At 39.3% G+C, this 71782-nt stretch overlaps 4 protein-coding genes across 4 annotated transcripts in view; 3 read left to right on the forward strand and 1 right to left on the reverse strand.

The window, feature by feature from the left end:
- Positions 1-19065: 19065 nt before the first annotated feature.
- Positions 19066-34493, reverse strand: ZBTB49 (zinc finger and BTB domain containing 49). Its single transcript, XM_026034201.1, has 7 exons — positions 34342-34493; positions 31898-33003; positions 26746-26792; positions 22900-22973; positions 22077-22159; positions 21813-21974; positions 19066-20128 (listed from the first exon to the last, which is right to left on the reverse strand). The coding sequence occupies exons 1-7, from the start codon at positions 34491-34493 to the stop codon at positions 19461-19463; spliced, it is 2292 nt and encodes a 763-aa protein (XP_025889986.1). The 3' UTR covers positions 19066-19460.
- A 1600-nt stretch (positions 34494-36093) lies between these two features.
- On the forward strand, positions 36094-42913 carry LYAR (Ly1 antibody reactive). The gene is made up of 8 exons (XM_026034219.1): positions 36094-36280; positions 37219-37333; positions 38807-38914; positions 39037-39120; positions 39712-40057; positions 40342-40446; positions 40923-41008; positions 41328-42913. Exons 1-8 carry the CDS (start codon positions 36159-36161, stop codon positions 41460-41462), a joined length of 1101 nt encoding a protein of 366 aa, XP_025890004.1. The 5' UTR covers positions 36094-36158; the 3' UTR covers positions 41463-42913.
- Positions 42914-49443: 6530 nt separating this feature from the next.
- On the forward strand, positions 49444-60947 carry TMEM128 (transmembrane protein 128). The gene is made up of 6 exons (XM_026034067.1): positions 49444-49578; positions 53367-53601; positions 54642-54783; positions 55964-56125; positions 57689-57797; positions 59406-60947. The coding sequence occupies exons 1-5, from the start codon at positions 49444-49446 to the stop codon at positions 57786-57788; spliced, it is 774 nt and encodes a 257-aa protein (XP_025889852.1). The 3' UTR covers positions 57789-57797; positions 59406-60947.
- Positions 60948-62818: 1871 nt separating this feature from the next.
- OTOP1 (otopetrin 1) overlaps positions 62819-71782 on the forward strand; it is a 10383-nt gene continuing 1419 nt past the window's right edge. Inside the window, exons 1-5 of the mRNA XM_026034206.1 lie at positions 62819-63104; positions 68128-68264; positions 69199-69257; positions 70028-70158; positions 71716-71782. The exon at positions 71716-71782 is cut by the window's right edge and continues 871 nt beyond it. Coding sequence (XP_025889991.1) covers positions 62819-63104; positions 68128-68264; positions 69199-69257; positions 70028-70158; positions 71716-71782 — 680 coding nt within the window. The remainder of the gene's footprint in view (positions 63105-68127; positions 68265-69198; positions 69258-70027; positions 70159-71715) is intronic.

Genomic DNA, 71782 nt, shown 5'->3' on the forward strand with positions numbered 1-71782 from the left:
CGGCCCTCCCGAGCGCGGAGCCGAGCGGGGCGGCGCCCGGGGGCCGAGCTGGGCCCGGCCCGGGCGGCTCCGGGGGTGACTCTGCCCCGCAGTGTCCTGTGCCCCTCGGCGCGCCTAGGAACAGGGAGAGCGGCGGAGAAAGGGGGAAAAGTGAAAAACAGCCGCGCGGGGAGCGACGCTGCCGGCGCGTCGGGCCCGGCGGGGAGGACGCGGCCCCCTGCGTGTTACCCCCTGACGCCCCACGCGAGGCCTGGGCACGCGGGGAGCCGCCGGCCGCGCCGAGCGGCCCCATTCCTGCCGCAGGTGTTGGGAGCGTTTGAACGCGGTCCTGCCCGGAGCGGCCCCTCTCCTCCCACAGGTGTTGGGAGCGTTTGAACGCAGTCCTGCCTGGAGCGGCACTGCCCGGGTCTTTGTTCTGAGGTCACCCCAGTTGGAGGCACCACCGTGGGTCCCCGTGAGCCCTGCAGAGCAGTCGAGCGGGTCCGTGGCCAGCATTGGCTTTCCCAATCCACGCTTAAAAGTGTGAGTAAAAAGTGGCAATCCATGGGTGAACCAGGGATAGATCAGTAACAGCAGGGCTGCCCTACACACCTGCATTTTGGGGATTTCCCTTTAATTTCCTGGTCCACAGCCAGGGCCAGGTGACAGGAGTTGGGGCTGGGGCTGATGAAAGACATGGGAGCAGCTGCAACCTGCACGACCCACCAAGCTGCTTGTCATGGGGGTTCTCTCAAGGATGACCCACCAAGCTCCTTGTCATGGGGGTTCTCTCAAGGATGACCCACCAAGCTCCTTGTCATGGGGGTTCTCTCAAGGGCCAGCGTGGGCAGAGCCCTCTCAACAACAAGTTGTCCCGTGGGGGCTGGTGGGTGCTGAGGACCCAAACTCTCATAGCACCCCCTCATTTTGCGTGTGCTCCCGACGCTGCTCCAGGCCTTGCAGCCCAGCGCGTTCCCTGCAGGAGCAGGGAGCAGGAGCAGCGGCTCCGAGCCCGGCAGGGAGGCAGCGCCTCTGCCCCTGGAGCTCTTGTTCATGAGGTGTCTGCAGGGCTCTGAGAAAGGAGATGTGGAAGAGACTGTCACCATCCTAATAGCTATGGCAGTCTCTTTTGCTATAAAAGACTGCCTTATCTTTAATGGGAGTTTGGGCCTTTCTAGGCAGAGCAAGCTGAACTAAGGGGTTTTGTTTTCTCTCCAAATTAAAAAACAAATCAAAAAACATAATTTTTATGAACATTGCTTCAGCTTGAGAGCTTAAAATCACATTAGACACCTATATCCTTCTGGCTTTCAAACATGCTCTTCAATGGGTGTTGAAAGTACAAGTGTAACCTGAGTTTCGCTGCAGTCACTGGAGAAGTCCTGTCAACATCTCTCGAGCCGTGATTTCACTCAAGATAGGAAGATCACAGTGAATCAGGTGTAGAATTAATGAAGAACCATACTCAGGACTGTATAACATTCCATTGCTCTCAAGAGAAATCTCTCAGATTAAAATGATAATCTTAACTTTCTCCCAAAAAATCTTTTAAAAAAGGATGATATTAATCACCTCTTTTCCCTTTTTTCTGCTTTCTGCTTTGCAAATAATTGATTTTTTTTCTCCTCTGTTTTGCAGAGGACACAAAGAAAATGGATTTTCCTTTTTTTTTTTTTTTTTTTTTAGTCACAAGCCCCATTGATAATGTTGGTGTTGTCAGCACAGTCCTGGGAACTGCAGCTTAATTAGTTAACCTGCTGGCCGGAGCAGCAGCAGAACAAGCATCCTGGAAGATGGGAATGAGCAGGGGGCTACTGCTTATTTTTAAAGCTTTCTCAAAGGAGTAGTCTACTTGAAATACAGAACAGAGTACTCCCAAACACACACAAAACATTCCCAAGGTAGAAATTGATTGTTGTGCCTCCCTCAATTACTGAGCAGGCAGTTCTGATGATTTTATAGAAGAGACCAAATGGAGGAGGCCTCTGAAGTAATGAATTTCCCTCCGAGCGCCGTAAGGGCAGCGGCCTCCACGTACCCCCCAGTGCTGCGTTTTTGCAGCCTTGCATATTCGGAGCGTCTTGATCCATGTGTCTGTCAGATGAGGCCAGCGCTTGATCATTAGCTCTCAATACATATTGATTCTTTTTTCTCTGTGGTTTGTTCCAGTTGTCCAATCCAAACTGCCTTCCACCTCTTTTCTTTCGAGGTCAATGGTCTGTGATGCAGGAGGCCCAGATTCTGTCCCTAGCTGTGCAATAAAGCAACCCGTGCCCCTGACTATGGATCATCTTGTCTGTCTCATTTATTTCTCCCATCAGTGTTCTGTTCTGAGTAAATAAAGTGTAAAATAAGCTTGTCTTATTGGAGTAACATTTCATAAATCATACACGGCTGTGTTAGGTTGAAGAAAATGTTGCCCATTTTATACAGAAATTTGCACCTGTAAGTGGAAATGAAGGGGTTTCTCAAAAACAAGAAGCTCTCTAATTGGTTATTCAATTTGGCAATACCCTTGTCTAACATAGAAATGTTCTTGAACAGATGAATAACCTGCGGATGGACAAGTGTAATCCATTCATTTGTGCGCGAAGCCAAAGTTGTTCAGAATGCAAATGACATCAAAAGTCCAAGTGATGATTGCAAGAACATTTGACAGTATATTAGAGGGAGCACAGATAACATGGCAAGTGGTTTAGCAAATTGACTCACTAAGACCTTTCATCTCCAATTTCTGTAATTTTGTATTTGGGCCCTTCTGTTGGCTGAAGATAGTCAAAAGCAGCAGGCAATTGTGCATTAACTGTGTATCTGAGGAAGTTCATGTTTCAGTACCAGATTAAGCAGTACGGAGATAAATCCCCCATTTTACTGGCGAGGCACTTTATTTCAGTTATTTAAATATATTCACAGGAAAATCTGCTTTAATACCCTTTTCAGAGAAAAGGACAATTTTGGATAGCTTTCCTGTGATGTAGGTTATTCTTCTCTTTGGCAGGATGAGTTTCTAATGGTAAATCAGCCTTTTATGAACTGCTAACTTGATGCAGTCTTACTCAGTCCCACAGCTACAGAGAAACCCCCCACATAATGTCCTTGCTGGGGAGCTGGGTGCTGCGCTGGGGCCGTTTGGTTTGGCTGTTCCAGCCAACTTCCATGTTTCATTTTAAGGGCAGCTCACTCCAGACTCCCTGGAACCACAGAGGGAAAGAGGTGACTGTCTATATTCACGTTTGTACATACACATGCACAAGTACTGGTATCACAGAATCACAGAATGTTCAAGGTTGGAAGGGACCTCTAGAGATCATCTAGTCCAACCTTCCTGCTCCAGCAGGGACACCCAGAGCACGGGGCACAGGGCGGCATCCAGGCGGGTTTTGAAGACCTCCAGAGGAGACTCCACAGCCTCCCTGGGCAGCCTGTGCCAGGGCTCTGTCACCCTCACAATAAAGAAGTTCCTCCTCACCTGGAGATGGAACTTCCTGTGTTTCAGCTTGCACCTATTTCCTCTTGCCCTGTCACTGGCCACCGCTGAGAAAAGCTTGGTCCCTTCCTCCCTACTTTCTCCCTTCATGTACTTGATTCTCCCTTCATGTACTTTGGTGACAAAACCATTGTCTTCACTCGTTAGGTATGTGAAACAGCACTTAGAGGATTTCATTTCTGGTGTCAAATAGCCAATGATGGATTGCTCCTGATGATCTTTGAAAAAAGAATGAGATAAGTTAGCAAGAAAACAGCTAGGCTCCCTGCTCAGAAGCTGCTGCATTAAGGATGACATAAGCTAAATATAAGCATAAAGAGTATTGAAAAAGAATATCTTATAAGCAAACACACCTCTTTTCTCCAGGGCTCCTACTGTAGTTCATTTCCCTATGGTTGTCCAGTGGGTTGTGAATTCCGGGGAGGTTCCATCCTTTTCCATGTATCCTCCACACAGTAACTCTGCAAGCCTGGAGGTCCCAGTAAAGCCTGAAGGCCCCAGTAAAGCCCAGAGGACCCGATAAAGTCCAGAGGACCTGATAAAGCCCGGAGACCCCAGTAAAGCCCGGCCTGGCTACGGCCTGTGGCCTATACACAACGAGAGCGAGATCTCTGCGGTGCCTGGGAGCTCCTCGTGCGCAGGCAGCAGAAGCAGCAGCCGTTGCTGCTCAGTTGATGACCCGGTGGCAGGTCTCATTAAGCCAAATTGCATCCTGATTTCCTTACCCGGAAACCTTAATGGTCTCAGTTACTCTGTGTGTAACATCAGCCTTGCTAAGGAAGGAGAAAACCTGGACCAGCACCAAGCAGGTGTTGTTCTTCCTAATGAACTGCCTTGTAGGGAAAAACAGACTTTAATGTCACGCTTGTGCCAGTGGGCCATTGAATGAGACCAAAGTCCTCCTTGAGCAACAGCAGGCTTGTGTCACCCCAAAACAGGAGAACAAGTGCCCAAGGCAGCCTACGTTTTGGCCCAAAGACAGAGCATAGGCCAAGCTTTCATTCTGGAGCAGCACTACGAGGATGGGCATTATGCATTCTCAACACATGGAAATGAAGAAAATAATATAGACAGAAAGGGCCCTGGGGCTGGACTTCTGATTAAACAGCAACAAAAACTCTAGTGAATGCTTTTTTTTTTTTCCTCTGACAAATAGTATTTCTTCTAAAAAGAGAAAAAATGTGACCATTAACACACCAGCATTTGATGATGCTTTATTCATTTGGCCACATATTTTTTTTCTTTGCGGTTTGTAGTTTATTGACACAATCAAGTGAAATGGCTCTTTTGGAGCCATTACAATTTGTTGTGTTAGTGCAGCTGAAAACACTTTTAACTTACCATGTGTCACGCTTTGTCAAGTCACCAGTTGACGTTTCCAAATCAGGATTAGGAACAGTGCTGATGCAGTGCAATGCAGCAATTGCTTGTGCAACATAAGCATTCATGAAAAGGGACAATCTCTGCTGAAGTGAAGAAGTGCCCACCTATCAGCATTTGTCAGGTGTTCCAGCAGCTTATTTACCCCTAAACATCCTGGTGCATCCTGGCAGTATCAAGGTTACTTGCAAACACCAAAAAAAGATTAACGTTCTCAAATAAAAGCTATATTTTAATAACTCAATAATCTTTAAGAAAGCACATTTTATATGCTTGTTCCATCTGCAGGTCTGAAGACGTGTGGAAAAAAAAGTAAGTTAAGCTTCACTCCGTCCCTGTAGAGCTCAATATTAACTCCATTACCCAGCAATAGGAGAAAAAAAAAAAAAAAACCACAGTGATTAAGTGATATCAGGAGATTCAAGAAATGCATGGCAGGCTTGGACAGATACAGGCAGCTCTATGGCTGCAAGTGCTAACGTGTAAATAGCCCCTTTCTGCCTAGAGCCTTTCTGCCTATCCAGTAAATCCATGCTGGACAGAGCTCAAGCTAAAACTTAACTTCTTACACGATTTAATCCATCCTTCCTCTTTAGCATCTTATTCTCTCTTTTCTGTATGTGGTAGGATTATATGCAGACCATTGTAGAGCTGCTAAATCCACGCTGAAATGGACAGACATGCCTGTAAAAACAGTATCTATGAACCTGTGCACGAACAGAAATGATTTGAAACTGGATGAGAAACAGTTTCAGATGAGGATATCTTGAGGATAACGGAAAATAGTAATATGCAAAAAAATGTTATTTCCAGTAAGATACCTAAATGAGCTTTTTTTCAGAAGGCAAATTGCCCCCACACTGGAACCGTACTGAAATGGAGGCAGGTGTAAGCATTGCCATTCTGAGCAGCAGCATTTCTCCTATCAGGGAGCAAACAACAGAGATGTATTGACATAAAACGTAAAGCAGCAAAAGCTGAAGCTTCAGGGCCCTCTGTGCTGGCAGGGAAAAATGCTGCAAGGCAGATTATGCACCAGGCCCCCTCACACCCACCCGCTGCAGAGCTGCGGCCCCGTCTCCTCGAGGGGAAGGGGCAGAAATGCAGCAGCAGAGCCGGGCGCTCTGCGTGTGAAGGAGAGGGGAAGGGGCAGCCCTGAGAGCCAGACTGTGCTCAGAGCCTCCCGCTGCTCCCACCTGCCAGAGCTGCTGCCTTGGGAAGCTGGATGGGAGGAAGGTGACAGTCTGGCCACAGCGAGGGTGACGGCCCCAGCACAGGCAGCGAGGGGCCCTGCCGACGGCGGCTTCGGCATCCCGGATCTCCTCCCAGGTTAATCCTGCTTATGATTTAAACCTTCATTTAAATAGCCGAAGTTATCAGATTTAGAAAGGCACAGTAATGTTCTGGCTATTATACAAATGGATTTTAAGCGGCATCTAAGGTACACAAGGTCATGCAGATACCAAACGATCCTTCTATTAATTTGGGTATTACACATATTTTACAGATAGACCAGTTTCAACAAACATAGTCACTGAACCCTGTAGTTAGGACAAAACAAGAGGTGCACAAACATACCTGTCACAGGGGATACCAGGAGGTTATCCTAGACTTCTCTTTGGCCTTGAACCACTTGAAATTAATTGGTCTGAAGCCAGAGAAGGTGCATAATATAACATCACAGTTTATATTTAGGAAAAGTCATTAGAAATGAAAAAGTTATGTAACTCCTCAGAGAAAGCAGAAGAAATATAGGGCAAATTATACTCAAACACTGCAGCTAAATCATTTTAACAGCAGGGTATCTTTAAAAAAAATGCCAGGACAAAATCCTACATAGCACTGGACAAAAAAAAAAAGGGGTTTTACATCTTACTGTAATTAGAAACTCATCGGGTTAATGGAGCAATTTTTCAAAAGCTGACATTTAAGTTTTTGCACATGGTTTTGATCTCAGTGTGTTGCAGCGGGCAAACAGAACTTGCCCAAGCAAATGAAGCAATCTGGCGTTTTCTGATCCGTACATGAAAACTCAAACCTCCACATTTTATACGCTCTGAGGAGAAACCGGAGTATAATTTTGTCAGTGACATTTTGTAAATGCTTTTTAGTTCACTTTGCACACGTGGCAGAGTTGGAAGAGGATTTCACTTTCATTCAATATCCACTGACTGGAATTTCCAAAGGAAGAAGATCTTACAGTATCTCCGTGCTTAGGAGGGGAATCCAAAGACTTTGAGAAATCAAGGGGAGAGATCCCCCTAGCCAAGACCCACTCTTGATTTGAGCACCCGCAACCTGAGGGATGGAGAATTAATGTTCCCTTCTCATAATTTAGGTCAGCACTTACAAAAGAACTGACTTCAATATTTAAACATCTCCTGAGAAGAAATGCTGAAATGAATGGAAAGTGGCACTGGATAATGGGTAAAGTATTTAAGTGACACAGAACCTACACCTATCAGGTTATGGTCAATGGTAGTTTTTGTCTGTGTTGTTCTGCTGTGAAAATCAGTGGTGGAAAAGTGAGGCTCTGTGCACCTTTGGAAGCCTCCTGTCTGTTTTGGGATCCTAAATAGGTTCATTATTTACAAAGATATTTAAATGTCTAAAGATAGTGAGATGTACAAAAGCATCAACTTACTAAACATCTAAATAACATGTGAAATTATGAAGAGAAATAAAAGGGAACCTGTAAAACAAGTCACGAATAAGCCAGTTTCCATTACTACAAAGGATAGACTGTTCCTTTTTATGGAGGAATGGATTATTATAATTAGGTGTACTGGTTGCAGCAGCTATCCATTGTAAGCAAACATTTAAAAATAAATCATTAAAGCTTTTAAAAATTTAATACTGAAAAACAGACAACTGCAAACAGAAATGTTACTGAACAGCAGGGGAACAAATTGAAGTAAATGAGACAGCTCCAGGAATGAAGTTGAGAAGTTACCTGTGTAACTTCTCTAATTACACAGATGTCAGAAGGGCATACAGTAAAATGTACTACTATTAACATATAGTATCACTAGTTTTATAGCATAGATGAAAAGGGTTTTAAATGGCTAAATCTTGTTCTCTGTAAGAACTGTAAAAGCAAAACCTCATCAGAGCTTATGTGCATGGTATATCATTTTCATATTTGCAGGATGAGACTTTTATCACTGGTTTAAGACAGCAGTTTTTCTTATCGTGGTAACCCATTTGGAGCTCCTTGAAACTGACAGTCCATGCAAGAGAAGATACCTTGAAAAACATGACAATAAGATGTAGCAAGCAATATTAGCAGTGATGTCAGAAAAAAATAGTATTAACGCCACAGGATCTGGGGTAATTCCTGCTCTATTAGATGAGAAAAAGAAAAGCCATGAGCAGCTACATCCAGAGAGCACAGATGCCTGTTAGCACAGGATTAGTGATAGCTCACAGCAAGAGATCTAAGATCTTGGGGGAAAAAAATGTACTTGAATTCTATAAAATATCCAGCATTGTTATCACTGCATTTGAATTATTTATGTTACTTTAGAAAACTGCAGTTGAAGACATCAAGCACCGTAGATGATAAGGAATCTGAAACATGGTCCACTATTAGGATTTTTAAAACCATCAAATTTCTAGCTGTGGTGCAGATTTGGAAGGGAACTACTGAAAACTAAACGATAGTGAGAAATAACAAATGAAAATGTCAAAGGAAGAAGCATTCCAGAAAGACAGGGTTCACAGAGAGAATTAAAGTATAGCAGTAGAGGAACTCTGCCAAACGCATTCAGGACTTCCCATACGGTGCCTTTGGACCAGTGTCCTCCATCAGACGTGGCAGGAAGGATGACCAGTGCCTTGCAGGAACAGATGGGGAGCAGGAGCATCTTGAATCCCAGGCTAAAGGCAGACCGGGGAGAGCAAATGGAGACCCCTTTCCCTGTGGAGCATGTGAACAACTGTTGCAAGCAGCTTCCAAAACTATATCTTCAAAGCACTGGGCAGAGATAAATGAACAATTTCCTGCTACGTTTCCAATCACAGACACTATAAAAACACTATAGAATGGAAGGGACTAGTGACCTTCTCCAGTTGCTCAGGGATAACTCTTAAATCTATACAGACTTTTTTTTTTTTCTCAAATTAGATCATACTGAGCTTCAGTACATCTCTAATATTTTGCTTTGGGGAAAATATGATGTTAATCTGTAGAGGCTTTGCACTTTTTTACTTAGACAAAGGATCTGCACATTAACTGCTGGATTTTCAGAGAGAATTTAGACCTATCCTAAACACAATTTTTATTTAGGCTATAAAATATTGTTAACCAACCTGTAAAATACAAGTGTCATGTAGCAAAGCAACTGACAGCCAGTTGCAGCAGAGCTGAGCACTTACAATACTTAGGATAAGCAAGTGCAGTACTTATTATCAGCCATTATGCACTGGGGACACATAGAAAGCAATATGCTCTCAGAGAGGAACATATGTAAAAAAATATATATTTACATTAAAAAATACATTGACATTTATTTAAGGTTCACTTGGAAAAATGCTCTTGATTTTTAGAGTAGGAAATACTGCTATAGCAGTAAAATCCCTGTTGAAGCAAGGGGGAAGTATACATCCTATTCCAGTTTAGGAAAACTGTTGTTTTTCTGGCAGTGACACAGGTAGTAACAACAAGGTAATGCCAATTATAGTGACAACAGCACTTAGCACTAATGGTAAATCAATGGCTTGTAAAGCTAAAGTACTCACAAAGTTGTACCATTTGACTCATAACACTTTATGGATATCTTTATTGCTACTGGTGCTCTAAGTAGCTTTAAAACCAATCACAGTGGTATGAGCTAGGCCTTGCTAATCTATACGGAAAAAACTTAAAACTTGTATCAAGACATCATTTAAAATTACACTTAAGGACCAAAACTCTTACTTTGCACTGTAATACTAGATTTTAATCTTCAAATTTTAGGTTTTGCTCATTTTTTTCAAGAGAATACTTTCTAACTCTTAAAGGAACCACTTTCAGTTCCTATTTTTGTTGCTTTTGACCTATTTTCCTCCCTTCCATTCTGGGGGCAGTACAGGCAATCTGGATTTTGCCAAGTCCAAGCACTCATGCTCTGATTATTTTGAACAGAGGCAACTTCTCCCTTGAGCTGCTCCTGTGGTTCCTGCCCTGTAAGTCCGGATACATTTTGGGCAGGTGCATCTGTGCAACGCCCGGAAATCCTTGCAGACTTAGGAGCCAGGAGATTTGTTCTGCAGGGAGAATCGGGGGAGGTAACGTGTGGAGTTAGCAGGCTGGCAAGTGAGCATCACTACGGGAAGGAGGGCAGCAGCAGTGACCAACGAGCTCATGAGAGCAGAGCACTAAAGCTACTTGCTGTGCTAAGCAGCCTTCTTTCAGGTTAAGAGAAAAAAAATATGGGTTTCGTCAACAAATGGTGTCTGGAAGTAGTAAGAGCTGTTTGGGCACGAAGCTCTGTCATGTCAGTGCAGTCCCCATAGGATCGCTACCCGGGTGCCAGCAAATTGGCTCATTTTCTGTGACACCATCTGCAGTGAGAAGTGTAAAGCTGCAGGGATACGCTAGGAAAATACTTTCATTAAAGAAGTGATAGAGCACGTTATAAATCTAAAGATCCACAGCACACTTTGCCCCATCACAAGGGTGAAGCGCAGACCGTGGCTCCTGCGGGAAGCGGCATCTGCGGCTACACTCAGACACTCGCCAGGCTTGGGAATCATTTCCTTACAGGCCGCTATAGCCACAGAGAGCAAAGGATGAGCGGGGTATCCGCTTGGAGCCACGCAGGAAAGGGCAGCGAGGCTGGGATGCAGACGGCAGCAGGCCGGGCGCCGCGGCGGCCCTAGCGCAGGCCGCCCTAGCGCAGGCCGCCTCTGCCACCCCGTGGACGATGGCGCCCGCGCTGGCAGCGAGGCCGCGGCTGCCGCCGGCCGCAGGCCTGCTCCACACACGGGGCTATCGGGGAACAGCCATTTCTTCATCTAAATTCTTGGAGGGAGATGCGAGGGATAACAGAAACTACTACTTTATATATCAACAAGCCACGTACTCCAAAATCACTTGTGTATATGCTAACATGGCGTGAATTTGACTTACAAAACCAGTTACAAACATTTCAAAATGCTTTCTGCCTTCTGAGCTCCAGACTCTCACAATATGCCAGGCTTTTCTGGCAACACCAAGGGCTAATCCCCCAGCCCAGTTTACCTAATCCCATCTCCACAGAGCAGAACGTGAGGGGAAACATGAACTGACTGACACGTCTCACCATTAAGCTGCCCAACAGTGCGTATTAACATCATTTCTCAACCAATATTAATATTGGTTGGCAAGACTTCCTTGTTTAAGACAAACCTTTTGGAAGTGATAACTCTTTGATGACTCCACAACAACAGGTTATTAGCAAAGATAAGGTATAAAGGCAGGACAGTCATACCCTGAATACACTCACCCGTATTGTAGTCCACATGAGAGCACTCCTTGCAAGAAATACATTAAAGAGCATCATCTTACATCCTAGACTAGGACACTTAATATTTTGTCATAGTAAAGTTTTCTTTTTACAAAAAAAAGTTGTGACATCAAGACAAGAAAGAAAAAACAGATGTTTCATATGAAACACGAAGCACAAAGTGGAAGTGTGAGGCTTATAATTACAGCCTGTATTAGGACTTACATTAGGAATCATGTCAAAAGCTTATGGTTACTGACTGGAATGTTCAGTAAAATCAAAATTAACTTGGCCTTAGGCTTTTAAGTCATGCCTTATTTGGAAAAAGAAAGTTCTTTTTAGGTGGGAGCTGTCAGGATTCCTGTTTTCCTTATGTTGGAACTAGAAATATGTGCCCTGTAATCCTTTGGAGTCAGAGCTTAGCACCTTATACTCCTCTGAAGTATGAAAATTATTGACATAATCACTTACTTGCCTATGGGAGAAGAAAAAAATACACATTTCTTTGCATTTGACTTGCTGGATTTTTCCTAAAACCAGGGACATAGTGAATATCCTTGGTGCCCTAAGGCCTTAGTGAGAACCATACTTCCAGAAAAGAAAGCAGAAAAAGAGAAAAGAAGCTTTTTAAGATGAGAGTTTTCATCAATGTCATTTTTCAAGAACTAAAAAAAATGAATGTTTACAATAGAAATATTTTGTCAGGCTTCATAATTAGGTTCTTCATGTGAGGCTGTAAAACAACCTCTCTGAAGCAAACACAGCATAATTTAATCTATTTTACCGTAACAACAGCTGAACTAAGCTTTGACGGTGATTTTCCCTTTGTATGCTCAATTCCTAAACTCATAGTGAAGGTTGAGCTTGAGAGGCTGCCGACTACAATGAGTGAAACCAAAGGCAACATTCATATGAATCTTAATGAAGTGAAATTCTCAAGCTTCAGGCAACTTCAAGCCTCTCGCAAGTCGGACCGATCATCTGCATTACATGTGAACTCGATGTAACATTATGATATTTTCACAAATTCAAAAGGCTGTATTTCCCAGCACTTGCTTCCCCTGTGCCTCAGCTTCTAAAATTATGATTAAAAAGGGATTTGGCAACTAAAGAGAGCATATGAAAAACAGTGCAGATTGTTTGCTTAACAGCATTTGCTTTTAGAGCACGTTCAGAAGTGTTAAAAATATGCTTCAGATGACACGAGTGATTCATGACTAGACAGCTGCTGAGAGAGACATCACTGACAGGGGAGAGGGAGGGGGGAAAAAGGGGAAAGGGGGAGAAAGAGAGGGGAAAAAAGTGAGAGAAAGATTTGAAATGCAAATTGCTTGGAGAAAAAGCAACAAAATGCCTTTTCTCCTCGGCACTAGAATTTAGGAATGATTTTAATGACTTTTGAATTGAAAATAAGTTGTTGCATCTCGTGAAGCTGTCAGAACTTCAACACCCTTCAGACCTGTTTCACAGGGTTCTCTTGTAACTCAGCAGATGTGATGACTGTCTGCACTCGCTTTTTGGGTAGAAAAAGGGGATATTCTTTTGTCCATTTGCTGCTTTGCAGTATTAATAGATTGAGTGCTCCGCTCCTTGCCATGATCTAACTTCACAAATAATGAAATTCTTACAGAGGTGTCAATCTTCACTTCAGTCAAGATATTTAATAAAGTTGGGTGGCAATAAGTGCCTGCTCAAAAAGCAAAAGGGATACTTTCCCCATCCCAGATCAATAGAACAAATTCAGAAAGTGATGGCAATCTAAATCTCAAACCATTAACATTCACTAGCTTGAATTTTGAGGCTCCAGTGATGTCCATCCTATTGCTGTCACTCCCTCCTTACAAAAAAAATGCAGCAGAAATGCCAGTCTATACCTATAATGCTACTGTTTTTTTTCCTATCCATTTAGTGTGGCTCTGGCAGTGCACTGTTCAGTCTGTGGGTGATGAACTCTACTGTAACAGCCTAGGAGCAATCTTCATGGATTTACTGTAACAGCCTAAACAGCAATCTTTATGGATTTTCCACTTTGACACTGCTAATTTCAAATACACTTACAGTGGTAAAATGCTGCCTAAAAGCCCTATCTTAAATTTCAGGTTTTGTTGAAACCAGTTAATCCTGGCTTTTTCATGACTCCATATACACATACCTTCTGGTTGATTCAGTCCTTATGGTTGTTCTCTATACAGTTTTTCACTGAAATACTGCACATTGATTTTAAGCATTCCAAGAGAGAATGCAGAGGGCCTTTATTCTGAAGTGGAAGTAAAATTCAGAAAAATCAGCTAAAAGTCTCTGTAACTAAATTTACAAATTCTCAGCCACTTCCAAAATAAGCATGTCATCCATTCATACATTTGCACTAAAACAGCTAAGCTGATTTTAGAAAATCAATATGATTAAATCATAGGCAAATTTGTGTGGATCACCCCTTTTTAAGAAGTTCTTTTTTTCCCCCTTTTTTTTTAAAGCTCTCTTTGTTTCACCAGAATACAGATTGTCTATTTGAAATACACAAACTGAATGGACTTCCCATTGAGGTTAGTGTATTCTAGTGTTGTAATAAAGGTTATGAAAAGATGTCCGAGCACCAGCTGGCCTTCCTTTGATCCTCTCCATTCTTGTGATGATACATTTTCACACTTAAGATGATTCCCTTCTACCTCAAAGACTGCGAGCTGCTTTGGTCCTTACAAATATTAACTGCAATCACAATGACCTATCTTTCTGGTTCCAGTCATCTGTTTAATATAGAGTGGAAGGTCAGAACTACATTAAAAGGGCCTGAAAGGCATTATTTCACTATACTGCCTCCTGCAGAGCTCAACAAAAAGCTGGCAGACTTGTAGTTCATGCATGCACGCTCCTCAGCACTGCATTGTGTGCCTGTATTAATGGGCTTTTGTAGCCTTCCAGGAAAAATTCCCTCACCAAGAGAACAAAACTGTTGTCAGATCTGAACACACATGTGAATATCAAATAAAAAAAAAACAACAAAAACAAAAAAAACCCAACAACCTGTATAGTAGGGGGACTGTTTTTAGGAGGCTGAGTCAACAAGGCTATGTTTTCGCTAGGCTGTGTTTTAAAGGTAATTTTTATCTATTTGCTAAGATGGAGATTTAATAACAGAGATGGAAAGCAACTGTTTAGGGAAGGCAAATGCAATAAAAGATGTCAGCAAGGATTAATGAATAAGGCTATGGAGCAGAAAGCACAAGTCCATGTGTACCAATACAAAGAGATCTATTTGCAGCACCAGGGAACACGGGTCACTTTGAAGTCATCAGCATCCCAAATTACAAACCCGCTACATCGAAGGCCCTTCAGACATCATCAGAATACATTTCCCAAGCTATCACATTTTCCTCCTCATTTTTGCTCATAAAGCTCACTTTTGTGTGCTGTCCATTACTAATCCGCACAAGCAGGCCATCCACATCTCTCCTCAGGCAGGCCCTTGTGCCAGGCATCACTTCTCAAACACGTCCTTGAAAGCCCTTCCGCTTGGAGAAAGCTAAACCCAAGCACAGAACCCAAGCACAGGCTCCCAAACACAGAGAATTTCCTAGTATTTTATAACTCCAGGAGATGCCATTTACCTACACGTCCCCACATTTTCCCTCTCTGAGCTTGCATTCGTTAACCTCTGCTCCGGCTGACGAGGAGTGGGTAAGTGGCATGAAGTGAGCAGCGAGGACTGAATGCAGCTGCCCACATATGAATGGGGCTACCCATGGTGGCAAAGACAATGAAAGGGAAGAAGAAAGTGGATTCCAGAAACAAACGGCCTATGGGGCCCGCGCCACTTGCTTCACACTGATTTTTGTCTTAAATTTGGCTTGCTCTTCTATATGTCACTTAGATGTTTTGGGAAGTCTTCGTGTGTAGCAATTACTCCCCTATAAAATTATCAACAGGAGTTTATGTCCGCACAGACCTGGGGAAGAAGCCATGGAAAAAAAGGACAAGAACTCTGCTCAGAGGCTCCAATCTCTGAACTGAAGAAATGGAGTCTTGCCTCTCCAAATAAGCTCTACTGAGGCTAGGTTTAGAAGGGAAGGCAGATAAAGTCTCAGATTGTAAACACAGGATGTTTGCTCACTAGTAACATTGATGTCTCCTTCTTGGCAAGTTCTTCCTTTGCACATTTTTTGCTATCAATTTTAACTGAACTGGATCATAAATTTTGAGAAAGGCCAAAGTTATCTGGTGCAGGGAAGTTAAAATATATAATACACAAATTTCCTCTATACAAACAGAAAGCATACACACAAATGACAGGTTGAATTTCATATAGTTTGATGTACTTAAATTGTCCAAAGAACACAGAAACCCCTTTCAAAGTCTAAGCACTACTATTATTTACTTTTTCTATTTTGTGCAAGTGTCAAATGATAGAACTTCATACTGAATAAATCCAAACTAAGTGCTAAACAATTACCTGGATATTCTGGAAACAAGTGATTAAAGTTCACGAGATGAACTGAATGGCAGCTCTGAACTGCAGGGTAGATCTTCTAATGAATAGCAATTAGCAGCCCTTTCATTACACCACATCTTGTTGGTTAACATCCTTTGTCCAAAAAATGATTTTTTTTTCAATAGCATGGCGTTTACATTGATCATAATAGCACTTCAGCAGTGGCTGCTACTAGTCAGTTGGCTGATGCGTATTCATGCCCCTCTGCGTGCTGGCTATAGATATTTATGATATTTATGAGCAAGATAGGACTCGGAGTCTGGTGCTTGTGAAGTACTATGGGCTCAATAACCGGGCCACAATTCCCACCTGTTCTTCCAAGTCATGGGGTAGCTGCTGCTTTCCAGCTCTGCCTGCTTTGTTCTCCTCAGCAGCAGAACACAGTTGCTATTCCCACTCAAATGCCCTCCTCATTATGGACCTACAGTTTGGAATAGGAAATTGTTAGGATGGAGGAAAAGAACTGTTTCAAGATGAGAAAAAGCACCAGACAACACTGATTTGGCATGGCCTATTCTAGTCTTTGAAATGCAAAAGCACAGGGCATCTTAGTGCAAATCTGCCAGTGATAGTTTCACTAAAAAGTGGCTGGGGCAGGGACAGATTTCTCGATCTACAACTTCTGACTCCATGTATACAAATTTTCCATCTGAATCCATCTCATTTGAACATTATGTGTTGCTCAGCTTTCTATTCAAGTCAACCAGAAATGCCAATTCTTAGAGCTCCTGCAAACCCTCCTTCTTGCACTGCAGCTCTTGCTACTGTGGCTCCCACCTGTGCAGATTCACGCCACTTGTTTCCTCCTATTTCTTCTACCCATGTTTTCTTCTACCAATCTTTTCTCTGCTTATTTCTCAAATGATCCCACGTTGTAACATGGTGGGTTATCAGGCTTCCCAAACAGGGTTTATAATCTGGTAGCAAGTTTGAGAACCCCCATTTTTGCAGCCTGAAATGCTCTTTATAGAGCAAACCTCATGGAACAAGAGGACTGTCCTCTCAGGAGGAAGCCTGTGACATCCAACCACCCAATCTAGTAACTAGAGCAGCACTTAAGATGTTTCCACTTGGAAGGATCCAGTGGAAGATATTTCCTCTCTAAGAATCTCAGATATTCAGCAATAAGACACTTCAGAAAAGCATACATCCACACCACTGCACCTTACTAGAGCACAGAGGCTGCAACAAAGACTTTGCAACAAAGACCTTCTGTTCTGTCTGCACCAAAATCAAACAGAGAAAGCAACGTCACTGCAGAACTGGAGAGCTGGTGGAGAGGATTCCAGATTTGTCCTTTCCAAGCAACAAAACGCATGTGAGAAGGGAATCCCATGTGTGCGAGTAAGAAAAAGCATGCATATGGCTTGAGACATCATAAAAGGATTGCTGAATGGCAAATCAAATATATCAATAGAAGACCTAGAGTGCTGACTAGCAAATAATAATATAAAAGAAAATGAATGAGAGAAGAGCTAACTGTTCAAAATGTACAACATAGACCACTGCTCAATTTTAAGTGGCACTAGGCTCTGCTAACCAAGGCCGTATTTTTAAAATCAGGTAGCAACTGAGGATATTTGTCTCAACTTCACTCATTGAAAAACAGGTGTCTGTTATAGAGTTTCCCAGTACACGTATATAGGCACTCCCAGAAGGGAAAGGCAAGCAAAATTCCATTATTTTCCCTCCTATGCTTCTGTGTGATTTTTAATAATAGTCTGTTAAGGAAGGGAAAAAGTTTTTTCATAACTCAAAATGAAGATTGCTTTAAGGAGTGAAAACTCTGGCGAACAATATTATCAGTTCATTACAGGTTGAAAGCATTTATGAAAAGCAAGGCACAAAGCACATGCAAAGGTAGTGGAAGGCATAAATTGTAATGTACGGTGCTAACACAGGAAGAAACCAAACTCTGTGTTCCTGAAAAAAAGTGGGGAGTCATTTAAAAGTTTGGAAAATACTGTATTTCCCAGCCTCTGGGCTGCCACTGACTGCAAGCAGTGGAATGCAAGTCATTCATGCTCGTACGAGGTGTCAAGCTCTTGTGCTAACAAAACTCTTTTTGCCATGAACTAGTCATGAAGCTTTGTCCTTTAACGGTAACTGTTTTTTAGAGACAACTATTTTTTTCTAATACCAGGAAAAATGTGACATTATGTATTAATTACCTGATAGTATTACCTATTAGTTGTTCACACACCCTCTTTCTTAAAGCACAGGAATCACAATGCAATGATATTGATGGCACCAGATCTTGTGGGCTGTTACAAAGCACTGAAAACTAGCTCTTAGTCTACAAATTGCTTCTTTTTACAACCAAGATTTTCATATGACCAGCTTCTCGGAGGGATTATGTCATTTTTGTAGACCCAAACAAATAGAGGAGTATTTTCCATGCAATTCTGGTTCCAGTCTTGCAGTGCTATCAGATGTTCCTACAGATATCAGTACTCACAGACTGCTTTCTAGTGATGAACACTGAGACTCCTAGCAAACGTGAAGTGCATCACATTCAGACTTTCCTGCCTATGGATGAACTCCAGAGAAAACATGGTTAGTACAAAAGCATTTTCATTTCAGAAACTACAGTATTTATAGAATATCTTACATAAAGCTTAAAAACACATTTGCTAGAACTTTTGATTGGTTATAAAAGCATTAGGGAAAACTGAAAAGACTGAAACTGGCCTGAAAGGCAGAAACAGATATTTACTGAAATGAAAGCTACCATTGCAAGGACTAAAGCAGAAAAAAAAAAAAAAAAAGCCTGTAGCAAAGCTGCTTTCCAGGAACAGTCTATTCCTATCATTAATTAGCCAATGTTTTATTCTAACATTCCAGGATGCAAACTATCCATCAGAGTATGATTTGCATTTATTTTATAGTGCATCTCCTCTTGACAATATACCCCTCAGCAGTTGTACAGATAACTGGAATGGATGGAATCATGTTACTGAAAAGCTTTTATGAAGAGATGTAACACATGGAGCAATTGAGACGGAATGTAAAACAATTTCCCTTTATTCAAATTAAGTTAACACTTCCTGATTTGGTCTTCATTGTACAAATAATCTTCTGTGCAAAATAGTTTATAAAATACTAACAACAACAAAAAAGAGGCTTTTATTGTAAAAAAAATAAAGTTTCTAGATATACAGTTACTTTGCTCTATAACAAATATTGTCTGATATTTAACATTTAACTTTAATATCACAATAGTCAAGTCATGTAAACCAACAATCCTACTGGTAAGAAAGCCACTATTCAAACTCAGCTTCACTAGTGATTTCTTCATTTTTTTCCCCTTCTTGTATCTACATCTTCACAGAACTCTGATGCTCCATACGTGAATTGCACCAATATAATGAAACCTTCTCCCTTCAAAACCACAGAGTCGAATGGAAGGTAACAAATCCTGGCAAGACACGAGCTACGCAGTGTGGGCACAGAAGAACAGAGGTTCCCCAAGCTGGATGGGAACCTTGCTGAGGAGCAGTGTCGAGGCAGCCCTGCACTGCATCAGAGCATATATATCCTGATTGGGAGCAGTATGCAAACCAAACTAACTTGGATCTCTCTCTAGAGCACTGCAATCACAGCACAGGCCCAACTTCCATGTGAAACGTCTCAAAGAAGCTTTGACTCGTAACCTAAGTGCTCACTGTTCCAGCTCACTTTCATTCTGCAAGGTCTTCATAGCTAAGCCCCAGAGGGTCATGCTGGAGAAGAAGGGCCCTTCGTTACCCTTGTATACAGCAGATGATGTCCGGCTGCCGAGCGGATCGTTACAGTGACCGTCCAGGCTACCCAGAGATGAGCGAATCATAGAGATGCCCTCGGGCTGCAGGGGCTCTTCTGCAGAAGACACGTCTACATCTGCGTAAGTGTAGGACGGCGGAGGGGTTTGCTGTGTCGGAGCTTTTGGCAGCTTTGCAGGATCCATATTCAGTTTCTGCTGGTTTGCTGGGTCGTGGTGAATCATTGAGCGCAACTTACAGTAAGAATCTGCAGAATTATCCAATTCCGCTGAATTACCACTTTGGCGAATGGGAAATTTAACCGACACCGGTAACAAAGTAACAGGCATTTCTGGGGGAAATGAGTCAGAACTCTGAGATTTGTCAAGATCAGAAGCTTCAACGCCTTGAGCAAATTCATCTAGTGTGTTTGGCCCTTCCTCGGTGACTCTGCAGTGCATTTTCTTGTGCCGCCGCAGAACGGCGGAGCGGGTGAAGCATTTGTTGCACGTTTCACAGGTATAGGGCTTTTCTCCTGTATGGGTCCTCACGTGTCTACGCAGGTCACCAGAGCCTGCAAAACATTTCCCTACAAGATAGAAATGATATATTTACATGTTGCTCTTATTACAAGTGCATAATTAAGTTCTTATTGAGGACTATATCAAGCGAGAAGCAATGATTTTTCCTAATTGTGCTCTTTTATTTATCAAAATCAGGTTCAGGCAAGTTCCTGCTACTTGATAATTCAATTACTTGTTTCTTCTTGACCTGTTTTGACGTGTTGCATTTCTCGACATTTTAGTCTTTGTCTCCAGGAATATCCACTAGGATTTGAAAGCTGTGACTGCTTTCACTTTGTGTCAGTCTTCTGTCAGTCTGGTGCCAAGTTTCCAAACAGATTCTTCCAACAAGAACTGCATCATCAAACCCAACGATTTGTTGGGTTTACAGAGAAACTACTCACAAACTGCCAACGGACGCAGTTAGCTTCCTGGTTAACTGTGAGCTAACTTAACACAGCAGTTTACTTTGACAGAGTCTAACCAGACAACTAGTGTTAACACTGTAATTGTCATTGCTGTAAATATTAAAAGATAATAAAATGCCCAAATCTGTCTCTTCTCTGAGCCACATGATCAAATAATGTAATACCACATGGCAATATAGTAAGAGACTAAAGCTGAACCAAGACAAAGTGCCGCAGAAGTCTGAACCGAGTCTAAGGACTATTTTATTTTGATCTTCAGGTGCCTGAGCAGATTAATTACTGGCATTACTCTTCTTGTGTTATTGCCAAGATTATTCTTGGGAAGAAACACTAAACAGGAAAAGCAAAATTACAGATTTCCAGAAAAATACATGGGGAACTTTTGCATAGTATGAATTAGCTCTTTTGGTCTCTTCACACAATAGTTTTGGCCTCTTGACACAATGACCCAGCTAACAGGAAGAGTAATCAAAAGACCGTTACATGATAAGTATTAAATAACCCTGCGTCAATGTCAGCAAAGCAACTGCGTGTTTATTCTTTCATAGCCTTTGTGACTGTATTTCTTTTCTCTGATGCAAGATCTCCTGATAATTAAATTTTTCTTGTTGTCTAAAGACATTAAAAGACATATACTGCACTTCAACGTCATCATATAAAAACTATCAGAACACGAATGTACTTATGCTGAAATAGCACTTAGGAGGAGAAAAGTAAGTACTGTGCAGGATGCTGAGTAACATCAGAGATAGGCAATGCAATTTCTGGGAACTATGGTCCATGTTCTGCACGGCTGAATCACTGACCAAAGAGCAATCTGGAGACAAACTGGAAATATGATCTATCCTGCAGATCTGGAAAAACAGTATTCCTTAGTATGAAGTTTGGATTTTCTCCTAGAAAAAAGAGATGATTTCTCTTGAAAGTGAGGACATACCTAATTTTCCAACAAAAACAGCAATATAGAAAATAAATGATATTTTGAAGCAGCAATATAAATCAATATTTCCATAGCAAAAGTGTATGTATACAGGCAGTGTTGATTCCCCTTATTTCTTCTGTGCATTCCTCACTTGAAATTCACTTTTGAATTTATCTGCAATAGTTAAGAGCTTAGTAAACCAAATGATAAACTGAATCATGCAAGATAGAAAAACTTTGACAACAAGGCATTCCAATTTAAAATTATTGTGATTATTTGTTATTTGCTGCTACACTATAGCCTATTTACTATTTAAAAAAACCAAAGTCACACACCAAAACCATGCACGACAGATCTTACCACATGCTGAACAGCTGTACGGTCGCTCCCCCGTGTGCCTAACTCGGTGCTTCACTAATTTTCTTTGCATGTTAAATGACTTTCCACACTCATCACAGGTGAACACTTTATCTGCTGTATGGGTCTTTTTGTGCTCCTTTAAATTACTGAAGTTACTAAAGCCTAGAAAAATGTCAAACATTGAGATTAATGATTCCTTACATTTCAATTAAAAAAAAAAAAAGGAAAAACATCTTGGAAGCATAAACTTGGGCTTCTACGTACCTCTGCCACAGATATCACACAAATGAGGTTTTTCTCCAGAATGAATAATAATATGACGCTGAACATCACCAGAAGCAGCAAATCTAGAACAGAATATGGAAACCAAATTGTCTTTATAAGCCCTTTATTGAGATTTTCCTTAAACTTAATATCAGATGGAAATCTGCTATAATAAATACCTGATGATCTCTGCAAAGATAAAAATCTAATATAGCCAAATGGATATATTTAAGAAAAATATTCTGACACTGGCAATATCCATTTCAATTGATGCTACATACGCAAAAACTGTTTTAATATTATTACTTCATTCTGCATTTCACTCGGTCTAAATATTAATGCCAATGCTAAGTTACTGTGCTGCCTGTGAGCAGAAGGCAGCAATATTTAACACTTTGCTTAAATCTGTCAAGCTTTTCTTACAGCATAATTTTCATAAAATTTAACATGAATTTAAATTGCATGACAAAAGAAAAATAACCAAAGCTGTTAGGGCAAGGTAGAGAAATCCATCTATAATGAATCAGACTGCCCACATACACACACAGTCTGTCTTCACCTGAAGATACCAATACACAAAAAGTGACCACAGCCTATATGAATGCACTGATACATCTCGCCTTTTAAGACTAAACAACAATCCACTTTTATGTATTTTAAACCCACCGCAACACACGTAACCCTACAGCTTTTAACTAAATACAGCAAAAACCCTGCAGCCTTAGCTCGTGACCCTTAGCTTCTCATGAAGATGGCAGAAAACCTGAACACAGCATTTAATTGGGATGAGGCTGGCCCTACCACGATGAGCAGTTTCCCCTACCTCTTCCCGCAGATCTCACAAATGTACGGCTTTTCACCGGAGTGTCGGCGCAAGTGCGTCTGGAGGTTACCTGCCTGCAGGGACAACAATCGAAACGTTGAAATTCACCCAGAAAAAGAACATTGGGAGTTACCAGGATGACTTTTTTCTTTATTCCTAGTTTTAAAGCAGTGAGGAATACAAAACATGTAGGTACTGAAGCACTCGTAACTGTATGAGAGGTAGGTTCCTAAATATGCAATTACCCACTGACAATAAAAAGAGAAAAAAAAAAAGCAAGAAAGAAGCCTGGAACCAAACAATGAGGAAGAAAATAGACCTATGTTTTAGGATAGATGCAATTAAAACTGAAAAAAAAAATGGGCACTATCTATATTGTTTACTAAAGCTTACTAGTAAATTAATACGTTAGTCTTCTCTGCCTAGCAGTGTTCTATCAGGATGTCTGAATTCACCTGTCAGGGGGTTAAAAAGAAAAAAACAAAAGCTAAACATTCCTTCCAGCCATGCAGAACTTAGAACTAAGTGTTTCAAAGCCATAGCCGTTTCCATCAAAAGCAAACAGCATAGGAAGTACCAAAGGGAACTAATGAAATTACTGGCAGCTCCTTGTCCTTGCACATCTCCCAGTCCTGCAAGGATCATGCTAGTGGAGCAGGGAAAGCAGAATGACAACTATACAAACACACATCGCTAACACCAGTATTTTATTTAAACCACTAGCTCTTCTGAGCAACTAATCCACTGACATCCTAGTTCTCAAAGCACAAGATATAGCTACTCCAGTCTGAAGAACTGCAAATGTTCCCCCCAAATGGTGCCAGTTTTGATCCCTGGGGGGCTTTTTGCTGAAGAGCTGCCTAGTGCTGAGTATAACTTGAAATAAGTCTCCTCAAGGAGGAGAGGAACCTGGGGATGCCAAGGTGACCGTGACCTCCCTAACCACAGTAAGGCAAGAGAAATGCCACCATCGGCAATGTCTTCTGACTCCTTTACATAAAAATTACATTTAATGAGCACTTCTTCTAATTGTGTTTTATGAAATCCCCAAATTAAAGCATTGCATTCACACACACACAGAGGACACCAGGAAACAAGTCACTGTTTGCACCCTGCAAGAGCTTTCTGGACCAGCCCACCCAACCTCGCAGGCTCCTGAGCTCCTGTTCCCTCAGGTCCAAGTCTGCAACGCTGAAATCTGCTCAGTGAGAGGCACCAGGATGGGGCTTGGGGCATTCACAGAACCTGCACCCCATCTTTGAGATGGAGATGGACTCAACCAGCCTCTCCGTGGAGTAATTTACACTTTGCAAAAAGAGAGCATTTTTACAGAGGTCCCTCCGAGAGAGACGCACAAACCACACAACCTTTGCCTCCCCTCATGCCAGAAAAACAATCGTAACCTCAACATTTGAAACTAATTTGGATTAAGACCGGCTGTAAATCTGAAGTGCAGCAGTTATGCTGAAGTGGCTCCTACCCCGGCATTTTTGGCTAAAATAAAAGCGTTCTACACAGAGCAAGAAGAAGATCCCCTTTCTCACTGCAAGGGGATCTAAGCCTGCAAATCAACACAGCCTCCTCTCATGAGGACACAAGTTTTCTATAACTGTTAAGAGATGAAATACATATACATATATATCAGCAACCTATGGAAGTGCAAACTTGGCTAAGGCATAATATGCTGTCTAAATGAAAATGTAGAAGGATATTTTCGCTGGCATTTCAGTGCACAGTGAACCAAACATGCTGAGAAGAACCCTCTTACTGGCCTTGCTCGCACAGCACCTCTCCTAAATTCAGGAAGCAGGAAGAGAGCTGCTCCCCTCAGTTATTACCATTTGCATTGGGGATGTGTTAAAGGGAAGGCACTAACACATCCCCCAAAGACAGCCCTGCAGAGCAGGGAGGCTCGAGCACCAGCCAGGAAAGCATCAGAGCGACAGGCCGTGTGCTAGGAATAAGGGAAGATGAAGCCTGGATGTGCAAAAGGCCCCTTTTTCTCAAAAAAAAAAACCCTAAATAAATAAAAATAAAGTCATTTATGTTATTTGCTTTGTTGTTTGGTATTTTGCATGTTATTTGGTAACGAGCTCCTGTTTCAATTTTCCCTGCTTTCTGCATGTGCTGTTTCACACTGCGTCACACAGAGCATCAGTTAAAAGCAGAGGCTGACCAGGCAGAGCAGCGGGGCTGCCTCAAACACGCCGCACACGAGGGCTGACATAAGGCAAGCGTCACTGCTTCTGGGCGGGCAGGCTGAAAAGATGCACACGGAACATCATCAGAAATGACCTTTCTGCTTAAAAGACCTTTCTAGTGGGTGGGGCCTTATTTGTTTGCATGATGAAAAGAAGAGCAGCTCAGAAGTGTACAAGCTGCCTTTTATGAGCAGAAAAAAAAAGGTAACATGCATGCAAAAACTGATGGGTCACATTTGGAAGTGTCAGTACTTTCCACTACTATTAACTTATACCTTTAGACAACTGAGGGAAGGAAGCTGTTTAAGGGTGTATAAAAGGCATGAATTTCCTCTCTCTTTTTCTTTTTTTTTTTGTAGTTAGAGAAATGCGTGTTTTATGGAGAATGTCACAGACATGAAATTTCTTATTTCCTCTCCCCTACAGGAACAATCAAGTCTTCAAAATACCACTCTGTAAGGTACTTTTAAGGCAATTTTGCCAAGAGGAATATCCATTCCCATATCCTAATAGGTTATTAATTGAAATGAGTCAAACTGCTATATGAAGGGCCAAGCAGCAGACCCAGCTATGTTTGAATGGGGTTGATAATCATGCTGCAGTACTGCTCACTGTCACGTAGGGCCATATTCACCCTCAGTGAAGATGAGGGTGAACATGCAGCGGAGTGGGGAGCAACCGCCCCAAATCCATGGGACAAGGAAGTCCCATGGATGGGCTGCCCAACCGGGAAAAAGGCAAGAAAAGACATGGGGTGGGGTGAGGGGTTGGACAAAGACCCCACGAACCTATTCCATAAGCCAAGAGCAAAGGAAAAAAAGACCAAACTAATTCAACTACAGTTACTAGATCATTTTAGTATTAAAATATGCATCTGCAAACTTTCTCACCACACTTAGGTACAAATATTCCACCCAAGAAAACTGAAATGAAAGCATAAATTTTGGAAACCTACGTGAGATAATTGGGTACCAAGAATTACAAGTAAGCACTGGAAGCTAAATTAAGACAACTAAGGCTTAGGATCTACATATGCAAAGGGAATTAAGAGAGATTTTTATTCTTTTTTTTTTTTTCTTTAAACATAGCTGAGTTTTCTAACTTAAGATTTTGATTTTCAGACTTTGCTGAAAATTTCTTCTACAGACGGAAATGGAGCCCAGTTACACAGATGACCTTTTAAATAACCTTCAAAAATACGCTTAGTTTTTGCCACCTAGGAAGATAAAACTGTATTATGAACACAGTAAATTACATAAAATTCTAATGTGTATTTGTTTTGAACATTTATATGAAAAGCTATTAAAAACCCTAAGCATAGGGTAAAAGTATATTCTGAGAAGCTTGTTCGCTATATTTGAAACACAGTTGTGGCTTTATGCAGAGAAACATTCACTGAAAGATAAAAATACACAACAAATCTGAAGATCAATAAAATCAAAGCAACAAAACACGTCAATGAAATGAAAAACATTAAATCTGATATTTTCAAGTGACAAATCTAAATATTTTATCTGTAAAGTCAGGTATGTCTGAGTAAAGGTATTAAATTTATAGACCTGAAGCCATTCAAGTTTATTTTTAGAATCAATATATAGATGCATTTCACTTTCAATATTTTTATCATAAAATAAAATATTCCCACCTGTGAGAAGTGTTTCCCACAAATGTTACATTCAAAAGGTTTCTCACCTAAAAGGAGAAGAAACAGAACTTCTAATAGTTGCAGTAGAATACAAATGTTTCAATTTGGTATGCTTCCTTTTAAAACATATAATGTAAAAGTAAAAATATGCTCAAAAGTACACTTACCCATGTATTTAAGGGGAAATTTATGAGGAAGATTCCGCATTTAGAATTAAATTTTTAAGTCAGAGTTGCTTAGAAACAGAATTAGTGGGGGTTTTTTAAAGTTCATAGAAGGGTTCCAATGGGAATGGAAATTCTATCATTTTTTAAATATTTTTTTTCCAAAAGGAAGAGGCATACCTCCAGGAAAAATAGAGTAGAGGACAGGGTGATGCTGCAGCAACAACAAAATCTACGGAAAATGCATCAGTTTTCCACTTGCATACACAAAGGCCCTCTCAAACTCAATCTGAGAGGGAGTCAAGCTAACTTGAAAGGATTCTGTTTCTCTGTCTGATCAACACATAACTATTCACTTCCAACAAACATTTGCTTTAAAATTCTCAGTTATCTTATACAACAAAACAGTACTTGATAATTAACCTAAATATTCTGCTTCAGGAACTCTGAATTTATGCAGAAGCACTATTCTTGAATCCCCCAAAATATTTGTTTTACAAAGCAAAAAAAAGCTTTACAAAATAGCTAGTGACAACTCAATTTAGTTTTTGAAAATTGCTTTACTAGAATTTAACTGCACAATACGTCAGTTCTCTGCCAGTTTGAAATACTTTTTGAATCACTTTTTTCCCTGCAAAATAATTCACAAAGATCATTTCTTTACTAAATTGTTTTTGGTTTCCTGATTTTCACACTACTGATCAAGTATTCGTATATCTGCTAGAATATTGAAAAAATACTCAATTTCTACCGAATTCACTGACAATCAGATTTCTCTGGATATTCTCATCAGACTGTCTATCCGTTAAGAACAATACATACCTTATCTAGCCCTATAACACAGTTATATCCAGAAGGGGGTGAAATCTTGGACTATGTTTCAGGTTAGTAATAATTTAAAATCTGCTCAAAGAGTTTCTTTTATTTCTTAAATCATTTTCCTGAGTTTATAGAACCTTTCTTTGCCATTTCCAGCTTTATTTCCCACTAAGTTATTATCCGAGTCAGCAATCCTCCTCCATTCCTCTGAGTGTTAAGAGCACCATTTACAATATCTAAGTGTTCAATTACCATTTTCCATTTCTCCTGCCAAATAGAAACAATGCTGTTTAAATAAATTTCAGGATTGAGGACTCAAATTTTCTCTAACTTCTAATCTTTTTCTAATTTCTTGGATCAATTCTCTTAGATTTTGAACCCCAGAGTCAACACTGGAAATTAAAAAAGCAGCTTGAGCCTAAAACCGACTTTTTCCTTTCTTTAATGAGTAGAAATTCTACGGCAATTTTGAGAAAACTTTTATTCAATTAAAAATCTTGTAAAACAATCACTCTTTTAAAAAGAATCAACAGGCCTGACTTCATTATGGCTTTAAAGGCACAAAACACTAAATCCTGATACTTAGAGCACAACCATAAGTGGAAGAAACAGGCAGCCAGGTCCTCTGAGAACTGGGAAGGCTTTTGACAACCATAAAAGCATTAATTTGGGATGGAGGCTGAAAGTTTCTGGCAATTTCTGGGGAAAAAAAAAAAAAAAAAAGATGCACCCCAAAAATACGTCCTGTTGACAAAGGCTATCATCTGAACAAAATCCACTCCGACATAGCTGAAGGCAGGGAGAGGGAGGGAACTGGAAGTCTCAGTTTCTCCAAACTATCACCACAGGCTACAAACAGTCTGCTCATAACAGTACTGACATACACACATCTTATTTCAGGCAGCTGGCTCTTTTTTCCCCACGATAAAGATAAAATTTTGTTTGCAAAAGAAACATCAAATTAGCTTCACATGAACAATTCTGCATCTGTGTAAAATTCCAAACCACCTGGCACATCAAGTCTCCTGTTTCAGGAATGAATTCTAGCAGAAATTCTAAATTACCCAAGCCTCAGGTATAGCAAGGCTAAGCCTTTCCTGAGATGTTCCTTGGCGGTGCACAGTGAGAAGACAAGAGACAACACACATGCTGGAACAGGGGAAATTCTGAGTAGGTACAGGGAAAAATTTTTCATCACAAGTATGGTCAAACACTGCTACAGGTTGTCTGGGGAGGCTGTGGATACTCTGTCACTGGAGATATTCAGAACCGGACTGGAAAAGGTCCTAAGTGGCATGATCTAATTAGATCTGCTTGAAGCAGAGGGTTGGACAAGACAAGCTCCAGAGGTTGCTTCCCACCTATTCCCTATTCCCACCTATTCCCACCTATTCCCACCTAGGATTAAATTCCTAAGCAAAACCCTATTGAAGATCATCAGTCTCACAAATCTTCTCAAACAGCACTGGTGGATTAACATCAATTGAGAAATTTAGGAAATTAAAAAGAAAAAAAGAAACAATGTAGTTCTACTACTTTTTTAAGTGCATGCGTAAAAAAAGATCCAGGGAACTTTACTTTTGAACCCTCGCTCTGCCTTATGTCTTCTAACTTCAGTTGCACCCTTCTTGGTCAATACAGTCTGCAGGAAGAGATGAAGAGAGATGAAGGTAAAATGCACATTAATAGGGACAAATCTAATGTATTTAACCCAAGGTGAACTAGTCGCAGTGGCTAAAGACCTGAAGACAATCGTGGTACCTCTAGGGTGTGAGACATGGAGCACTTGCTACTTGGTCAAGCAAAGTTCAAGATGAAAAGTCTGAGGATCCCTGGCATGTTACATCAAAGTGGAGCTTGGCTCCTGGCTTTTTCCATCCTATCAACATTGTTCTTTCCACTTCTTTGCTAAGCAGTTGCTGAAAATATTTTCTAAAATAGAATATCTATATGCCACTGGGGAGGACACTAACCAGATGTTCCTGGGAAAGAGCAACATGTTTGATTGTCTTTTCTCATACAGATTCTACCATAGTAGTTAGTTAATCTAATGAAAACAAATTCTAACCTCCAAACCAATCTTACAAGCCATCAAACAGATTCTGTTTTGAGGTTAAGTACCCACTAGGAATTAATTAGACCAGCCAACCTACCCAGAATGCCTGTACGTCTCACAGGCAACTCAACGCAACTACATTAACTTGTGAATTCTTTAGTAATCCTCGTGTTCCTGGAAAAGAATTTCATGTGTTTTCCCTACAAGCAGACAACTTAAGCGCCAACGTTGAAAGGGTTATCCTTTATTGCCAAAAAACTGGCTTCCTGATAAAGTCAGGTCCTCAAAACATCTGTTCACCAAACCCAGACCCGGAGGACTTTCTATAGGCACTATAACAATTACATTCTTGCTTAGTCTTTTACTCAACTGCAGAAAATGAATTTTGCTCTTTTTTTAAGTGATTAGATAGAAACTTGTGATATTTAACAATGCTTTCTGAAGTGATGGTTGGAATGATGGAAATGGTTCTGATGATACATTAAATTATTACTTAACTAGCAGAATACCTAATATTAATGACACAGATATTAATGACACAATATATAGCCTGTATAGAAGGCTTCCTTCTTACTTCCTTCTTTAACATCCTTCTGGCTAGCTCACTTTGATTTTTCAGGTATTTCTGCACCACTAAAAGTATACCCAGTCATATTTTTGTCCCAATTTTCTTATCTTTTGTTGATGTGCTTCTTACTTGTTAAACCCATGTTAATCTTTGTCAATTTAGCACATTTGGCATTCAAGTCTAGAATTTTTTGAGAACTACTGGAAGAACAAAACTTATCCAAACAGGCATGGAACCTGGAGGCAGCCTAAATTCAAATAAGTAGGGAGAAGGAAGTAGGGAGAAAGCAACAACAACAAAAATCCAACTCTAGGATCAGTTTTCCTACACTGTGTACAAATAAGCTAATTACACGTTCACAGCGCTGAGAAACAAAACATTGACCAGAGCTCGAGTTGAATGGAACCACGTGCAAATACAAACATCTCTCAAATAAAGACAGAAAGAAACTGAAATAAATCTAAATAACCATGCTAATTCTTGCATGGTTAGAATCCTTTTCCTCTTTTTTTTCTATTCCTACACTGGTAAGTAATCCTCTTTGGGTGCCGTTGTCTGTTTTCTCTACAACGTTTATAAAACCAGTCCTCTCCTCTCACCCTTGTTAAGTTTTAATATATTACATGATGTTCAAGGTGTAGCTTACCTCTTCTAAAAGGACTTTAAATGATTTATGGGACTCAGAAACATACAGCAATTAAGTTTATCATTCAGACAACATACTTATAAAAAAAACAAGTAGCTTAATGGGCACTAGAACTCACGAAATACAGACTCTTCCAACAATAAAGATGTCTAAAGAAGAGCAAATTTTAACAAGTTACTCATAGCTAGGGTATTGATAAGGTCTCTCTGTCTCTCTGTCTCTCTCTCTCTCTCTCTCTCTCTCTCAAGTAGGTTCTCCACCACAAACTCAGGTTTTCCTGATTTCAGATTCTTCTTCAGTCGGACGTCCTCTATGTGCTCGCTAACTCTCTCTCTCTCTCTCTCTCTGACCACTTATTTTCCTAAAACTTTTAAGAAAATATACCTGTTGATGTTGGATGAAACCAGGTAACAGGCACAGAAAAAAAATTATAGGGACGAGGGGGTGAAAGACAGAAATAGGTATGCACAAAAAGTGCAAACATATATGCCTCTTCCACAAAAGGAAAAATTAAGAAACATATATATATATTAGTTATGCAAACATACAGAAGCACTACTTCTTCTGAATGCAAGATAAAAATATTAAATTTTCACTGAAATATCACACAATATGCTTTGAAAAAGAACCATGAAAAAGAGAGGAGAAATCTTTAATACAATGAAAACCTGTAAGCTAACCTGCAGTCGATCTTACAGTCTTCTATTAGGTTATTCAGAAGAATAACCTAAAATTGTGAAACTGTTGAAACACGTTTTGTGTTTTCAAAACTGTTAAAACACCTTTTGTAAGAAGAAACACTTCTGCAAGTTGCTCTGTAATCAGCAGCTCTAAATCAAGAGACACTCCAATATATCCTCTTTAATTCAAATGTTTGGTGTGCAGACAAATAACTGTACCTGTATGAGACCGTTTATGAAGCTCCAAATTGCTTGGATGCTTGAAAGCCTTCCCACATAATTCACAAGCATATTGCCTCTGCGCCTGGAGAGTCTGAGATTGTCCTTCTTGTTCCAAAGGGCCTTGAGATCTTTCCATTTCAACAGGTTGTTCAAAAGTCTCAGAATTACCTAGATCTTCAGTTTCTTTTTCTTCAGTAACCGTGGCATTTGTCATGCTTATGGTATTTTCATTTACAGATTCAATTACTCTTGTTATTCCACTGTCATCTCTTTTCGGCTCAGGTGGCTGCTCTGCAGACTTCTGAGATCGTAGAAAATTTAGCTTTTTGAGGTGGATTGCTTTTTTCAGGCGCATCTGCTTGGTGGGCTCTAAGAACGTGCTTTCTGAGCCTTGGTCTGGAGCAGCTTCATTCAAGGACTGAGCCAGAAAGTTTGAAGGTAAATGATCAGAGGTTTCCAGAATACATTCAGGGTGAGTGACGGTACAAGAATTATTCTCTGCTGTGCTTATTTCTGTGGGTGTGTTGTAAGAAAAGGATTGTTCTGCTATTCTCTCATGATTAGAGCAAGCATTTTGCTTGTAGAACTGTTTACTGTAAAAGTTGCGTAGTTTGTAATAATAATTTGGCTGTTTAAAAGGAAGTTCTGTGCAAGTGCCATCTAAGGAGTCGTGTGGCTGTTTCTGTGCATCACCTGAGGGTGCAGGAAGATTTACAGCCTGGGATCCATGGGATTGGTGGTTAATCAAGGCCTTATTGGCTTGTGTGTCTGATGAACACTCGTGCAGTAGGTTTGTTCCATAACTGTCACTGGCACAGCTGGAATCTGTAGTCAAAGTACTTTGCAGAGAAAATACACTATTACAAGGCATGCTGGCTGGCTGCTCCACGGCTGTAGAAGATTTTAGAAAGGTGTGGCAAATGTTTAGCACATTTTGCACTTGGAGACACTGCGCAATATCTAACACAGCTTGTACATTGTCCTGGCTAAGATCCAGGTGAGACGTGTACATGAAGTCCAAGATTTGGCCTATCCCACCTACATTTTTAATGTCCAAGTGAAAGACATCATTCTTCTGGCCTGAAGAATTCTGAAAAAGGGTCCTGATGAAATAAAGCAGAGTATTTTATATTATTTTATGTTATTTGACATAAAATAGTACTTCTTCATTTGCATAACCAGTCCTAGACTGAGCGGCTTGGCACCCTGCTGTTGTCAGAAACTCCTTCATCAAAATCCCAAAACAGTCTATAATGTGGTACTCCCACAAAAAAAAAAGAATATATAAATGGGGTCAGGCTACTCCTATGTGGCTATCTTCCTACAGAGAAAGGGGAAAAAAAAAACCCAAACCCTTAACTTGATTCTTCTTGGGTAATTCTCCAATTAGATTTTCTTTAATGGTGAACACAATTTCAATGAGCTGCAAGTCTTAAGCAAACAGGAGCCTATGCTTAAGTTTCAAAAAGGTAGGGTTTCAGAGGTATCCCTCTACTTAACTTGTCCTATCCCCATCCTGCAAATCTGAAGCCACTGCACAGGTTCAAATTCTTCCATAAATCCTACTTATACTATCTAGATTAAAATCAAAATTACAGTAAGCATACACAAGTTGAAAGTCTACATGCTCCCAATGCTCCAGAGAACTATAATACTAGCTGAATGTATAATTTTCCCCTACTATTCTGAAAATTCAGTCAAGTTCTTGAAGCATAAATCCCTTTCATCTTCAAGATTACCACACTAAGAGAAAAATTTTAAACCATGTTTTGTTTCCTTTTGCCCCCTGTAGTAATATAAAAGTCTTTTTCTTCCATTAGAATTGGCAGCCAAGCTTTAGAGATGCTATAAAAGCAAGGCCTAAAAAACTTCAGGATCTACCAGTTTACTCCCAACTAAGGAGAAAGAAACCAGTGCCACTGTGTAATGGGCCACCTAACACAGACACAGTCTCTGTGAGAATTTGCTCTAAGCAGAGACTAGGTAATTACACCTACATTCAATTTCAGTTTTGGCTGCTATTAAACAGAAGTGGATCATTTGAATTGTTCCACCCATTATAAACCTCACGTGACTCTGTTCACATAGTAACATAGCTCCTTACTTCAAACTGTCATGTTTTTAGACTGAAATATTGGCTGCAGGTCCATGTTAGAATCCATTACACAAGGCACTGCAAACAAGTAATAAAAAAGACAGTTCCAAAGCCTAACCACCCAGCAGTTAACTAGATATGTCAAGAAGATAAATTAGGATGATCTCAGTCTTCAAATTAGGCAAAATACCAGATACAGATATTTTCTCTGGCAAAGCAATTTATTGTTTGCCTTCGAACTCTAATAGTTACTGTAGTCCGTAAATAGCATAAAAAATAAACTTCTTGGAGACAAACTCAAATGATGGCACTCTGTTCATTAGTAGAAAACATTTCTACTACATACCTGAAATATTGACTGAAAGCAGCTAATACGTTTTTGTGTGCTTTAAAGCAGACCCCTTTTACCACCAACATGCAGTCACAGAGAAGACCCTGAATACGCTGCTCGTGTAGCTGCTGGAGGAGATGACAACTATGGCCTGCGACAGTGTCCATGCTAGGAAATCACACAAATTACCTACAAGGAAATAAAACACTCAGATGAATCTTTGATACTGAATTACAAAATAAATGTAGAATACGAAGAATGTTTTTACGATTTTCTTTTGCTCCCAATGGAAAGAGACTTCAGTTTAGAGCCGAATCTAAATATTTATCTCTTTTAAAGATGAATCATAGGACTGCTGACTACTATGCACTGAGCAAAAGTATACAAAGAGAGGAAATATTGTTTTTAATGAAATTTGGCCTAACAGAGTGAGCTTCTGCAAAAAATATTTGTTAATGGAGTTGCAAATAAACCAAACTCTGTAACCACGCACACACAAGCAAAGCAATTTAGACAACCCTGGCAAGATTTCCATTCTCAGGCAAACACACACCAGTCCTACCAGATCTACAGTACAGAAACATTTGCGGAGAGAAACATCAGTTCATCCACCTGAACAGTAATCAATAAACTTTGAAGCATCAGTTTTATACCAATCTCATCAGTATCAATATCAATCTCTTTGCTGTCATAGCCACACACATTTCTCACATGGATCTTATTCAGTAGAAAATATATTTTATTTTCTGATTTAACAAGACAAAGTTTCTTTTACAAGCCATTTATCAAAAAGGTGAGAAAAGAAGCAACTAACAACTTACTCCCACGAAACCCACTTTACTCTCTACACGCCTCTACCTCACAGCAGATGATGATGACGCTTGCAAACATGAAAGGAAGACTCCATTATTTTGAGCAATCAGCAGTTATGTTTTCTGTGTTAATCACACAGGAGGACTAACACAGGCAAAGAACGGGAAGAAAGTGTCCCCCATTCCCAATTCTGACCAACATTAACAGCTCCCTATTTTAATTCTGTCTGCACAACTACAATTTGTTCTCTCCTATTCCATTACTATCACATCACACTGTACTTCTTCCTAGTGCACGTTTATTCCTGATGTACCTTTCTGACTGCTTTTAAAATGCCTGACACCTGCTTGCTGGAAGACTCCTTTATTCGCCCGAGTCCCTCCTTGCGGAGGCCTCTGGAGGGCCTCAGAGCCCCCCGGGAGGCCCCAGCTCAGGGTGAAGCGCCGACCCCCGCGGCCAGCGGCACCCCGGGGCCCGCAGCCCAGCGCGGGCGCGGCCGGCCCCGCGGCCCGGGCCGGAGACGGGGGGACCCGCAGAGCCGCCAGCGGCTCCGAGAGGCGGCGGAAGGGAGCCGGGGCAGGGAGCCGGCCTGGCCCCGTCCCATCCCGCCTCCCCTCGGTCCGGTTCGGTTCGGTTCGGTCCGGTTCGGTTCGGTTCGGCCCTGTTTAGCGCTTACCGGCTCCGGCCGCCTCCCTGCTCCATCCCCGCCCGCTGCCGGTGTCGGCGCCAGCCCCACCGTCCGCTCGGCGCGGCGCTTCCGCCGCCCCCTCCTTCCGCTTCCGGGCGCGGCGCGGGCGCAGAGCGCGCGCGGCCGTTGGAGGCGGCCGTTGGAGGCGGCGGTTGCGGCGCGCGTGAGAAGCGGGGCCGGGCCGCGGGGGGCCCGGGCCGGGCGGCGCGGGGCAGATTTGGGAGCCCGGGACGGGTCCGACAGCGCGTCTGAAGCGAGTGCCTCTCGCGTGTGTTTCCAGGGCTGGGAGGAGGGACCTCGCAGCCGTCTCTGCCGCGGGCCGCCCGTTAAAATGGTGGTTTTCACGTGCAACGCGTGTGGGGAGTCGGTGAAGAAAGCGCAGGTGGAGAAACATGTGCACATCTGCAGGAGCTGCCAGTGCCTTTCCTGCATGGACTGCGGCAAGGATTTCTGGTGGGTAAACGGGGCTGGGTAAATCTCACGGTGCTTGTCACGGGATAAACTTTTCCAGTGGTGAATTCGGATAAAATTAGCTTCCAGTGGCCTAAACGTGGTGGTGACTTCTCCAAACCCAGAAGAAAGCACTGCTGTAATTTGCCTTTCTGAATTGCATGCACGAATTAACTTATGTAAAAAAAAATGAGATATACCTGAGAAAGGACTAATAAATTCAGTAATTCATTAAAGAGTAGGATTCACTTCTTGACAGTGAGGGTGACAGAGCACTGGAACAGGCTGCCCAGAGAGGTTGTGGAGTCTCCTTCTTTGGAGATCTTTAAAACCAGCTTGGACACAGCCCTGTGCCACGTGCTCTAGGTGACCCTGCGTGAGCAGGGGGGTTGGACTCGATGACCTCTGAGGTCCCTTCCAACCTTCGGCATTCTATGATTCTATGATCTGTGCTATGAAATTTTTTTGGAAGCATTTACACATCGGTCAGAAAATATTTTAACTGTACTACAGTTCTAAGTAGTTATCTGTATTTAAGAATTTGGCTTCTACAAGCATTAGTTTTAAAATGTGTCTAGTAACACAAGCAACAAAACACAAATACGTGCTATTAGCTTATTTAGATGTGAGGAGATATTACATGTACCAATGTGCAAAAGTTAAAGATTCAAAAGTAAAATAATCTGTTTTCTGGAGACTTAGATCTCATTGCAGATCAGAAGTTTCCATTGAAGGCTTTAAATGTGGCAGAAATACAGCAGTCTTGTAAGCACCCATTTCAGACCTGCTGACTTTACTCATGTAAGCGTGCTGACAGTACTGAGGCTTAATCGTACATGATGTCACCCGTGACTTCCCTTTACTGATTACCTAAATAGCGCAGAGTTTGAGGGGAATTAAATATTTTGGTGAAGTATTGTTAAAAAATTTCTTATGTTCAGGGGTGATGATTACAAGGACCACGTGAAGTGCATAAGTGAGGACCAGAAATATGGTGGTAAAGATTTTGAAGCCAAAGCTAACAAAGGAGATGCTAAACAACAGGAGTGGATTCAGGTAACATTGCAGCATATACAGGTTTAACAAATAACTATTAGTGCTAATTATTAAAGACTTGAGAGGCTATGCCACATCAGACCAAAGATCTACTTTTCCCAATGTTCCTAACATTCCTTTGGCAATCCTTTAACTATTTATTCATCCTGATAAGAAATAAAGCTTTTGTTTGTTTTGAATCTGCCTCCTACTAATTCCATTTAATGTCTTGCATTAAAAAGAGGTATTCATCCTTGTCCAACCTCTTCCTGGCATATCTGCTTTTGTCAGCCTTTGTCACACGTCTATCCTGCCCTATCCCATCATCTCTGTTCCAGGCTCAAAAGTCCTCTCCTGCTCACTTATTCTTCAGATAGAAATTATGTCGTTGGTCATTTGTTCCCCTTTCTGAATTTTTACCAGTTATTCTGTATAACATACATTTGAGACAAATTTACCAGAACCCAATTTTCAAGATATGGATGAAGCATGGATTTACTCTGTCATAATGGTCTTTTCCATTTCCTTCTCTGTTCCTTTCCTAATGATCTTTGGTATTTCATCTCCTTTTTTTTTTTCAATGCTGATCATTGTGATGACATTTTTGTGGAACTTGCCCAAGATCATGCTTCTAAGCAGTACTTGTCATTTTGAATGTGAATTCAGGATTGTTTTTCCTATGCATGTCACCTTACATTGATTTTTGTAGGATTTATTTCACCTTTTTATTCCCAAGACATTCATTCTCATAAGGTCCCTCGGAAACTCCTCACAGTCTTCATGCTGAATAGCTTAATATCATTATGAAAAGTTTCCTACTGACTTTTTTCTGATGATCTGTGAACATTTTGAAAAGCATAGACTGCAACAAGTCATCATTGGAAGGACTATTTTCTCCCACTCTCTCTGCCCTACCTTTTAGCTCTTTTTTCCATGCAAGAACCTACTTTTTTATGGCTGCTTAGTTTCCTTAAGTTTTTGGGAAGGAAAGATCAAATAAGTTTTTTAACTTAATTGAAGCTGGCTGGACTGTGTAAAGAAGTGTATTTCAAACAGTGACCTCAGAGAACCTGCTTTTCACAATTGATTTGTGAATTGACAATTCGTGATTGACGATCACTGTCAGTTGACAATGTCTTTTCCTGTTAATAGTACTGTCCTTTTCACAATGCACATTTTCCCTATTTGTTAAAATTACTTTTCAGTATTAAAAATGCTTCTACCTAGTTTACAGGTTGTATATCAGAAAGCATTGGTGAGCAGTCCTCTTGCCTTCATTTAGTATATTTGTAAATATTTTTACAGATAGCTTGGAAACTTATGTGCTCTTACGATAAAGCTAAAGATGAGTATTTTCCTTATGCCTGTTGTACACTTTCAGCAGGGTATACAGTCTTTGCTTACTAGGTGATTTCTGTCCCAGATGCTTCTGACTTGCACACCTTGCATATATCCTTTAATCTGTTTCTTCTAATTTTGTTTTTCTTCATTCAGAAAATTCATGAAATAATGAAGAAGCCAAACATTAGCCCTAAAGTGCGGAATATTTTAGAGCAAATGCGTGTCTTTGATAATATTCCAAGAAAAAAAGTAAAATTTCAGGTATGTTTTAAGAGAGATTTGTAGTGATCCATGCAGTGAACTCAAAAATAGACTTAAGAAGTGTCGTACTCCTTAACATACTGTACAGACTGCGCTTTTCTTTTTTTTTCTTTCCTGCACAGAATTGGATGAAGAACAGCTTGAGAATCACTGACAGCAACTTGCAAGACCAAGTGTGGGATATTTTTTCTGAAGCAACCAGAAATGTAAGTGAGGTTAGAGGTGCAACATCATGCAAAAAGAATGCAGTCAAAAATGCTTAAGAATCTTTCAGTCTGCTTTTCAAATTGTTAACAAAAACATTGAGTCTTATTGTTACAGTGTACACAAGTCGGTTATTTAAATTTCCCATAGAATATTATATTCAATATATATCAACTTGCTTAGATAACTTTCAATCCACTCTTAGGAGTATATAAAGGCTTTGTAATATGTGGCTTGAAGTGTTGCATTTACTGAAAAGCACAATTTTAAATTGTAATTTAAATTGATTTGAGAATATTGAAATGAAAATGTCAGTATTAAGTTGCTTACACAAATATTCTCTTTCCAAACAGCCACATTACATTAATAATCAGATTTAATCAAATATATAATAATAATTCAAATATAACATGCAAGAAAAGTACAGTCAGCCACACTATGTATTGCTGTTTCCCACATAAGTGGTGTTACTTTGTGCAACCTACTTGCTTGAATTTGGGATATTTATATTCTTCCTGAATCATGTAGTAGAGAAAAGTTGTAGTCTAAAAAGAAAAATGTAAAAATTGTAATAACCTGTTTTTTAACAAAAGAATTCAAGTGATAAAAAACAAGACAAGCCACAACAGAAAGAAGAAAGCCAGTCTGCAGAAAGTGAGAAAAAAACAAATGGAGAAGAAAATGGAATTACAGACGACAAAATTGAGAGGAAAAAGAATAAAAGAGAAAGGAAAGAAGAGAGACAAAAAAACAAAAAGAAGGAGAAAAAAGAACTGAAATTAGAAAACCAGCTAGCAAGCTCAGAAGCAAAGAAGAATAAAAAGACAAAAAAAGGAAAGGAAAGTATGGAGAATGAAAATGAAATAAATAGAAATGGCCATCAAAGTGATATGGAAGAAGAAACACATGTAAAGAAGCGCAAACGTAAACATGCAGAAGGTATTTATCTTAAACATTATGCTTAAATTATTGCTTGTTTTCAAGACAAGACTTTTTGCAATATCTTTAAAGCTCAGTAACGTACAATAAGAAATGATTTTTTTAAGTAATGCTTAAGTGGCACATGCCTTTTTTTATGCGCTATGGTTACACAGTCCTCTCCTTTTATGAAAGCTGAACCTTTTAGTAAACATAACCTGTTACAAGAACAGGAACTTTTAAAGTCACATCTGGAGGTATTTTTTTTTTCTCCTTTGTTTATTTTTATACTATTTCATTGACAGAGGAACCTCATCTTATGACAAAGAAAATGAAAAATGAAAATGCCTCAGGAGATGTTGGAACAGAAGAAAACAATGCCAGTGAAGAGGGTGCAGGAACAGATAAAGGTATTCTTAAAGAGGAATTTGGGACAATTAATAAACCTATCAAATTATTTCATTATTATTTGACAAAAAGCCTAAAGCAGGATATAAATACACAGTTTTTGTAGCAGGCTGTGCAATAAATTCTGCCACAGCTATAAGGTATAGATATCTGCTCCATTCTATGCTATGGTTATGCTTGTTGCTGAATTACTTCCCTTTGGTGTTGCTCTTGCTTTGCTGGCTGCTTTTGCAGGCCTGAGACTGGTTGTGGAAGTTAATGAGGTTAATGGCTGCCCTACTGATGGTTTTCAGAAACAGCCTACCTGCCTCTAGGCTGAAAATGTTCTGCTGTGGTAAGGTCAGAAAGACAACAATGAACTGTCCTGGTAGCTGAACTGCTGCTAAAATTAAGAGGCTGAAAGTTAGTTCCTGCTACGGAAGAAGGCCTGGAAATATCAAATATTATTAATGCTGTTACGTGCCTACTTCTGTTATAGGCAAATTTAACTGGAAGGGAACCATCAAAGCTGTTCTGAAACAGGCTCCAGACAATGAAATTTCAATCAAAAAATTAAGAAAAAAGGTAAAGTATTATTTTTTTAATCTACTCCGGTTTTGGTTTTGTCTTTTTGGTGTGTCTTTTTTGTTCCCAATACATATATTTTAAAATCCTTTCATATATAACAAAAAAATGATCATTATTTAACAGAACAGTGGTTGATAGTATGGCAACTGGACATGTTTAGTGTTCTCTGGGATACAGACGCAATTCAGTACAAATTCCTTGTGAATTAATTGTATAGTAGATTCCTTGGTACTTTTAAATCAGTGAAATGAATGTATTGTTGCCTAAAATGGAAGCATCTTAATGCAAAACCGTTCCTTTTTGTTTGTATTTGCAGGTTATAGCTCAGTATTATGCAGTAGCTGGTGAACATCACAAATCAGAAGAGGATATTCTAGTCACATTTAATAAGAAAGTCAGTAACAATCCCAAATTTAAAGTTTTAAAGGACAAAGTTAAGCTTCTGAAATAAGCGTTTTCTACCTTTTGTAGCCTTTTAGACTTGCAGACTGAGTCAAATTCTCCTGTCAGGTATGTAAACACTGTATTCACTGGTCTCAATTTAAATTGTTTGTGTATGTGACAGCAGAATTTAACTTTCCTGGATTTCTCCTCTTTAAAAAAAAGTATCACAGAATATTTGAGAAGTGCTGCATATCTGTTTTCAGATATTTTATTTTCTGATTTTATGGAAAACGTATATTTTTATACAACTTTTAAGAGTCAGCAAAAATAATTGCTGCCAACTGTATTAAAGTTCTTCCTCTGATGGATATAATTTATAGGTAAGAATGTTTATTAAGCCTGGGTTGTGTGGTGTTTTTGCAGAAACTTTGTAAAAGCAGATAGGATTTTCATGGTCAAAATCTCACCATAAAATAAATATTTTATGTTACTATTAGAGATGGCATCACCGACATCCCCTTTATACACTATAGGTTGAATATGCAGGCTTATATAATCTGTTAAATCCATACTGTAAAATGTATTGTTAAAGTGTCTTTGAAGTTCATGTATGTAACTTTGCCCATTCAATGAAAATTTCCCTAGCAATGGACCTACCTTGTATATGTCAAGCTACTTTAATGTTTTGTTTAGTAATGCAGTTAAATTCAGTAAGTAATGCCATATGGACTAAAAATTGACAGGCTAAATAAATGGCTTTAAAACATAATCTTCAAATACAATAAATCTTGCCAGGTGTTTTCATGATTGCGTAAGAGACCGTCCATTCATTAAATCCACAAACTGCACTGTGGAGGAGACCATTATATTGCAGTCACAAAACTAATTAAAAGCAAAAGAATAAAACAAAAAGAATAAAAACAAACACAGAAAACACAGAAGCTTACAAATAGGTAACAAACAGTTGTGAGAATAAAGTTACTTGATTTGTGCGTTTTTTAACCCAATGCAAAATGCTTCCAAGGAAGGGAGGTTTTATACCATGACTTGATCTCCCACCAGTCATTGAAACCTTGTGAAAATTTTTGCGAGTAGTTTCTGTGATGATGGGGAAAACTGCATAGTGGCTCCAAGAAACTACATTGGTATTTTTCTATAAAATCTCTCTGGTTAAAACTATCTTAATATAGAGAAATATTGCATATATTAAAAGTATAAATGCAAAAACATTAACTAAGAGATACACCAGGCCCAGACTCTTTCTGAATATATATTTGTCTTGTTCATCATAAAAATAGCAGTAAAAACTGTCTAATTAAAATATTCTCACCAAATGGTTGTTGTCACTTCATATGATTAGACCTTGTGATGTCAGATCAAGTGATTAAAATGTATTTATGTTCACAGAGAAACTTCTGAAAGTTGTTTTAACAAATTGCAAGGATTTTTTTTTAATGTAGGAAGAAACATAGAAATCTATGATTTTTGTTAGTAAAATTAAAATGAACACAATTCTGATTTTTTTTTCTGTTGTGCTTGTTTCGCAACAACTCTGTTACATTGAGGTGTTAAATGGGTTAACAGTAATGACTATAGGATTTTTTTTTCATTATTATTCATTCCAACTTATGCCAGTCCCCTCTATTTTTCATTATCCATTTGCACTACTTTATAAGAACCTAGAATAGCATCCACCGCGACAGCAGCTGCTGCCTGTCCCCCTTTCTGCTGCTACAACTATGGGTGCTAATTCCATGCTCTGCCTCCAACGTATTCCCCCTCCCCCAAATTGCTGGATTAAGAGCTGAAGTCTCCGTCCTGCCCTTGTGAGTGCCCAGCGCCCAGCCAGGCCTGTCGTGGTGCCTGGGTGTCACTGCTGTCCCCAGCTGCGAGCTGGGACCGGGGGACAGCTGCCTGGCTGCGAGCACGTGTCCTGCTGCTCGAGTCACCTCTAAACAGGCCCCCAGCAGCTCTCTCCGTGCTGGGATTTGGCACTACTGCAGTTTGGGAACTCCTGTACTGAGTTACCTGCACATTTTTGTTTTGCTATATCGACCTGCATTGGTCTTGACCTACTTATGAATGCAGCTGCATTTTTTTCTTTTTCAGACTGCTAAAAGCAGTGTATATATTAAAAAAACATTGCTACTAGTTGTAGTTTGTTGCAGGTTCAGAGTTCAGGAGAAAGAGATTACTGTTAGGGAAACCAGCAGTGTTTTCCAGTTCGTTGTAAGTCAGTGTATTTTTCCTTTTGACCGATCCTGGAAGTATGCAGTCCGTGCCGCTAATTAAAAGCACTGCATATCCAGCACAGTAGCAACATGGATGCACAGCTCTCTAGCAGGAAAGGCTCTTTTAAGCATTTTTAGTACAACCTTAAGATTTAGCAAGTGTGAGAGGCCAGCAGTTATCTGTTTATGAGTGGATTTTTGATTGCATTAAAATAACATATAATATTTAATATGATTATTCAAATATATAGTATATAAGCACAGCAGGGTGCAATCTATTGGATTTGGAGTAATTTGGAGCAGCTGCTTCAATTTTGCTCAGTAGGTTAATTAAACATTATCTCATGCCAGCTTCAAGCTCAGATCATTAGTTTGACTGAGCAGCTCTTAAATTCTCCTTCAAGTGACATTTGGATCTGTCACCTTCCAAAATAACAGGACTGACATCCAAACATGGCTGCAGTTGCAGAAGGAGTATCTACCTCTCACAGTAACAAGGTTTGCATATGCTGGAGCCCTCCCTCCTTTTTTCCATCAGCTACATCTATGATGGCAGGCTCTGTTGTTGATGCCCATGGAAATTTAATAGACAACTTCCATATTTGACCTTTTAAAGAGATCTTGCAATGGGTACATGATGAACCAGAAAGTTTGTCACCTGCAATTCAGGTTCTTGGCAGGGACATCAGTGGGGACAGGAAAGATGCAAGTCCCATGCACTTCTGAGCTCCTCTTCCAATACAGGCCAAGAACAGGACATGTAAAAGGGCTGTCATGATGGAAAACTAAGCGGGGCCTCAATTTAATACTTTATCTGACAGAAGAGCTAGTACAGAAGAGTTTCTTACACTTAGAAGAGTCCTGGGCTTCTGCAGCCATGGGAAGGTTTTAGCACATAAGCAACTGCCTCCCTTTCCTGTGGCATTTCATTAAAAAAGCCATTAAAACTGCATCCAAGTTATGATGTGCTTGAATTGGGGACCTGAGGAGAACCAGCAAAATGTAGCACAAGAATATGTAACTTCATCCTACTATTAAATCAATAATGGGATTTTGGGAGGAGGTCTGCTTGGTTCTGTGTTTGTAAGAGCTTATACCTCAGTTATTACAATGTGTTAACCAATTTTAAACACAGAAAATTGCTATCTGGTGGATTTTCCGTGTAAGATATCTTACCTTACCATGTTTGATTATTTACACACAGTGGCAGAACTTTCTAACATTCCTGCACTTTCTACTCTGGTATCTTCCCACATCTAACAGACCTTTTTTTTTGTTACACAGACTTTCTGTGCACTTCAGATAATATTAGTGGTTGTTAAATTAAAACCTAAATGTTAGTGTTTAAGCATCAAACAAACCATAAAGCCAAAGACCTGCAGCAACTCCTTAAGTTAGACCAGACAGTTTTAGAGCAGCTTGATCTTTTCCAAGATTTGTTTCTATTTTCCTGTACTATGTTTAAGCTTTTGGTACTGCCATGGCAGTGTGGCAGAATCAGAGTGTGGCTGAAAAGACACTCATCTTTTGTGGTGATTTTCTTTTTAGAAACCAACAGTAATATTCAGAAAGGCAGGTTACTATTGCGTAGCTGCCATTTTACATTCTGAGAACAGAGCCCTCTAAACTTCTGCTGTTTTTTTCTGTTTGGGGCATTTTCTAATTTAAATGCATGAATTTATAACAGTAAAGCTATTAATTTAGTTTGTAAAAATGCAAGTATTTATTATAGTGACAAGAACTGGATATTTTTTACATAAGTGTTTTAGTATTAGAATGTTTAATGCCTTAAGTTTTACTATTAGACATCCATTGAAACTTGCACTCTATCGAAGTGAAACTTGAAAACAATTAAAATTAATTTTAGTAATTTTCTTGAACAGTTAGCATTTACTTATTGTAGTTAGCATTCACTTAGTAACTTCTTCATTGTAACATGGGCCAAGGTCCTGAAAAATGTATGAGAATGTTTGTATAAAGTTGCACTGAGCATTTATGACAAACTGACAAAATCTTTTTTTTTAATTATTTAGTTATTTTTATTTCTTTTTTTTCCAGAAATTACATGTTGAGCTTTCATCATTTTGTAGTAAAAACGATAAGATTTTAATGAGTATTACGTATAGTAATAAACTGATGAGGAACCATCAGATGATAACACAGCATTACAGAATGCTCCAGAACATTTGGCTGATTTTATACACAGCATAAGATATCTCCATTAAAAAATACTCCTTATTGCTAAAATTTCCCCTTCTAAAACAGTATACTGGAAGTTGTGTGATGAGAGGAAGAAATAAGTATATTGTAAATTAGAAAATGCTTTGAAAACAGTAGCTTTCTTAATAGGTATAGCGCATGCATTTAACCAGGGAGTGCAATCATGAGAAGAAACAGGCTTCAAAGGATGGCTGCTCGTTTGTGTTCTCGCTGTCGCGGGGCATTAGAGGGGCTCATTCTTCTCTCTGCCTGTGAAAACCGATCCTCCCACCTGGTGCTATAACCCAGTGGCTTCAGTGCAGGGGATCAGGCCCCGACACGAGCAGAGCCGATGACCAAAAGCTACCGAGCCCCAGTACGTTATTTCATTCGGAAACGTTTTAAGTTGTAACTCTTACCCTTATTAAGGAAATAAGAGAGCAAATATTAAACTTTTAGTGTAAGATAAGCAGACAAGGCATATTGTTCTATACATTGAGCCGTATTCCCAGGTTACCAGATATCTCAATCAATATATTCAGCCTCCATCCCTTTCTTCTCACCGTCTAGCTTTCAAGAAAGAGCAGGAATAAGTCCTCTAAGTTTCTTTTCTGCTCTGTCGGCCAAGAAAAGCATATTAGGTTTCCCCTTCGTACTTTTGACAGGAAGTATTATTTTATATTGAATTTCACCTGGGCTAGAGGAAATTGTAGTAGTAACTTTGCTTTGCACTTTCTAGGATACAATTGCTTTTGCACCTGTATCCTCCTGCTTCTACATTCTCACAAAGTGCTGGAATGTCTTTTTGCTTAGCTTGGCTTTTTCCTTCTTTGCAAAACTGCAGATCCACAGAGCAGAATCCTTTCGCAGTCATATCCTTTTTTTATTTCTCATCTTTTCTAATTTATTCTACCAGACTTAGAAATGTTTGCTATTCAGGTAGAGACTGTATATTTTCACCTTCTCATTAGCTCTTTTATATAGAAACTGCTTTCACTACCAAACTCCGTAAAACCTTTGACTTTCAGCAGAAATAATATAACTGACTTCCCCCAGAAGTGCTTTTAAGTGTTGAAATGACCTGGGAGTTTTCTGAAGTCATCTCTAAAGTTACAGCTCTGCTTCTTTTTAAACTTGGAGAGACGCACGGGATGGTAACAGAACTCACGTCTCCGCATGACTGAGACTGCAAGTCTCAGGCTGTAGGGTGGAATACACCACTCCTAAAACAGTACCAAAATCCTCACTGAGGCCTGAGTGAAGGAGCTATTCTTGGGCATGAAATCTACATTCAACAACCTTGACATATTAGCAAAAAAAGCTTAAAATGGCAACTTTTAGACAAAAATCTACCATATCTACCGACAGTCTCAGCACTGCCCAGATGAGTGCACGTGCCCAAGCAAGCTTGCTGCCTGTCCAGATTTCTTGCCACACCTGAGAGAAGGAAAATCAGCTACCAGCTAGCAACCAGACAGCAGTGCTTATTTGCTTTCCAATGCAACCTGAATGCAACTATTATAAAAACTTAAAAGCTTTCTTCTATAAAATCCCCAGCCTGATCCTCCATCATCCTAACGCTTTTGTCCTACTCTACTTTTCTATAAAATTTCTTGACTCATTGTCTTCAGAACACATCCTAGAGTCAAGGTGGTGTAAGTAGCTGCTGTTACCACATAGTACCACAGATGGCAAAGGCTGCTGGTTTTGGTGGCTGAGGCCCAGAACCTCCTCCTAGACTTTTCTTAGTGTAGCAAGTACTCTACTAACTGAAGCCAACACCTCCTGCCAGTTGTCTTCTAACTCAGAATCCTAAATCAATAGTTAATAGAAAAGTTCTCACTGAGTTTGGCAAACATCCCTAGTGCTTGATGGCTTTTATTGATTTTTTCTCCATGTATCCATTCTCCCATTTACTTTAGGACATTTTATGGGCTGTTTGTTCTTACAATTTCCTTGTCTTGCACCTTGAAATAAGTTTCCTTTTCCTTTCCTGTTGCTACAGTTCTACTTTACCTATTTTGTCGTGAAGAACCCAGCTTTTTGGTGATCAGTAAGTTCAGCAAGAGGTTAGCACTGGGTATGATAAAGGCTCCATGGAAAAAAACTCTTTGTCTCCAGACAAACAGTATGAGTTGAATTCCATCAGTGGGATGTTCCCATGCTGTAGAAGTGGGTATGTGATATATGTATATGTACTTTTCCGGTCCTGGAAGAGTGAGATCCCCATGCCAAAGGAGGCAGGTCCTCACTGCAGCTGTCACATCACTGGTATTTGGGATATTGGCCCATCTTGGGGAAAAAAAGAAAAGAGTTAAGATGTGCTCACTGCCTAAAAAAATATTGATCTCTATGAATACAGAACCAAAGTGTCACATCTGACTATAGCAGGACAGAGGTCTATGAATACTCAACCGAATGCCTATTCCTATAATTGCTAAATGGTCTTTCCTAAGTTAATTAAAGCTGTAGACTTCATAACGCCCCCAAAATGTTTATAATTCAGGATGTTCCTACATGCAGTAAAGTAAGAAATTCTTAGGCTGTTACAGATGCGTAGTATTTTCCACAGTGAGGAAATAAGCTCCAGTAATTCCCAACTATTCCCATTCTCACCTTTCTACATCTAGTTATTTGCTTTTGCATTTCTGTCATCCCATCCCTTGCTCTGGCACAACTTCTTGGGGACTGTGCAGTGATTTCATGTGAAGAGTAAGTTCAGCCTAAATCCAGCATTTTTTTGCAGGCTTTAAAGCCAGATCGAATCCTTTGACTGACAGGGATTATATATCACTACCGAGTCAAGAAAAATAGTAGCTGAAGTACTGCTGCCAAACACTGTGTATGAACAATCTGTGGTCTCAGATAAGCATTTTGAGAGCCATTGGACTTGCTACGAAAGTAAGTGCAGTTAATCAAGATTAAATTCAAGAAATGATTTATGAGAGAGGTAGTAGGAAAATTTAGTTAATTGTTATTTGAATCTGGTTTATTCGGATTCATTTAATGTGTCATATGTTTGATGACCAGAGCTAGAATTAGCAAAGCCTTCTCATCATATATTCTTAGTCAAATTGAGATTTTGGATTAAAGTTTGTCCTAGCTTTTTTTTTAATATAATTTGCACTGACAACTTTAAAAGTAAAGTACAGCTAGATAAAATTCAGATCATATTTTATATGGATCTTTCTTCTTCAGTTTGCTGAGACGCCCTTTTCACCTGCTTTAGCTTCCTTTATTTTTCATGCTTTCGTTTCCTTCATGAGTTCAAATGCTTGCATGTCCACAGGTAGAGTATTCTTCGCATCAAACACACTATTATATGTATTGTTTCCCGCTTAAAGGGTCAGTTCAGGGCTACACTGTCATTTAAGAGTCACATGAGAATTTAATTTGAGTCCAACAGTTTCTATATGTATTCCATTCAGGTAAGATTGAATTTTAACTTTCGGCTCTTTCTACATCTACATCAAGCTTTTAACACCAATTGCTTTCAGGACTTCAGTGATTTTTTTCCATTGTACTAAATTTAAAATAATGAAAGAAAAGCTAAATGGAGGCAAGCAAACTGTGGTACCGTTTGAGGGCTGCCTTGTTGCCTGCACGAGCTAGACAGTGATGCATTTAGCTTTTACCCAGTGCAGAAGACACATAGTGCTCTACTACGACGGCAGAACTCAGAACGGACTGCGAATCCTTCCACATCTCGTGCTGATGGCAGAACCTGGGCGGCACATCACGACGGACCACATCGTTTGTTAGTCCATGAACAGAAAGCCCAGCGCGCACTGAACTATCACTTCCCAAAACATCGCGCCTTTTTATGCTGCAGCCAACCTCTCTGAGCTGCAATGAACACAGGGAGAAAGAAACTAGCCCTACCTATGTAAGGGATGAAGAAATTTGACAACATTTGGGCTGTTTAGCTATTGTGAATATTGTAAAGGGGAAAAGTTCTGAATATCTGATATAAAATTAACTGGAGACATGACTTAACTTGAACATGAGGCTTTACCTCAGAAGGCTAATTCTTACAATTGGAAGTGTCTAGTCAGGAAAATTAAAAAAACAAACTATGACTTGTGTGTCTCATTAAGAGTTACTTCTAAATCAACATTAAAAAAATCCAATTAATCAGTATATGGTAAAAAATATCCAACTGTTTTGCAAAATTCAGCTTTCATTTTCAATGACATAACACAATATTTTTAAATCTACAGAGCATTATTTTTATTCTAAAAACCCTGCAGAAGTCGAAGTCAGTTTCTGAAAACGTCAGAAGAATTCAAATCAGGCAAAAAATCAGGCACACATAGAGCAAACTGTTGAAAACTCTGTCCTTTGTCCATTCTTTCCATAGAATCTTCACAGACTCCAAAATTCCCTTCTCTGAGTGTACACTATATCTACTGGGAAAAGCACTTCATTTAAAAATACTTCCTAGCCTTCTTATATGAACCCTGAAATTTCTACTTGCAAGAATGAATTATCCATATCAGTCCCATTGGTTGGAAGCTTTTTAATTATGTTTTTCATTTTGGAACAGTCTCAATCCAGCTCCTGATGCCTATCAGTTCTTTAACAGATTAATAATTCCTGAAGCAGAGCCACTCTGTGAAAAGATCACAGAAAACATCTCAGCTCTACAAATACTGAACATGAGTGATCTGGGTTAAGGTCAATAATGAGTCAGGGCAGAGAAGCTCTTATTTCAGCTCCTTGCACAATACCTGCTCTGTAGGTAAACAGGAGTCTTCAGTTTAACAACACTGACAGACCTTAACCTTTCCAAACATACATATTTATTTAATTACTACATTTAAATCAAAGATATTTCCATGAATAGCTTTTGCAAAGAGGGTACATGAAGATTTTCTTTGTTTCTCATTTGAATCACTAACATGAAAGTAAAGGCTGAGGTAATCATTTCACTCAAAGGAAGAAAACAAAGAAACCTCTATTTCATTGCTAAGAAAGCTGAGCTCAGAGGTTCCCACCAGCTGTTAACTTTAAAATACTGAATCCAACTAAATTAAAAAAGGCCGCTTTAGTCACCAAGGACTACGATGTGGTGGCTCCTTCTGTGAGACATGTTCTAAAGCTGGAAAAAAAACCTTATTTCTATTCACAACGACACTGCTCACATGGATTTCAGATGCAAATGAAAGCCACGCTTTCTGCAGGAAAACAAAACAAAAAAACTATCAAACAAACAAAAAAACTCCCCAAAAGTTCCATCTCAAAAAAAAAAAAAAAAAAGCTGTAATAATTAAATCCAACAATTGTCCAACAAGTTCAGCATTGCTTAAAAACGATAGTGCATATAAGCTAGAACAAGCCCAGCTTGTACTCAAATTATCTTCTACTGTAATCTTCAAGTGTCCTGAAGACTATAGCAGTTAAAAATAAAATATATTATTATTTATCCACAGTCCACATTCCATTCTTTTTGCTTTTCCTATTTTCCTGTTTTCCCAGTATGACACTACAGAGGAAGAAACGGCAGAACTTTTCTGTCGATAAACTTCACACCATATATGAAGAATGCATGTGATAAGTGAAAACTTAAGAAAAGTTCTCACCATCATCGTTTTGTTGCACAGCAGTCAGTTATGTTTAAAAGGAATAGTGTAATTGGATAATTATTAGATAATTAAATAAACATTTGTTTTCTGAACTTCAACCTGTATACCATTAAGACTATAAATTTGATATCTGTAAGTAAAATACAGACTTTGTTTCTTACATCTTGTAAGAATCTGAGCTTTTACTCAATATTTCTGCATTTAATTATACAGTACTTCAAGGAAAAGCTATCTGCAACTGATATCCCTATCTAAAAGAAGCAAATTTTTACTACAGGCACTGGAAAATTTGCCTTAGTAAGGACTTTACACCCCCTGTCGTGGGATTTTTGTCGAGAAAATGACAGAATTTCTAAGCACCACAAATAAAATCTAATTAGCCTAATAAATCATTCATAGTAAAAACTAATTTCAACTTAAAAAGCCATGCTACTTCAAAGAACTGTAGATACTGCACAAATAAATAGCCAAGAACTAATCTGTAATTATAATTTAGTAGAGTTTGACCTCGCCCATATGAATAAACAAGAAAACAATATTCATGTAAGGAGTTTTAAGGTTTTGTCTGCAGAAAAATATTTAAATGACTTTATGTAATGCAGGTAGGTGAAAAAAATCAGTTACACAGAACTAAAAGAGAGGCAATCTATTGTTCCAGATTATTAGTTTCTTTAGCTTTTATCTGTTCCATTCTTGAATATATGGTTATTATTTTCAATTAGAGGTTGCTCTCACACTATTACAGAGCGCTCTTAAAAGCGCTCACAACTTTGTGCTGGACTCATTCTATCTAAATCATGGTTCTTTCTTTAAGATGACACAGTTGGCAAATCATGAACAGTCACCCAGTTTCCCATTTCCCCCCCCTTTTTTTTTTCTGTATTTCAGCAAAACAGGGCTCACATTCCTTCACTTGGGTTTGTCCATGGAATTGTTCACTGTTTTCAGTGGGGCTGAAATCACGGTTCAAATTCTATTACTGAAACACGCCAGTGTCATTTGCTTCAGAGGTGCTTATGACAGACACAGCTTTCCTTCCTAGACAATATATACAATTTTTATCAACTGTTTTTGGAATAAATATTTAAAGAAATCTTTTTGAATCGGTTGAGATATAACTTAGGAATTCAACAAATTAATCCTCTGAACAAATTGGAAAGGCAGTTTTAGCTAGAAGTGAGTGACTGTTTTCTAATATACAATTCACTCCAATTTATAACTCTTCTATTTACTATCTGACATGAATAGGTTTGAGTGATAGAGCAATTAGCCATCTGAAAAAAGAAAAGAAATACAGAAGTAAAAACACCGCAAGAAGTGTTCATCGGTTGTGCTTTTCTGTCACACTGTACGAAAAAAAACGAAGAAAGGAACAAAGGAAGGCTGCTAAGGTTGCTGGAAGATCAGATCTTTATGAATTGTTCTAGGCCAAAGCTTTATCTCACCTGTTTTTTTTTTTTTTTTTTCTATTTATATATGAAATTGGTAAAAATACTTTCTATTGCAACTTAGAAAGTACAGATGATTAGTGGACTGCAAAGTAGACATACATTCAGCTCAGGTAGTTGCACAAACTTATCAGGACGATAAGTAATCTCATAGAGTGTATACAGAGCAGATACATGTTGAAAGAGGGATGGTCAGAACTAAGAGTGTAGTTGGCAGTCTTAAGTTATCTAAGATATATGTCCTTACTAATGGTGAAGTAAATGGCAAATAACACCGGGTGTCTTAACACTGTATGTTGAAATTTCGTGTTGGTGTATGAGCAGCTGGCAAGCTGGCGTTACAGAACTGAACGCGTGGGTAACTCAGGGTGGTGCAGTGAGATACAACCCTCTGAAATGATACTAAGTACGGCCCAAAAATAATCCAAAAAAAAAAAAATCTTATTACTTAGAACTTCAGCGGGTTGAGGCTCTCATTTTAGCTGCCACTGGGTTATCCCGCTCACAGGTACGTGATTCCCAGCACAACGTTCCTCATGGCGGGATAACGGTCGCAACGGCCGCGGCGCGAGTCGCCCAACGGCTCCAACGGCCGCGGCGCTTCCTGCCCGCGTCACTGCCGGCGCTGCCCAAGATGGAGGCCGGGCGCGGCGGCGAGGGGTTCCCGCGGCTCCGGCGGGGCCTGCGGGAGGGCGCGGAGCCCCGGGAGCCGCCGCCGCTGCAGCCGCCCCTCGGGACGGCCGGTGGGTGGCACCGGCAGCGCGGCCATGGCGGGAGGGGAGGCCCTGGGGCAGCCCACGGCTCCGGCTGCCGTGTCCGGAGATGTGGGACGGGAGGGAGACGCTGCTGGAGAGAAGCCCAGAGGCTTGTAGTGATGGTGGGAGGGAAGCACTGAGTGCCCCCGAGCCCGGGTAAATAAATGAAGACCAGGAACACCTGTAGCTTCAGCAGAGCCGTCCCCATGGGCAGCCGGAGACAACGTGTAAGGGGGCAGAGCTGTGACGCTGAGCCCATTCCTTTCACCGATAACTAATAGTGATAAAGGAGGCTGAAAGACTAAAGCATCAAAAACACTTGCGCTTCCACATGTATGTCTGTCCCATTTCTTTTTTTTCTTGGCAGTGTATATAAGTACTCAGCTTGTTAGTTGCTATCATGTGCAGAAAATGCACGTGTAGGTGTTTGCTCCATGGTGCTGCTTCCTGTGAAGCATTCCCAGTGGGGAGAACAAAAGACAGGTTTCAGCATAATCATGTTTTTAGTTTACCTGCCCCAGTGCATAGCACAAATCAGTCTAACTAAACTAACTAAACTAAAGCTGAAAAAGCTCTTGTGATGTGGCAGTAGCTTTGCAGAGGGAGAAAAAAGATATATGCTGAAAATCCCTTTGCAAACATGAAAGTTAATGAAAGTGAATACAAATAAATCAATAATTGGGATACAGGCTTTTCCTTCCATACGTAAGATTAATGAAAACACTTTAGTAACAAAAGGAGGTTCTTGAGTGGTTAAATAACCCTTTTGTAATCCAGTCAGCTGCTAATGTTCTAAAAGGGTACGCAAACAAAGTGTGTGGTGATTGTTACTGCCTTATCGTTTCATCAAAAGGTACCTTGCTTGGCCTTTTAGATTGCTTGCTCTCTAATATAAAGTGTATTAAGCTGAGTATAATAATCTCTGAAGATAAATGATGTAAAAGGATTAAGCATTGTATTTTATGTGACTAAAATCATACTGCACTGAATGACTAGCTTTAGTGATATAATTATGTTCTTATTTACAGAAGAGTCTACAGCTGCAGAGAAGACAAGGAAGCCTCAACCCAGACTGAATATTCACTCTGCATTCTGGATTTTGGCATCAATTGCTGTAACATATTACTTTGAGTTCTTTAAAACCATTAAAGAAACTATTCAAGGAGATAGGTAAGATACCCTTTCTTACAAAGAGTAATAGTGTGTTCATCTGACAATCACGCTCAGATTGTTAGATCTAACCCTTATGTTTTAAATCTTGGGTAAACAAACTAAACAATAACAAGTGAGGCTTGTTGTTTTGGTTTTCTTTTTCGCTGTCTGTACAGGAGCTATTTCATAAGGTAATCCCACGATGCCTAATTTGGCTACAAGTGTTGGAAAACAGAACTTGGAAATTCTCCCCAGTATCTTAATCTTTCAAGCTTCCTTTACCTGTTGCACTGTATCTAACTTTTTGCTGAAATAAATTCCTTCTACAGAGAAAAAATACCTGCAGCTTGAAGGTGCTAACTTGTCTAGTCAAATTGTGTTCTGGAAGATGTGATGTGTAAAGAAATGTTTGTAAATATAAAAATTACAGAATAACACCTAAACATAAGATAGTTGCTTATTGTGTCTCTAATTTATTTTGATGACAGATCAGGAAACATCAGTTTTCAGTGAGTTGAATCAACTAGCTTAAAACTTCATCTGTTTTGTCCAAGGAGAGAATCATTATTGGATCTTTTATATATTTTTGAAGACTACAGAAATATGTCAACACATGCTTAATGATTTCAGTGAGGAAATCACTTGAATTGTGATTAGTTCACAAAACACATCTGAAAATCTTAAAATTTCTACCTAAAGTTATGTTCAACTATAGTTATAATATATAATATATTATAGTTACATATATTATAGTTATATATGTATTGTATATATGTGTATATATATATATGTATATATGTATAATATGTAGATATTATAGTTATATTATAGTTATATATAGTTACAGTGTGTACACTAGACTGTGCAGGGCAGTGTGTGTAATGGATCTGGCCATAAAAATAGGTTTGCAAGAATGTTCCAAAATAATGTGCATAAATAGAAGGATAGACTAGGGAGAATATATCCTTGTTTTGAAAGTGATGCTGGAATGGGAAGGGCTATAATACTTTGGAAGACCGGATTTAATTTCATGTGAGTATCAGTGGTTTTCAGATCACTTCTCAAACTGGAGAAATAGTATGCTGAAGAAAGTTAAAATTCAATAGGGTTGGTGCACATACACTCAAGAAGGAGAAGCCTAGTGCAAAATGGAGAATTGAAATGTCTTGGTCCTTACTGATGCTTTTTCCCCCCACAGCTGGTGGTTTGCCTCTGGCAGTTGTTTGTTGGCTGCCTGTTTATCTGTTGCTTTTTACTGTATAATATATCTGGAGTGGTACTGTGGAATTGAGGACTATGATGCACGATATCCAGTACTGATACCTATCACGACAGCTACCTTTATTGCAGCAGCAATATGGTAAGTTAGAACCCTGTGGATATAAAAACTTTTGCTAAATCTGTATGAGTCCAACTATGTTAATAGACTCATTTTTATAAAACGTATAGTTTTTGTAATTTTGCTGAAGATACTGGTGACCATACAAGCTCAGTTAGCATCAGTAATTCCTTCCACTTTGAACATTCATCCTTTTATATCCTTTTATATCCTTTTATATCACCTCCTTTTATATCCTTTTATATCCCCTTTAATGTTTGTATGCATAGGTGTCAGGATGTCTTTCCATTAATAGTCCCTGTTAAGTATAGTACATATTACTCTGCTAGTGAGAGTGGTAGGACTCTCTGTATGCCCTTAAACACAGAAGATGTTTTTAATGATAAGTAGGCCATCAGTAACACATTCAGGTAGGAAACAAATGTCAGATCAGATTAAAAACAAAACCCACAGTATATTGCAGCAGTTTTTGTTTGTTGTTGATGCACTGTTCAATATACTAGTGAACTCTCTGTAGCTGTTCTAGAGATGACCAGTTTGGCCCAACTGGCCATGTTTGGCCAATTCTAAAAGTGAACTTGATCTTTTCAGATCAGTACTTGATCTTTTCAGTCTTCATTTTCCTTGTGAAACAGAGTTCCTAATGTAAATTGCTCGTCTCTTTCACCTGTTTAAGTTTACAAAGTAAGAGTGTATTTTCTAGGTGGGAGTATTATGGCACGTCAGTTCCTAACACAGTTCTTTTCTATCACACATCACACCCAAAATTTCACACTGAAATTTATATTTTAACTATTCTTCTATGTGTTTTGAGGGGTTTATCTTGCATAGTAGTGCCTTAGTAAGAACTGTTGTTTTTATAAAAATACAGAGATTAGTTGAGCGAATAGCATGTGAGTAAAAATAAAAATTATGAAAACTGTGTAGTGTGACTGTAAGTATATGCATTTGCCTCCTAAGTGAAAGGTGGTTCTTTCGATGTTACATACAAACCAAACCACTTTGTGACCTCTAGTGTATTTGTTGCAGTGCTAAGAAAAAAAGGAAGACTGAAGAAGATCAAGGCCCCTATAGTTTAGAATCTGTCAGATTCATAATCCTTATTCATAATCTGTCTAATCCAGTCATAAAAGTGTTTGTCACCCCCTCATCCTTGTTCTGTTCAGTTAGCTAATTCTCCAATCTTCTTAGCTCGAAATACAAATTAAGGCTCATCTCAGCTGCCATGTGTGCCTGTGGAGCAATCAAGAGTATTTTGTTTTCAGATGCTTCATACAGAGAAATTCTAAGAAGCATAAGGGTATCCTTCCTCCTGGAGGGACTGAGTGGACTTGTTCCGTGTAAAATCCTCAACTATTGAAGCTCAAGTATGAGTTGTCAGTAAATACGTAGTAAACCAAACTAACAGTTGATAAAAAAAAATGGTGCTAGTTTTGGTTTTCTTTCAAGTCATAAAGCAAAGAATTTTTTTTTCAGGTTGAGCCATTTAAGTCTCATTTCTTCTTGTGCCAGATTTTCTTTGTGTGACTGCTACTTCTGTAATATAACAACAGAAATTACCTAAAACTTCGCTTTCATTCCTAGTTTCAATGTTGCCCTATGGCCTGTATGGTCATTTATCACACCTTTGTTGCTGTTCACTCAGTTTATGGGTGTTGTGATGCTCGTGTCACTCCTGGGATAAGCCCTTCAGGTAAACATTTTTTGAATTATTTAAGCACATAAACATATTGTTGCATGAATTGCTATGTTAGACAAACAATTCAACAATTCCTCTTCTCTATTTGTATACAGTTTTAGAGTTACTAGACAATGTGCAAGTATCCTAAAGGGAAGAATACCATTTTTTCCTATTGCTTAAGATTCTTTTCTGGATTATGAAAAGAAGGCACTAGTGAGAATCGATGACTTTGGGGAGTCTGAACCAAGTATTTGCAGGTTTGCCCAAACTGTAAAACTTCTCAGAGAAGTTACTTGATCTGATAGTAAAGGGAAGAAGGCTGTTACTGTCTTTGTGCAACATATTCTCTTTCCACTCCCTCCCTCTGCCTCTCTCCCTCTCCCTCTCCCTCTCTCTCTCCCTCTCCCTCCCCCCTTCTCCCTCTTCCTCTCCCTCTCTCTCTCCCTCTCCCTCCCCCCCCTCCCTCTTCCTCTCCCTCTCTCTCTCCCTCTTTCTCTCTCTCTCTCTCTCTCTCTCTCTGTCTCAATCAGATATTTGCCTATCTCTGTCTTCCCACAAGCTATTTTTGTTCTTCTGCACAGTCAAATCTGTCTAGTATCTGGAAAATTGCCATATATCAGAAATTCCGAGGTCTTCCTGAAAAAAGTAGCCTCATCGGGGGAAAAGAGATATTTTGTTGCTTGAAAAATTTATCCTCAGTAGCTGAACTCTTGTAAAGGGGTTCCCACACCTTTTGCTTTTCTGCTCTAAAACATCAGCAAATGAATTAAGGGATATCCCCTATACTGATGTCAGGGTATCTGGTGAGGTGAATCCTTCAGTAGGACTTGCTTGTTGTTCTGTTTTGTGGGGAGAATGTAGTGCAACCAGCTGTTTTTTCTGTGCCATCACAAATCCTTTCCAGGGAAGAAGTCTATTCAGCACTGGTAAGCATGCAGCAAGAGGAAAGGTTGCGTTTTTTGAGTGTTGCATCTTGGAATGCCAGAGGTGTAGGCAAAAAATACTGAATAGCTGAGACACGGCGTTTATTTGCATACAGCAATTGAAATTATAGACAGATATGTTCTCCTAATTAATATCTAGAAGCCTACTTTTTTTAAGGAATAATTAACTTGGATAGTACACTGACAACTGCTATGACATCCTAAAAATACAATACTTACTTCAGAAACTATTGTATTATAGGAGTTAGAGTCACACTTGCAATTGGAAACTTCTTCAGTTCATGTTTGTCCTTCTGCCATCAGGCACGTTCTTATGATCGCTAGAGGGAGATGGGGAGAAGATGTGTTGTGGACTGCTAAAGCCTCAATCATATTAAAGACTAAAATAACAATTCTGCATTAAATTATGCTTAGATGGACCTAAAAAGTAGGAAGTAAAAATGAATTTCGAATGTTCTGAAGAACTGAAACATATGAAAACATTCAGTTTTCCTTAGCAAACAAACAAGTGAATTCTGCTTTACAGCAAATTGTGCACTGTACTTGGTACTTGGTGTACTTGGTAGTGCAAATTCTTCTGAGTAAACAGTATCAAATTAGTTCAACATATAGTCGCTGTGTAGAGACAATAATACTATCCTTACTGTATTTTAAAATTGTTTTCTTTTTCTTTCAGCTTCACGTGAGGACTCGCATAGCCGTTATCCTTCAAAGTGAATGTCACTTAAATCACATTCCATTTTTTTTGATATAGTTTTTAATACTGTTTGTTTGCTATAACTGACACCATAAAGACTACCTGATTTAAAAACCATATAGAAATAATCATGGTTCAGCCAGTGCCTGGGAGGAAATAACTGACTAGCAAAGAACAAAAAGGTAGATAGGTTTTTAATCACCTAGTAATAAAAAGCTTCTTATCCCTGTTCTGTAAAGTTTTTTTATTTATATTAGTATGTTAAACAGATGGGTAATAAGTCAGTTGTACAGTCTTAAGACTTATTTGCTGATAATCTTAGAATCATGGTATAATTTAGGTTGAAAGGGACTTCTTGAGATCACCTAGTGCAGCTTCCTGGTCAAAGCAGATCTCTCTATTTGGAAATAATTTATATTTAAATTCCAGTGTTTTGGGCTTTTAATACCACATTTGAATTGGGAGATAAGCTGTTGCTATTTGGAAACTGCATATGCACTTGTTAACTTATCTACAAATGACACAGATATTTATTGATCTGTTAATCTTATGAAATTACATGTGTTTTCATGTTCGAAATATCTTATTACATAGTTCCTTGACTTCAGATCTACTTGTATTTTATTATATAGTTCCTTGATTTCAGGTTAAAGTTAGGGAAAAAAATCTCAGATCTGTTAAAGGGCCTAGAAAACTGGTTGAAGTTTACACTTTGTTAACTTGATGGTGCCATCAGTGCAATAAATACATTACATTTTTTGCTGATGTCATTTGTCCACAGCCAAAGATGGATGATCAAGCTGCCAATGACCAGCAATATAACAAACAATTGTCACACTCTACAGGAAACTGAGAGCACAGAATAAATTGTTTTGATATATGCACTATTTTCCAATATTCAGGAAGTTTTTCTTTTGTAAAGTAACTTTTCCTTCTTAACCATGCATGCTTATGAAGGTGCCTTTTTTTTTCCTTCAGTAGTAGAAAGGCTAATATTAACTTATTGTCATTAGCCATAAACAGCTGGGAAATGATGTAACGTTGTTTTTTACCTTGGATGAGACACTTAAGTATCTGGAAACATCTAGTCATTGGATCATTTTTTATAGTGTTGTGTTAAATACTTTCAAAGCCAGACATTTTGGAAGATACAAGTGTGTAGAATGTGAGGACGGAAACAAGTGTTACTGCTTGTGAGTGTTGCTTAAAGTCTGGGCTATAAGAGTGATGATGTTCTTAATTCTGACTTTAAAGTCACAGCATTGCTGAACACTCACTATGTGAAATGTTCAGTAATGATATTACATATTTTTACGATACTGTAATTTCATTGTGTGCTGACAGGAACTTCTGTCCACTGTAAAGGAGAAAATTGTCATATTCCTCCTCAGTGCTTATCTGGTCAAACTAAAAATGTCTAGTGCTTAAAGGAACAAACTGCTTCTAGTCTTTGTCTTTTAACAGATCTGAACAATTTTGCATCTGCATAAGCTGAATAACTTTTTTTTATTATATTTAAATGTGCTTGTGCTCAGGGAGATAATTATCACTTATCACTGTTTGTGTTTATCAATTACATAAATGCAGTAGGAGCTTTAAGTTGCCTTGTACTTTCCAATTAAAGTTACTCTTCACTACATGTTTTTTCAGATTTATTCTTTTTAAATTTTGTATAAAAGTTGTCAATTATCTTTTAGTACATAATAGTTTAACCATCTAATTACACAGTTCTTGGGGACTCGGTATGCTTGTCTATGAAATAGATGTTTACATAAATTTTGAATACTGTACTTTGATTTGGAATATGTTCATCTTGCTTGGCCTCTCAGCTGAGTCTGTTATTTAAGGTGTAATGTCATTTTTTGTGACTTGAGAGGTATTTCCTGACTGTCTATTTTGATTTTCTTTTCAGAAAATTCCACACAGTATAAAAGCCCAGCAAGGTCTTTCAGTACAAAGTATGAATAACCATTGCAGTACTTGTCTAGTAATACGCTCAAAAGCAAGTGGTGTTGAATCTGGAGTCTAAATCTTAGATTCTGTTGAATCTAAGAGTTTAAAACAATGTTTGCTGTAGTTAGCAGCATCCTGATTTGGCCTGGCAAAACGTTGCTGCTAGTTCCTCGCTTTCAGTATTTCTCCCAACCCACCAAATCAAGAACTCAAGGGGAGACTTTAGAAAAAGGAGGACTTGGTATTTTCCTAAGCTGCAGAAAATGATGGATGTAGTTCTGAGCTAAAGCTGGTGAGGCTGTGACTGTTGGCTAATTATGCCCTTTTTATTTTTCACTTTTCTTACAGGTTATATTAAAAGACATTTATAAAAATGCTTATTAACATTTTGGGGAAAACTCTTTTGTTTTGACTGTTTTTAAAAAAAAGCTTTGGATATTTTATATGAACAAATTAAAAATAAAATTACAAGACCTGCCTGGGAGATAATCCTCTCAACCTCTATAGGCGATCAACTAGTCCTCCAAAGCTTGAGACTTGAATATGTCAATATTTAATCACCATAGGTTACAGCTGCACAGTTAAAAAAATATGTACATAAATGAGGAAAATGTGGGAACAGTGCATGAGAGACCGAAAGATGACAGAAATATGAACCCCTGTTTCTTGACTCAGATGGCAGGAGACTAAGCCTGACAGCTTGAGGGGACTCGGTCAAGAGGTCCACACTGGGAAGGATCCCAGGGCTGGGAATGACCAGGCTGCACCATAAGCAACAGGCTCAGGTTCACAGCACCAAACCTGTGGTCATTAGGACAGGTTTGGGCCAGTTCGTGACTGCAAATTATTATGCAGTGTGATTTCATCTACCTTAATTAACCACTTAGGTTTAAATACTAGTGTCAGCAAGTAAGTTATTAAAACTGTGATGAGCCTTATACCTGGAATTTAGCTTGGTACTCTTTATCTGCAAAACTGTTTCAGAGGGGAAAATACGGGGAAAAATAAGGCAGTAGTAAGGCAGTCTGTCAAGACTCACCTTTGGCACATACAAGCAATATTTAAGAAATGGGAAGACGGGGGCAGCTTTCTCTTGACTATTTTTTTGAAGCGCGTTTTGCTTTACCATCCTTTACCATTTTGTGCCCATCCTCGCTTTCTCTAAATGCATCCCAGGGCCACTGGCTGTTGTTTGGCTTTCCCATGGAGGAGATTAATCCTTATCGAGTTCGCTGCTCCTCTTCCCTCCGTCTCCCTGCCTAAGGCAGGACCCCCTATGCAGCTCCCAGACAAAACCCTCCCTGGGCAGCTTTGCAGCCGGCGCTTCCCTGAGGCCGCTCCCGCCCTCGGGATCCCGCTCCGCCCCCGGCCCCACGGCGAGGGCCCAACCTGCAAACAGCCTCGGGGCTCCCGGGTAGTGCCCGGCGGCTGTGTGGGAGATGGAGAAAGCGCCCGGCTCCCCCTCCGTGCGGGGCAGCTACCCTCAGAAAACGGCCGGCATCCTCAGCAGCCAGTACGGCATCAACCTCTTCCTGGCCGGGCTGGTGCTCACCTTCGCCTGGGCTGTGCACGCCGTGGGCATCAGCAAGAGCCACCTGCTCTCCTACCTCATCACCCTGATGCTCGTCCAGCTGCTGTGGATGCTCTGGTACCTGTGCAGGAGCTGCACGCAGAGGAGGCTCATCCGTGAGAAGGACACGCACGCCGGAGCCCGCTGGCTCAAGTGTAAGTACAGGGTGCAGGTCGGCAGGGCCTCCGAGAGCAGGGACCGTCACCTGCCTCTGCCACCCCGTTACTACCCGTCTCCATCCCTGGCGTGAGATACTCTGGTGTTCAGATAAATATTTGCTGAAGCTCAGCACACTAAGAGAGCCTCGTCTCTTTTACACACCTCTTTTCAGCCCTTGAAAAATAAAATAGAGTGTTTAGAGGCAATCGTGAGGGTGTCATCCTCACATCTCTCCTACAGGGATGATCATCTTTTCCCAGGCAACATAGTGCAATTTACCCTAGTCTGGCAACAGACAAAAAAGGTCTCCAATGCTCTCTATTCCATTGTAAATTAGAGATTCACATTTGTATCTGTATAGTGATGCCTTTAAACCACCTGAAGTCAGAGGAGGGCAAAGACAGAACACTTTGCGTTTTAAATGCATAAAACATCTATCTAAACAAAGAAGCAAAAGCCAGCATTACCTTGTAGGAATTTGCAGGAGTATTAGTGGGATGCAATGGCCCTTTTTGGATTCAGGTGCATATTGGAGGTAAAGATGCAAACGTGTTTCATGCAGGTGTTTGGGGACACATCACATAGACAGGAATGGGTCCTGAGGAAAGGAAACAACTCTGATGAACACCATGTAGAATAACAGGGAATCCTGTTGTTTCCTTTACCAACAGCTTTAGCAGCTGGCTCTTTTCTAGCTTGCGCTCGCTGTGAATGTCAGGTTGCAAGTGTGTTAAATGGAGTGCAATGAAACATTTTGTCCATGCAATCTCTTGCTCCTACATTAGATAAGAGCAAATTTCCACAGCAGCAGCTAATGAAAGGTTCAGATGAAATTTCCCAAGATATCTAAAACCTGATTATTTTAAAAATATGTGAGTTGAAGTTTAGTTTGTTCTCAGTCTCAGTGGTTATGTGTCTTTTTCTTTGCAGCTGTTAGCATGCTCACATCATGCTGAGTGAATTGCTCAAAGAAAATCTTTTTTCTTAAGTTTAACATTATACAGCCATGGTTTGTAGGCTCTCTCCTGAGGCAGAGAAAACCCCTGCTAACTGTTGAGTCAATCTCCTCAGTAATTCATTGTTTATCAAAATGATCTTCAGCTATCAAGAATTTTATAATATTAGCCTGTGTGGCATAAATGCTCCTTAAATTCGTTATAATAAGTTTCAATTTGGACCTGTTTTGGACAAAGGTGCACTTTTCTTGCTCACAGAGTAGCTTTTTCCTCCAAAATAGGAAATAAATACAGCTTAACAAGAGTATATACAGCAGAACCCACTGCCCTTTTTCTTCTGGGGCAGCATTCACAGCATTTCATTTGTCCTAGAGGATATAAGGAATCACTCAAGTCTAGAAATAAGATACTTCCATGAACTACTAGGTTACCATATCCATTTCTTTTATGAGGACAGGATTGCCCTTTGTAATACATTCTCAAGTGATGCAGATTCCACAGCTTCTCTTAGATGTCTGTGCTGCAATTGAACAAGCTCCCCCTTGGGGGAAATCTTTCCACATTTTCCTATTCTTCAGAGTTTCTTATAGTTGCATGAAGCCTATAAAACTCCTTTATCCTGTGTTGGTAAAAGAAAACTGAGTTAAGGTAAAACTCAGGAAGCAACTCCTTTGCCAAGATTTCTTTTGCCTTCCACTGTATCAATGGTTTTGTCCTGGATTTTTTTTTAATTTGGAAGAATAGTGAAAAAGGTTGGGAAAAGGTGGATTAAGCCTGGAGAAAGGAATTCTTTGCTATTTTTGAGTAGCTCTATGAGCTACTTCTGAAGAATGCCTCTTTGCTCTCATTGCTTGGGCAAATATCCATGGAGTGATACATATAAAATATAAGCACATACTGGGTGTGTTTTTCATGATTCACTTCAGACTGAATTACCGTTTTAGTGAAAGTATGGAGAGCTAACTACTTACAACATTTTCCTATAATATATGTTGAAGAGGAATTACTTAGCCAAAACATCTTGCAATCAAGCCAGTGCATATAGTTAAGAAAGCTAAAAGGACGAACGGCAGCTTTACAAAAATTGCTCTCTGAAAGGCTTCCTTCAACCTTTCTGCATGCACAAGACCAAGAATGCCAACCCTAGAGCACACTTCCCTTCCAGTTTGTGTGATAGACAGTCTTATTGTGAAAAAAAAATTCAGCAAAGTGCTATGTTTTCTCTAAGATAGAGTAAGCGTGATCCAAATAATTACAGGAAAAATTAGGAAAACATGTATACCTGGACTTCTTTCCTTGACTTATTCCAAATATTCCCCTTTCTTCTGTTTAAAGTACAGACAGCAAATCAATTTACTAAGTTCTTGGCCAAATCCAACTTTTATCATTTTCCTGCTTCCATTATATTATATATTACTTAATCCTGAACAGTATTTTGAGTTCAGATTGGCATTTTCATAACTGTATTATAATGGCTTCATTCTTCTCAACAGTTGGTAGAAAAAAAATAAGCAAGCACTGAGCACTCCTGTTGTTGATCTGCTAATGTACATGAGTTTTAACAAACATTTGGAAACAATCTCAGTCTTTAATAACTCAATCTTCAACAGCAATCATTTCATTTTTTCTACAGCTTTCAAATAGAATAACATGGCAGTGGAATTTATTACTTTTTCCTCGAGTTTCCATGAGGAAAAGAAAATATTGGAACCACTAGCATACTTTGTGTATGGTCCTTATAGTTGTGCTTTGATTTTTGACTGATTAAATTAGTGCAGTCATTCCCCTTTGAAACTCTTGAAATGTGCGTGTTGGGCACTTGGTATATACTGCAATGTGACCATCTGAGTGATAGATAGAAACATCTAAGGTAGTTGGATATATTATCTATAATGTAAGTAATCAAACATTAAAAGAAAAAGCTCATAAAATTTTCAGAGTATTGTAGGACAAAGGCAAAAATCTACATTCATTTCATTGAGGGCGGATCTGACCTCACCAAACCTCTGATATTACAGGCAACATTAGGAGAAATACTAAGGCATAAATCAGAATACTTCTAGGGAAAGAAACTTCACATTTAGATTTGTATTTACTTACTCCTCAAAGGTCTACTGAATATTGATGTAGAACTGGTAGAACTCTGCAATCCAAACCCATGACTTTGGTTACTTCAAATTCAGCCAAGGGAGAATGGAGCTACAATGCTGGTGGGCCCCATAAGGACAAGGTTGTGTTTAGTGCAGGACGTTTGTGAAGCACACTGGCAGTTTCCTGCAGCTATCTAAATAAACCATGAATCATAGTTCATCATATAATAATTTATTATTAGAATAAATTAAAAGGTACCTGTGGAGGTCATTAGCCCAACACCTTGCTCAAAGTAGGTCCACCCAAATCAAGTAAAGTTATTTCAATAATCTTAAAATATTTTCATTTTCTTTAGAAACAAAAATTGTTCTTTAAATTAGTGAAGAAATATGGTATGATTTCTAAGGAAGATGAGAATTTTTCATGTTGGGATGCCATTTACTTTAACATATGATGAATATGACATATCTATTTAAATGTAGGGTCCTGCCCTGCATGACATGCTAAGAAATTAATTATCATAAAAATAAAAACATGCAGAATTATACACTTGCATGACCTGCAGAATTAAGTTCTTGGCTTTTGAAATATGAAAGCAAAAGTTGTGGTGGAGGCAAACTGTCTGTTATTGAAAATTATGTTCTATAAATAATTTGGCACTTTTTATTGTAGAGATTATCTATAAAACAGAAAAATTCAAGTCCTGCTTGCATGCATATCCTTGACCTTAAGCTCTATTCTGAAGTCTGTTTTTTGTTTGATGTGGTAAAGAAACAATGCAATGAATGAAGAGTGTATTTAATGAATATTTCTACCAAAAGGTTTTTGACATATTTTTACAGATTCTGAGTTGATTTCTTATCTGCATTGTAATATAAAACACAGAGGACTGTGTTAGTGGATGACAAAATAATTCTCAAACATTGCCAATACACGGTGGTTTTATTATTTATATATGATTAATTTTTATTGATGCAAATTTATTAATGCATTTATTTCTAAGTTATTACATAGCTCAGTACAAGTCAGGTGAAGATGTGATTCTTCTAAGAGAGACAGAGTGTGGTCATCTTTAGTGCTGTTATTTATTCTATGAGGAATTACAAAGAAAGATTAAGTTATTCATACTGATGAAATGTTAAGGTCTATAGTTAATTTTTTAGCTCAATTCAAATAAGTGCCAGTCAAATCCATTGGAAGCTTCTCTGAACAAGTCTGGAGAAAACACACCAATCGAGTGAAGAGTTGAGATCAGTCATTTTATCACTAGTTGTGTTTAGTCATACGGGTACGAAACTAAGAGTTAATACCATACATTATCTTGTTGTGAGTTTTTAATAAACATTTCTGCCTGAAAGGGAAAGATTGCTATCTTAAAAGTGGGAATGTGTATTTTGAAAGTTCCTTAAAGTATGAGAAAGGTATCTGGACACGCATATAAGGATTTTTTGGGGGCGGGTAACACAACAGATGCTGAAATCTAAAGTCGTTGGTTGCTCTGTAGGAGGACAAGCCCTACATCTCTCTGGGGACTTGGCCACCGACCTACACGACGGCAGTGACATTCCAAGTGCTTGTGTTACTGCCCGTGCCGGGGCTCCGGGGCCCGGGGACTGTAGCATTATTGTTATTATTGTTCAGCTCTCCTGAATGCTACAGGCTGCTGGGTGGCTGTATAGGGCATTAATTTATGCCCGTGTTGTCTGCAAGGTGCTGAGAGCCTTCCCATCCTTGGCCACTGGCTCCTCTGTAGCAGATGTGCTGGGCATGAACGGCAATGGGCTTTAATCAAATGTTGGGTAGAGTCCATCATGAACTTCAGCAAGGATTTACTGACCAATTGCCTTTATAAACCTCCATAAATATTGATCTACTTTTATTTCTCTAAACGAGATTTTCACATATTGATACAGATTGTTGGGAGACGTTGTAACTGGACACTAATGTTTTCTAATGGCTTTTTCTTTTGTAGGTGGGATTACATTGTTTGCAGTGATTACTTTAATTCTGGACTCTTTTAAAATTGGATATTATGTTGATTTCTCAAACTGTCTCTCAGCAGCCGAAGGAATTTTTCCTGTTACGCATGCAATACACACTATCTTACAGGTAACAGCCACTGCATAGTTTTATGTTCTGTCTGTATTTTTTTATGAGAAAGTATCTTTTATCTTTTGGTATTCAGTGGATTGTATGTTAATTTCCTTTTTCTAGATATTACAGGATAATTCTGAGTGATAAATTCTTATGTATGTTTATCCTTTCTTTGTGTAAATTCAGGTATAGAAAGCTGAGAATTCAATAATTACACCTGTAGCTATATATATATATAAAACTTGCATAAATTTAAAAAAAAAAAACTCTTGAAATTACTGTTTTTTTTTAAATTGAAGCTACATACATAAATTTCAGTTTTATGACTGAAATGAACAGCTTGGCTGAAAACAATTCTTTTATTTCTATGTGTAGACCTTGCCACACAAGTTCAACTTAATCTGTCTCCCCTGATATTCCAGGGTAGTCAGGGGTAGAGCAGCCTCATATTTCAAAGGGGGCGTGCGTTTAGCTGGTTTAAAAATCTCTTGCACACATTTCCTACAACAAATAAACAAGGATGCTTCTTTTCCCCTCCACTTGCTAATTCAGCATATATATTTAGTAAATTGAACAAATTCAGCATCACTAGAACCTACAGTAATCATACTGGTCTTGGTTGTATTCTTTCCCTTGTCATTGAAATAAAAGTCTCTCCATATACAGAAGCAAGGTGTATTTTGGTGAGTCATACTGAAATTTCTACTGTTGAGCTACTGATTTCTGATTGTGCACAAGAAATCTCAGGTGCCTGAGCCACATGGGTTTTGGGTGAATGTCACAGGAAATAGGAAATCATGGGTTATTTCACATAAGTGGATATTGTGCTACCTGAGTTAAAGTCATTAGAAGATGTAATTGTGTGTTTTCCTCTAGAGATACACTTTCCTTTCTGAGTGTCATATATATGCACTATGCAGTGACATGTCTCTGTATTCCTTTCATTTAGGTGTACTTTCTTTGGTGTCATGCAAAGGATATTATCCAGTCCTTCAAAACACTTGAAAGGTAAAGTGGACTGATCCTCTCCTGCAATTCTGGTGATTGCAGGTCTGTGCACAGAGTACTAAAGAAGTGTTTCTAGGTGAAGGAACATTATCAGCGTTGTGTGCAGGAGTATAAACTCTCACACAAGTGGTAAGAGGTGGAAAGATTGTGCCTAGACAGTTGGGAGCAATTACTGTATGGATTTTGTTGGAGAGTTTTGAGCCATTGACACTACTTTCTCTGGTGCCTTTCTGTTTCACCAAGCCTGAATTTTCAAAGACTCTTGGAGATCTGGCTTCACTGTCCCAGTAATCTGACTGGCGTAGAGCCCTGTGGTGGTTCCATCTCTCTCCAGAAGACAGGATCACATGGGCTAGAAGCTAGGGAAGGCGGCGGCATCTTTGTAGGGCAAGGCCAACCACAGTGAGTGTAAAGAAGGACCACAGAAGGCTGTGAAATGGGGCTTGCAAAGCAGTTAATCCTGTTGAGACTGTTCAGCCACTGCCATTAGCATGAAACTTGCCCAGCCCAAAGAATTGTATAGGGGAGCATAACAAATAGCATATGGCATAATACATTTAGCCACAGTTTCTACAGTATTTTGCAAGCCTAACATTCATTCAATATTCAATATTCATTCAATGTGGAACATCTTTAAGTAGATGGGTTATGATTTGACTGACAACTGAATAGCACCACATGTACGGTCTGCAGTAAGTTAACTCATTTTATTTAACATATATGGAGGTATACTGCATGCATATTCTCTCAATAACTAATCTGTCTTGCAGGTTTGGAGTTATCCATTCTGTGTTCACAAATTTACTCCTGTGGACAAATGGAGTGTTAACAGAGTCAAAACACCAGCTTAATGAACATAAAGAAAGACTAATCACGCTTGGTTTTGGGAACATAACAATAGGTAAGCCAAAGAGTTGACATACCTTGTAATTTTTACTGTATACTTGTATACAAAATACTACACCACTGAACTAGGTAAGTGCTGAAGAGTCATTCCTGCGCAAATGATCAGTTCATATCACAACTGAAATCATATATGATCATTAACTTCATCGCGTGTGTGATCCAAGCTGTGGTTTTCTGTTTACTGATGACCCATTTGGATGAGGTCCAGAATAACAAGTCCTGGAATCTTGAGATTTTTTTTTTCCAACACATTTCTTTTGAGGAATAACATTATCAAAGAAGCACTTTATTAGTAAATTATAGAAGTAAATTGAGCAAAGCAATTTATTTGGAAAAGAGAGTTTAATATTTAGAAAGTCATTGGAAAACAGGCATGGATTATCCTACAAATCTCTCGCACGAGTGGTTACCTATGGTGTATAGTTGTATGGAATTCAGTGAAACAGCTCATAGGGATAAAGATTACTCATTAGCGTTACTTTGCAGGACCAGATTTTGCTCTGGGAGACACTTTTGTTGTAATGAACAATTTCATCTTTTGGTAAAGTGATGCAAATTTCAACAGACTTAACTGCTGTGGGTGCCGCCTTTGAAATATCACTGAGCCATAGGGAAAAGAATGTTTTTTTACCTTCGAAAGAAGAACTAAAACCTCTCAGCAGCTGTAAGTTTCTTCCCATCTGTAGAATTTGTCTGTGCAGCTGATTGAATCTTGACTGTTCTCACAGGGAAAAGGGAGAGAGATTTTGAAGTGGGAAATGTTCATGCTTTCCTGCCTACTGAATCCAATAGTGTCTCTACCTTAACAATTCCTTATTTTGCTCTACAAAACCAAATCTTGAATCAATTCTTTTTTTTTTTTTTTTTTTTTTTTTTTTTTTTCGTACTTCTAGTCCTAATTAATGGAAAAAAAAAACAGGAGGCTTTTTCATTTACACAAAATTTCACATTTATGTAGAAATTAATTGGAAAAATCAGTTTAATATTTAAGTAGTGTGTTTGGACACATAAATTTGTCTAAAATTATGCCAGCATTTATTTCATGTCTTTGCAAGTCCCATCTTTAAACACACACTAGTACTATCTAAATACTATTAATAAGCAAGTAGCTACATTGATAGTTCAGAGATTCTCTAATCATGGAGCATTAGCGGAGAGCAAATAAATCACAGGTTGATACCTCTACTTTTTGATATTTCTACTTGATAAGAAAGCAATGTCTCCTTATATTATTTCCTAAATATTCTGCAGAATTGTTACACAATTGTACTGTTACCAGTGGGTTTAGGAGAATGTTCACTTTGGCACAGCATTTATGGTTATTGTGAAGCAGTTGAGTGGTGAAACTAGAGATCATACTTCAGTGAACATACCAAAACTTATGTCAGGTTAGTGATATAAGTGACCTTTTCTTTTTTTTTTTTTTTTTTTTAGATGGCTAACTAAATAATATGATGTGTTTTACTGAAATCTTATCTTTCATGTTTTATTGCTGTTTTAATTTAAATGAAAACTTACCATGCACAGCATCTAATCTCTCCCTCTCCTTTAGTTTTAGATGATCATGCACCTCAATGTAATTGCACAACAACAACTCTCTGTTCAATATTTTCTCAAGG

This window comes from Nothoprocta perdicaria, unplaced genomic scaffold, assembly GCF_003342845.1.
Source record: "Nothoprocta perdicaria isolate Ctin4 unplaced genomic scaffold, notPer1 scaffold_14, whole genome shotgun sequence".
Taxonomy (NCBI): domain Eukaryota; kingdom Metazoa; phylum Chordata; class Aves; order Tinamiformes; family Tinamidae; genus Nothoprocta; species Nothoprocta perdicaria.

Coding starts and splice junctions, on each gene's coding strand:
- ZBTB49 (XM_026034201.1), bottom strand. CDS start 34,493: ATGGACACTGTCGCAGGCCATAGTTGTCATCTCCTCCAGCAGCTACAC. Junction 22,974..26,745: donor GTGGGAAACACTTCTCACAG/GTGGGAATATTT, acceptor TTGTCCCTGCAG/GCAGGTAACCTCCAGACGCA. Junction 21,975..22,076: donor GTGTGATATCTGTGGCAGAG/GTACGTAGAAGC, acceptor ACATTTTTCTAG/GCTTTAGTAACTTCAGTAAT.
- TMEM128 (XM_026034067.1), top strand. CDS start 49,444: ATGCATTTAGCTTTTACCCAGTGCAGAAGACACATAGTGCTCTACTAC. Junction 53,602..54,641: donor GCCGCCCCTCGGGACGGCCG/GTGGGTGGCACC, acceptor TCTTATTTACAG/AAGAGTCTACAGCTGCAGAG. Junction 56,126..57,688: donor TTTATTGCAGCAGCAATATG/GTAAGTTAGAAC, acceptor TTTCATTCCTAG/TTTCAATGTTGCCCTATGGC.
- LYAR (XM_026034219.1), top strand. CDS start 36,159: ATGGTGGTTTTCACGTGCAACGCGTGTGGGGAGTCGGTGAAGAAAGCG. Junction 40,058..40,341: donor CAAACGTAAACATGCAGAAG/GTATTTATCTTA, acceptor TTTCATTGACAG/AGGAACCTCATCTTATGACA. Junction 41,009..41,327: donor TCAAAAAATTAAGAAAAAAG/GTAAAGTATTAT, acceptor TTGTATTTGCAG/GTTATAGCTCAGTATTATGC.